Source organism: Solea solea, chromosome 2 (assembly GCF_958295425.1).
Source record: "Solea solea chromosome 2, fSolSol10.1, whole genome shotgun sequence".
Taxonomy (NCBI): domain Eukaryota; kingdom Metazoa; phylum Chordata; class Actinopteri; order Pleuronectiformes; family Soleidae; genus Solea; species Solea solea.
The window spans coordinates 36,657,522-36,721,023 of NC_081135.1; the positions used below are offsets into that span (position 1 = coordinate 36,657,522).

The 63,502-nt window shown below is 40.2% G+C and overlaps 2 protein-coding genes across 5 annotated transcripts; one reads left to right on the forward strand and one right to left on the reverse strand.

Annotated features, from left to right (window-relative positions):
* Positions 1 to 206: 206 nt before the first annotated feature.
* Positions 207 to 38,666, reverse strand: gdap2 (ganglioside induced differentiation associated protein 2). Its single transcript, XM_058622714.1, has 14 exons — positions 38,417 to 38,666; positions 36,945 to 37,156; positions 32,317 to 32,456; positions 30,336 to 30,489; positions 28,814 to 28,902; positions 26,584 to 26,660; positions 25,604 to 25,763; positions 20,530 to 20,680; positions 20,130 to 20,206; positions 17,280 to 17,356; positions 16,115 to 16,254; positions 8,485 to 8,539; positions 6,803 to 6,946; positions 207 to 2,923 (listed from the first exon to the last, which is right to left on the reverse strand). Exons 2-14 carry the CDS (start codon positions 37,124 to 37,126, stop codon positions 2,882 to 2,884), a joined length of 1,488 nt encoding a protein of 495 aa, XP_058478697.1. The 5' UTR covers positions 37,127 to 37,156; positions 38,417 to 38,666; the 3' UTR covers positions 207 to 2,881.
* A 799-nt stretch (positions 38,667 to 39,465) lies between these two features.
* On the forward strand, positions 39,466 to 52,870 carry wdr3 (WD repeat domain 3). 4 transcript variants are annotated; one of them, XM_058623091.1, is made up of 27 exons: positions 39,466 to 39,600; positions 40,707 to 40,900; positions 40,987 to 41,196; positions 42,000 to 42,118; positions 42,226 to 42,304; positions 42,636 to 42,731; positions 43,005 to 43,109; positions 43,205 to 43,306; positions 44,663 to 44,766; positions 45,425 to 45,529; positions 45,622 to 45,852; positions 45,954 to 46,047; positions 47,012 to 47,113; positions 47,222 to 47,304; positions 47,352 to 47,517; positions 48,444 to 48,500; positions 48,601 to 48,701; positions 49,450 to 49,561; positions 49,661 to 49,795; positions 50,138 to 50,188; positions 50,559 to 50,624; positions 50,718 to 50,810; positions 51,411 to 51,461; positions 51,685 to 51,728; positions 51,824 to 51,952; positions 52,065 to 52,158; positions 52,628 to 52,870. In XM_058623091.1, exons 2-27 carry the CDS (start codon positions 40,730 to 40,732, stop codon positions 52,784 to 52,786), a joined length of 2,859 nt encoding a protein of 952 aa, XP_058479074.1. In that variant the 5' UTR covers positions 39,466 to 39,600; positions 40,707 to 40,729; the 3' UTR covers positions 52,787 to 52,870. The 4 variants fall into 4 exon arrangements, with proteins under 4 accessions (XP_058479074.1, XP_058479073.1, XP_058479076.1 ...); XM_058623090.1 differs by having other exon boundaries at positions 39,466 to 39,557; XM_058623093.1 differs by having other exon boundaries at positions 39,466 to 39,557; positions 47,379 to 47,517.
* The last annotated feature ends 10,632 nt before the right edge of the window (positions 52,871 to 63,502 follow it).

Genomic DNA, 63,502 nt, shown 5'->3' on the forward strand with positions numbered 1-63,502 from the left:
AAAGGGGCGCGTTTTCAACCTGTGGCTCGTGTTCCCAACGAGGAACCTGTTGTTATTCTTCAGGTGATTATTCTATCCGTGATTTGCAGTCATTTTTCAGGGGTTAATGTGCATAAATTTTGAATTTTGCATAAAATTTGACATAAAACCCGGCTAATCTGCAGAAATGTTGAAGACAAACAGACGAGTCTTCGACAGCACTGGGATGAATAGAAATGATAGTTACACAACTTTATTGCCTTTGTTCTCTCAGCATCAGTTTCTACCATAAGTTAAAGTCAAAATAAAAACTGGAAAAAAAAAACACATTAACAAAAAAAATCATTTTAATTCATCAAAGGGAAAAGTTGTTTTTTAAAAAAAGAAAAGACAACACACCTGACATCGATGATGTCACTTCCTGTAAATCATTAGCATTCATCACAACAAATTAGTAAAAAAAAAAGAAAAAAAAGTCATTTACTTTGCAGAAAGTTAAAATTTGGCTCATCGGTGATTGTTTATATTTATATATATACATATATTTATGAGTGTTTTGTAAAAAGTGAGACGGGGATTTTGTGGAACTGAAACCTTTTTATTTTGCCTCCTTTCAATGATAGAAAAATACGTCTCCTACTTCTTATTTTGACCACTATTAAATGAGCTGTGTGGTGTTTTCACATGACCTTTGTGATGGTGCAGGGTTTGATTTATTAATCCGGTTAATCTCTGTCATTAAGGGCTTTGCCAAAAAAAGAAAAAAGGTGTTCCTGACAGCACAATTAAAATAAATTAAGATATACAAGGTCTTGGTCTAGGTCTCAGGGACGTGTGGAATCACCGCAGACGTGCAGGTTCAACCCTTGACTCTGGGGCTCAAAGAGGAAACAGGAATTGCCGCATCAGATCATGCACCGATAAACTAAAGTGAACAGTGTCGAAATAATCCTAATTACATCTAATATCAATGACAACTAGTGGATAGTGGAAACAACAAGAAAAGTAGAGCAAACTGTGCAATTAAATTAAAACAAAAACAAACAAACAAACCTGTGTCCCTTCAAAACAAGAGCGTGATTGGATTTTAAAAAAGTGTTCTTTGTTTTGATTTGAAAACACACATTGTGTACCTTTAAAACAAAGTGGTGAGTGAGAGTCAGAATGGGCCAAAACTGTCCAGCATTTCTTGAGACAAGGACACTTTGTTAATCGAGAATCGAAGCTAAAGCGGAGTCTGAAATGTGCTCGTAAAACAGAAGGAGCGACACATTTTAGGAAAATGGTGGGCTGTACACCAAGGTTTCTGTACTTTGACTTCAAAGCTTAAATCAAAACGTATGTAAGTGTGTGGATTTCAATTTTGAAGTTTTTTTTTAGAGCCGCAACTAACTTTCGATTAGTCTCTCGAGTTAATCGGTGAGTTGTTTGGTCCATAAAATGACAGAAAATGTTGATTGATTGTTCCAAAACCTTGAAATGACGTTATTAAATGTCTTTTTTCATCCACAAACCATTATTATTATTAAGTAATGTCATGCTTTCTTTGTTATATGGCGCAAAGAAACCTATAAAAAAAAAACACAATTCATCAAATGAATGAATTAACAAAATAGTTGCCGAATTGATTAGTTGTTGCAGCCGAATTAGCTTTTTTTTTGGTAAATAAAACATTTGTTCTCAGGTATCAGATGAACAATATAATACTTGTTGGTTAAATAATAAAGAACTTTTTTCAAACTCTAGTTTGCTGTGATGTCTTCTTTTAGTCTTCATTAAAATCAGGGTTCCCACACCTTGGTTGACATCAAATTTGAGTACTTTTCAAGAACTTTCCAGGACCGATTCCCCTCAAATCCAACACGAGAGCTTCTTCTTCCCACTTGATTGTCCTTGGGATCTCGGTCAAAGTCGATCTTTGGAATTTTAATTTCCCAGGCATCACGTCGTCATTTGCTCTCGTTTTAACTTTACACGCTCATTGTTCTGCACGGACTCTCACATCAGTAAGATAGTAATTACGACTTAACGTAACGCAGGGCACATTTACCTAAATATCAAACTATTTTCAAGCACTTTCAATGACTCATGTCTATTGAGGTCGATTTTCAAATTCACACACTTTCAAGGATTTCAAGGACCTGTGGGAACCCTGTAAAATAACAAAAGACTAAAGTGATTTTAGCTTTAGCCTAATGAGTATGTATTACCCTAAATGTCAAACTATTCCTTTAAGTTGAAAAATGGATAAAATAAAATAAAGATTGTGATGAAAGTAAAGCTACGGGGAACAGAGAGGCGAAAACGTCCCGTGTCAAGAAAGTCGTACCCCAAAAAATCTCAGACTTTAAATCGTCCAGAGTGACGCGATTAAAAGGTTCGCAGAGACAGAGAGAGAGAGAGAGAGCGAGCGAGCGAGCGAGATCACGTGTGAATCCAGGCAGATTCTTCCTCCAGTGTCCGGGCTTTGACAGAAGCCCGATGATGCAGGAGGACGGTTAAGGTCGAGGACATCGGATACGGTCGTACAGTCTGAGCAAATGTCAGGCTCGACATGACACTTCATATTTAGGGATGTTTGAGGAAACTGCTGAATGGGAACTCTTAGTGTAAGGCATAATCCAGAAACCCAAACCAGGTCCACAAATAGTCTTGTGGTGAATGCGAATGACCGCTTACCGGGCCAGATGTCGCTGGCTGAGTGAGGGCTGCCACTGTTCATTTTCTCCCTTTTTTTTTTCCAGCCGAGAGCGAAACAAAGGGAGAGCGCGTTTCCTCCGCCTCGCCGCGGGGTTCTCGACGAGGAGGTGACGAGGTCAGACCACACAACGCTAACCTGTCATCCCGTCTGACAGGCCGTCACCGCCTCCTCGTCCCGGCGGAGACGCTCCTGATGTGGGCGTCACAGACCGGAGGAGTGGGCGGGGCGGTATGGTCCGTTCACCTGAGGCGGAGCACAAACAATGGCGTGACAATGGTGTAGAACAGGTTATTTCTTTTTACTTAATTGATAAATATTTTCATAACAATCTTACATAGAGTTTTTTTTTTTATATAATTATATATTTTTCACTGACTGTCTATAGGTTGTGTTGAAAAAGAGGGATATAAGGCACATTCTTAACACCTCTGTATATATATATATGTTTTAACATAGTCATGGAAAAAAGGGTTAAAATACAGTGGTGTAAGTCAGCTAGAGACTTTTCACAGGAGGCAGATTAATTCTCTCATCCTCCTCTTCCTCACACATACTTCACACACTGGTATTAGATTAAGATGGAGCGAGAGATAAGGTGACTAATTATTTTGTTATTCGTTTAATCTACACAGATCCACTCTGATCACATACACCGGTAGATTATATAGTCGCAGCCACAAGAGGAAAGAACCGCAGTTTGAGAACCACGTCCACTGCCAGTAAAAAAAAAAAATGGAATGGAGACAAAGCTGATAAAAACACACCTGCACTGCTGAGTCATTTAATCTGAATTTATATATTCAATGTTTTTCCAAAGATGTGGTTTTTGTGGGGTTTTGACAAACTTCAATTTATGACAAGAATGGACCAAAAGTCTTTGGTGAGTTGTATATGAGACACGCGTTTGAAATTCCCAGCGATGCAGCAGATTTTTGGTTTTATCTTCATCTCTTCGCTGCACTTTCACACAAAAAAAGACGACAAAAGGCGCGTGTGGACCTCTGGACTCACCTGTGATTCTCTCACGCTGCTTATCAGTGTGTTACAGGTGAGACTGAGATACTACAAGACACAGCCAGTGCTGATGGAGTGGAATTTTTTACAACACTTTGTGACCAGCAATAACCAGATTTTACACTTTATCAACACAGAAGTGACTTGTATTCAATCTTTGCTTCAGGGAGAGGGGACACACACCAGAACTTTTGAGCTATTTTGGATTAAAATGATGTCATTACAAAAGTAAGAGTGAACTAGAGCAACAAGTCAACGACAAAACGAGCTGCAAATCACTTTTAAAGCTGTAAAAGTGAAAGCAGCTGCAGATTTATGCAAAAAAATAGCCGTGTAGGCTCATTATCGTCATTTTTAATGTTGACAAAACGATCCCATTAACACTCTGCCCTGACAGAATCATTTATATATATATACATGTATATATGTACTCTGTAGTGTGCTCACAGCGTGTGCGTAAAAAGTAATGTGTGTACTGAAAGTGTAATAAATATCCTGTCGGCTCATATTTTAGTGAAACAAAGAGAATGAATCGGTATTTCCTGGATGCTGCCCACGCTGTTAATGCAGCGCAGCAGAGGAGACGGTTTCTGGGTAACAGCGGCTCACAGGTGTTGATTTTTGAAGGTTATCACAGTTTGTGATGATTATACATACATATACATATCAGCAACTGCAACTACAGATTATTTTTCAAAATCGATGATTTCTTTTGTTCACAAAACAAAATTATTCACTTTTCAAACGTAAAAACAACAAGATTTTCACATTTGAGAAGCTGAAACACCGACTCTCAGCATTCCATGTGATGTCTATTCTTAGACGGACACTGTAATATCTGATTATCCCTTTCATTATAAACCCCTGCGGGAGCTGCGAGTCCAACACCGTTCAGCCCGAGCTAAATACTAACATCCTTAAAGCTCCTTCAAAATCTGGACTCCAGCTGCATTATTTTCTTTTTTTTTCTTAAAAGTCTGAAGTCTAAAGAATAATGTGAAACACATATAACACCGACTCCACTGTTCCAAGAGCTATTTTACTATTAAAGCTAAAGTGTGCAACTCCTCCCTCATACTAAAGCTCAGTTTGAACTTCAGACCTCATGCGGTACGATAATCGAGACACCAGTGCAAATATAAAATATAAAAAAGCAACGCAACGTAACGTAACGTAACGTAACGTAACGTAACGTAACGTAACGTAACGTAACGTAACGTAGCGTAACGTAACGTAACGTAACGTAACGTAACGTAACGTAACGTAACGTGAGGTATCATGTGATTCCCACCCCTATGTTACAGGGACCTTGAAGTTATTGTGGGACTTTTTGGACTGCGGAGACGACCCACTGTTGGACTGATGCAGAGACGACTAAAGGAACTAAACATTCTTGTTTGTCTGTGACGTCGAAGCTCAACAGGAAACTGATTCAACAGCACTAGCTTACAGTGAGATACAGCGCCATCTAGGGAGGCGGAGTCCGACACACACACCGCACGTATACTCGGACTCGGCGACTTGTCAGATCGCCTGACTCAGTTGTGCGTGCAAACATAGCAAGTGCTAATTTAAAAGCCATAAATGAGAGTGTTAACATTTAAAGTGCTCGTAGGACGGATGGCAGCACTACTGCATTACTGCTCTTTTGGCATGTCGCAGCATTATATAATGTTTGGTTTATTTGGTGTGCTGATGGCTGTGGGGAATGGAACATGTGGAGTTTTTTGGAAGCCCTTGAAATGTTATTTTTGGAAAAACATCAAATCGTCACTCTTTCGTTTTCATGTACACGACCAATATTTAGACTTTGATTAAACCCGTGACACGGCCTTGAAGGACGGAGCGAATGAGTTGTAGCTGCCAGCAGTGAGTGAGACACGTCCAGTGAGTGCTTTTGCCAGTTGGTTCGCGATAATATCGTTTTTATTTGCTCAACTGTCGCCAAAATGACTTAAAGGTGATTGATTTCAAAGAGCCTGGTGCAAGAATAACACATGAATAACTAATTTCACTGTGAATAAATTGCAACAGACTTAAAAAAAAAAGGCAGCAAATATTTCTTGATGGCATATTTGGCTCAACCACATTTAATTCACCACTGATTAAAATCACATCAAAATGACTTAATTGTACCTCGTGCGGATTTTGTGCTGAGCGTTTTAACTAAATAATTCTCGGTCCTCGTCCAAGATCTAACGAGAAAAGACACCCTTTCTGTGAGCCAAGACAAACTATGAACCACCACAGACTAAAAACACAGACTCAGGTGACTGTCTGTCAGACTGTCAGAGGTCACGAAACATCAAAATAATATTTTCCAAGCATCTTAAGAGCTTTCACATAAGAGCCAGAATTTCCTTTGTTAAAAGAAAGAAGCCGCGTTGCATTCAGAGCAGTCTTGAAACACTTTGGCACACAAGAATCAACGCTAATGCTTTTCTGAGTAACCATGTTGTCCACAATCAAAGCCACTGATAACTGATGATCCAACGTTTCATTAGACGCAAAAAATGAACTGATTGTTGCGGCTTCTCTGGTTTCCATCGCATCGAAACTTTTTTATCAAAACAAGATAATGACTTGTGTAGCCGACCCCGAGAATAAAAATAAAAAAATCACAAGCATAAACACGTTCTGAGTGTTTAGATGTGAGCATGCAGTGCGATCAGCGTGAGGTTTACTTTAAAAAAACACAATAAGCCCGCGAAGCAGATGTGAAGCCGTACAGTTGCTTCAAATTGTAGGCTTGTGTGTGTGTGTGTGTGTCTGTGACCACCTGCAAACACAGTTCAAAAAAATGCTAAAGTGGAGGTGAAGATGCAAACTCTTCAATTTCAAAGGTGGGTCAGTCCCTGACTTGGTTTTAGTTTTGTTTATATGAGAAGTTCCCACATCATTTATAAACAGAAACTTCAGTTTTAGTCTGGTTGTTGTAGAAAAGCACCAAAAAAAGGTCAAGAAGTTATCACATTTACCATCTATGATTAAAAATACATGACATTAATAATCTAAAAGGTGAGGGAAATTCCAAATGGAGGGAAAGTTCTCCCTTTATCTCTGTGCATGTGTCTGTGGATGATGATGACGGTGTGTGACAGCGCTCACCCGTGCGTCGTACTCCAGGACGAAGGGAGGAATGTCGATCTGCTCGGGTCTGACGCAGGTGAAGAGCTGCCGCAGGTTGTCCAGGTAGCAGACTTTTTCCTTCATCCCCGACACAGTGAAAGTGGTGAAGAACCATGTCGAGACCTGGAGGAAATGACATTTAATTAATGAATTATAGATGGTGTCCGATTGTAACTTTGTGTGAGCGAGATATCAATCTCGCCGTAAGTGACGAGAACAAACACGAAATTAACAAGCAACTTAATAAAGACACAAACTAGATTACTCCTAATGACAATTTTATGATGCCCAAGAATAAATACAGTGATTAGAGTTGACAGTAAAGAAACTTACAAAGCACACAACTCCACCAAGGCTGCACGATGCTCGAGATTTTTGGACATTACATTCAATCGATAGGTGGAAAAAAAATGAACAATAACAACTATAGTGCCATAACTAAAAGTTCTATCAACTTTTATTCCTGCTCTTGCAAGAGCATTAATGGAAATATAAAACTACACCTGTTAAGAGCTGAAAACACTGATCCACCAATGGTCAAAACACAAGAGAACAAATGTGATGTCATAGCCCATCGTCGTCGTCTTCTTCTTGTGTTCGGAGTTTGTACACAGCTTGAAAAGCTTCATGCACATACTCCACATCTTCTTCTCTGTTTTTTGGTGTATTTCTCTGGCTGCGTTACAGCATCACATACAGGTTTGGCATAAATATATAAATACTAGGGTGTTTAGAGATGTTTTAAGGGTTTTTTGTTTGTGTGAAGACATTTCTTGAAACCATTTGAGGGCTCTTTGTAAAGTGACCTTGAGTGTTTTCAAAGGCGCTTGTAAATAAAATGTATTAATATTATTATTATTGTTGTTATTATAATAATAATCTCTGATGATGTTGCATTTTTCTCTACGGAGCTCTACAGTTTCAGGGTACATCATTCTACAACACCACCGTAACCATCCATCCTAACCCTAACCTCTTTATCCTCACTGCCTCGATCTTATAGCCAGTGCCTGGCTAGTGGTTGTGTGTGTGTAGTGCCGTGAAGTAATACGTGTTTCTCATGAGACCTCCTGATTCTAAGGACTCTTAGTCAGTTTTTTTTCCCCACTAATGCCATGTTTCCACCGACTCGCCTCGCCTTGACACGGCAAAGTTGCGTTTCCACTTGCATAATACCTGGTACCAGGTACTTTTTTTAGTACTGTCTGGTGAGGTTTCAAGCGCAAACAAAGCTATCTGCTGTATTTCAGTCCAGTGACTGTGTCAGACGGGGTCTGTGTTCCGGTCAGTTTTAATGAACTGATTCTAATGATTCGATACACTGAAAACAACTGCTTTACAAGTCACTAGTTTTTGTGTCGTGTGTAAAAACGAGGTCACAGGAGTTTCATGTTGAGTTCATGCAGCCGTGCAGTGATGACTCCACCCACGTTAAGTAGGTACTTTTTTTGTCGTGGAAAACCAGCCTAAACTGTTCCGTGCCGAAGCGAGGCAAGGCGAGGCGAGCTACAGCCATAGTGGAAAAGGGCAGTAACAGGCAGTAGAAGGAGTGGAGACATCCCCCAATCTTCCCACAACAAGACATTTAACCATCACGATGACTCTGAGGCTGTTTGGAATTAAATTCCACTTTGTGATTTGATGAAAATCCACAATCTTACCTTAGATCGAAATGTTGGATGTACAAAGTAGAAGGCCTTTAGATTCTTTTTAAACCTGCAACACATAAACGAGAGAGAAACAAAAAATGCTTACAGTAACGTTATGACAATAATAACTCCACTCTCCCTGATGTACACCACACAAGGGAGTGAGTGAGTGAATGACAAAGATGAAGTGTGAGGGGATTAATCTTCTGGAACAGATGACACGCTGTGTTTGAGGTGACAGTTAAGTGTGAGGTGACATCCCAGAAAACACAAACCTGCTCCAGACCTGTCATCAGAGTGGATTCACCGCACAGACACAAACACAAACACAAACCTGCTCCCATTCACGGCTGCAACACACTGACCTTCATCTCACACGTGTGTGTGTGTGTGTGTGTGTGTGCAGGGTGTGGAAGATGCGTAAAGCAAGAATGTCTTTGTGCAATATATCTTATGTAACAGTCTGGTGTCGATGCTGTGAATGTAGATCAATGTAGGGCAGCAACAAAAAATCAAGTATTAACAGATGGACTACTCTGATAATCCAGAGTGTTTTTTTTTTGGTTTTTTTCAAATAATCAAAATTATCTGATTTTCAGCTCCTTATAACATGTCAATATTTTCTGTTTTTTTGCTCCATGTGAAATATTTTTGGACTGCGGATGAAAGATGTTCAACTTCATTTTGTGATTTCGGGAGACATGAAACAACATTTTCGAACTCTTTGACTTCTCTTTTATTTTCGCCCCATACTTTTCAATCAGTTAAAAATATCAATAACTTCCACAGAGCGTGCACTTCCACGAGGGTTTGATTTAACCCCGGACTTTTTCCCCCTTCAGTGCCACAGTTCCTGCAACGTTTTAGTAACAGGCAATTGAAAGCAGTAATAGCAGGATTTACAAGGATTTCTCTCAGACCTTTGAGCTCAAATGTGGACCTGAACCTGTTCCTAATCAGACCCGATCAGCTTGTTGGGGGGGAAACTCAAGTTAGTCATTTGTCTCCATGATCTCATAGCCTGAGCTCATGACCAGAGGTGAGAAGTGAGCTTAACTTGTTAGAGCTTTACCTTCAACACTGGTTCTGGTCCCAAAACTACAGATGGTGCACCAATCTACCTTCATAACACAAACTAATGAAATTGTAAGACACTAAAACTCCTTCCCAGTTAACGTGGACGTCCACCGTTTCTAAACTACTTCACAAGCCAGTTTGAACCAGTGAAACCAGCGATTTCCCCCAACGACTGGAGAAAATCTCCCTGAACCGTGCGATCCACCAACTGTTTCCCCTGCTTCAAGAATCCCCCTGTGACTGCGGCAGCTCAAAAATAAAACCCCCGAGCTTGAGGGCGAATCTGGCTCCAACAGAAATGTGAAGTAACCAAAACAGAGATTAAAAAACGGATCTCCAAACAAATATCAGCTGTTGCGTTCAAATTCAAGTAACTGAATATTCCCGGTACAGACTTGGCGCTTCACTTTGCTGCAGTGGTATGCTGCCATATTAGTGACAGTCTTCAACGTCGCGGCCTCAAACACGCACACATATTTGGTTATCTGGCGCGGGATAGACGGCATGTGTTCATATAATAACACACAGTTTGCCAGTAAAGGGAAGAACCCGGTCTTTTACTGGACAAACCGACTCTAAAGTGAATCAGGAGTAAAAATTGCCCTGACGCAGGACTTCTGCTCCGGTCCAGCACTGGACCCAGAGGGGACAAAAACATAATAATCAACCTCTTAAACTCTCCCGGAGAAACTAATCAATCTCCCCACTTAGCCAGACAGTTTTGGAAACAGTTTCCGTGTCCATGTTTGGCTTAGGGTTTGTTGGTGGTTTTTCTGGAGCCAAAATGCATCTGCAGGCAATCAATGGTGCGATGGGTTAAACAAGCAGTACATGCCAGGCTTAGGTTAGTGGTTCCATTGCCTTTGTGAATCGACAGAGCTCCGCAAAGCCAGAAAGAGCACAAATGGCTTAAAAGTGGGGGGAAAACCGAGAAATAACACTTGGCAACTAATCACAATTTTAGAAACTGTAAGCTTGAAAACGTGTATTTTTTTAATAAGTTCCAGAAGATAAGGGTTTGAGTGTGACCTCGGTCAGACGTGGAATTAACATATGTCTTGAGTGATCTCATTCATCGATTATTGATCGATTTCTGATTTTTCAGCTTCTGAAATGTGATTGTGGTCTGGTTTCTTTGCTCCGTGTAACAAAGAAATCCTTTAAACTGAATCATTTTGGGATTGTGGACAAAACAAGACATTTGAGAACATCATCATTTCCAGGTTTGGGCATTTTAAGGACCAAACAAGTACTTGACTAATCGAATATGAAAATCATTTTTAGTTACATCCGAATGTTCCCAAATTGGTCCTGATCAAAAAAGCCTTTTGGAGATGGTTTGAATGAGCATACATGAACGTAACCTGACAAATTAGATACCACCTTTCACACAATATTAACACTGATCATCATATCATGTCTTTTTTTACTGGTGAAATCTAATTTCATGTTACAGCAACACAAGTAGAGCTCTGTTCCACTCAGCTTTGCCTGTCAACTTTTTCCTCTCCCTGTCACTTGAGCACACCGACACACACAAACACGCTGACATGATCAGACACATTTGTACAGCCAGATTTGATATATAAAACCTTCATTTTGTTCTCGTGAACAGACATGATGTCAATGTGAATTTGAATACACGGCATTGGAAGCTTAGCCGATCATAATGTGGTCACAGGAGACTCATCCAGGGCGCACTTTAAAGCCAAGTGAGAACAGTTGGTACTTAGTGCTCTCTCCGCATGCAAACTGGATCACTGGAGACAGATGAAATTATACAACTGAACTGTGCCTTTGTGATGATGCTTTATACTGTCAACCGTCAACAGGAATGGTTGTAGAAGAAACAATCACGGATTAAAAGGTCAAAAAGAGCCAAAGTGCAATATCAAAGAGAAAAGAATAACAACAAGAAACCAACCAACTTCAGCTTTTTAATTTTAAAATCAGCTGGTCGGTGGTTGACTGCAGTCCAACCAGAGTCCATTCTACTCATGAAAAGGTTTAATGAGCCAAAACTAAAATGCCACAGTGGGTTACGGTGACTTTGTGGAACTAAAAATACTAAAATAACATTGGCGACCAACAGTAATTAGCATTTTGCCCTGAGCCACAGCTATGACGAATCAGAAAATTGTAGTGCAGCAGCAGTCAGAGTTATCGTGTATGACTGAATGGGGTTTCCTTTTTCAGTGAAAGAGGAAGCTGACTGACAGTATCTGCAGTCATAACAGTTTATGTGTCATACTTTAATGATTGGTCCATTTTTTTTTTAATTCATCATTGTGTGATAAGTGCACATGACATCAGACGATTGTCAATGCCTAGAATATCAACTACTGAAACTTTTTGGTCAGAAAACCAGTTCAGCAAAGTCGTAGTGAAACCAAGTCAATGACAGATCACGGAGAACTGAATAGAATACAGAAGAATAAAGGAGTTTCCCACCAACACAGGAAATGTGTTGGTTGTGGTTACTCAAAACTTTCCTCTTAACCTGAAGTAGAACCTGCATTGAGTCGTGAAGTTCCTGTGCAAGTTTTCTCGATAGAAATCTCCAAGTTTTGTGCTAGTACTCTGTGCAACAGCACGTTCTGTGTCAGTGATTTAAACACAGCAACATAATTGTTGAACGTGTGGATTCAATTGTTGCTCTCCTGACAAACATCTAGAGCGATTGATAACAAAATAGCTTACAAACAAGCCAACAGTCGAAACCATATTATATCCATCTATCTGGATTCTGTTTCCATTCAGCGATGATGCGGCGGCAGCAGCAGCAGGGTCAAGTTAGAAGAGGGGCAGCTCTTGTAGATGTGAACAGATTCACTCTGTCAAGAGGCACAAGTATGACGTACGACGCTTTGTGAAGTTCTGCATGAGATGTCGAGAAGAATTTGCAAAGTTCACGGCAAAAACATTGTTTTCAAAAACACACAAAAGAAAACCCAAAACTTTTTGCAACTACACATGTTCTTAAGAGCAGACTTTCCACACCAACGAGTAGAAGGAAAAGGTTGGCGGCAGAGAGTGAAACGAGACCCTCTATCTTCAACCAAAGTAGACAAACTAAGGAAAACGAATGCTTTACTCACACCTCATACTTTCTGCTTTACTCACACCTCATACTTTCTGGCCTAGGTCTGTCACCTTTTCCAAAAATCAAGTCCAAATGTATTAATAGTTATTACTTCATTGATAGTGCTGCTAGCTTTGGGAGTATTCATCAAATACAGCCCTAACAGGGTTCCCACACCTTGGTTGCCATCACAATTCGAGGACTTTAAGGACTTTCCAGGACTAATTCTTTCAATTTTATGGACCGCTTCGCCCATGGCGTCCACTTTTATTGATTTGCAGCACGCTCTGCATCTGGACAAGTGATTGTCCTCGGGATCTTGGGCAAAGCCAGTGTTTGTAATTTTCTTTGGTGAGACAGATCTTGGAATTTGCATTTCCCAGGCATCACGTCATTTGCTCTCTCTTGTTTCACGTTACTCGCTCATTGTTATTCATGGCATGGAATAAACGGAGGAGTGAGACCGTGGACAATGTCCACAACACTGTTAGTAATTACGACTTGACGTTTGTTCTGTTTCGGCCGAATATAAGTACATCAAGAAATGCAGGGCATGAAATAGCATTTGGTGTCGTAACAAACAAGGGAGACATTTAACTACATATCAACTTAACTTCCTTCTTGCACAAAACTCAAGCACTTTCAATGTCCCACTTTCATGGATTTCAAGGATCTGTGGGAACCCTGCACTCAGTAGAATAGGATGGAAATTACTGACAACAGGAGGAAGCTCCGACAGCTTTTCACTAAATGTTATAATATTACAGTGGCTCTGTTAAAACATAAATCTTAAAACATAAAAATGACAGTCTACGGCCCATGGCGCAGTGGTCCGTGAGCTTCCTCTGGTGGTGAGAAAAATACTGTTCTACTGTTTATAAGAGGGAATACGAGAGAAGAATTTTGACTAGAGTGCGTAGAAAATGAAACAAATAACAAAGCTGACTTTGCTTGACCTATTTACCCCACTGTAAACCACCCTTCCTTGCACAAGAAAACTTTGTGGACTGTGCAGAGGTGAGGTCAAAGTTCACCTTGCGTGCCTGTGATGTTTTGTGCTAAAAATGTTGAGACCAACCTAATCTTCTGAACAAAAAACATCCTCAAATGTCATGGTTTCCATGACGGCAGCCCACTGGTTAAATGAAGCCAGTGCTTTAAGTGCGTTCAAACGATGCTTCATCGCATGTAGTGTTAAAAATAATGGAGCCATAAGTGAGTTTGAAGTTTGAAGTAATATTCTAAACAATACAGAACTGTGCTGGTGTGTTGAACTGTAAACGACTGTGGTTTTCATTTGGACGCTGTGGCTTCCATTTTAGCGCCACGAAAATATTTTTCTATGGAGGCCTTTATAGCAGCTTGCAAAACAATGAGATGCAGTGTTAGGCTGGTATTGAGCCAAACATACAAATGCCGAATTGTGTCCATGTGTCCGAGGCATTTGAAGTGAAAATGCCGCACATGTGACAACTTCAGCCCTGTCAGAATCCTAAACAAAAGCGGACATCTCAAAAGAATCTCTCATGTGGATGAAGGGTGGAGGCCTGGACTGCATGTGCTCAGTGTTTGGAGGTGAGAAGTTGTCCACATATCGAGTAGTACAGTAGGTATAGGACTGCTGACCCAGCACGATTATTGTAAATATTTCCTTTTATTTATGTAAAATAAAGGGATTTGGAATCTAAATAAATCTTACAGTGTGCCTTGAAGTGTGTGTGTTTTAAAAACCTATGCTTTTTCTACTTTCTGTTTACACTTAGGAGACCGTTTATGGCCCTCAAAAACCATCTTTCTTCAATTACGGCAAACAGAAACTCTTTACGTTGGGGTTAGCCAGGCTTCCACTGCTCGCCATCAGCTCGTCCAAACCCTCCATCGGTTCCCAGCACGCTATAGAATCCATTCCAAGACGTTATTGTTTGCCTCTAAGTGCTCCAGCATCCCTCTCTTTCCAAACTCAGCTGATCAGTTGCTGCCCTTTGGCGTCCTGAAAACACGGCTTGGGGCGGGATCAGGCTTTCGGGTCCCAGCTCCCGATTTGTGGAATGAATTGCCGCTGCACTTCAAAAAAATGCATCTGTTCTCCATGGTCTTCCATGCATTGTGAGTTATTTCTATGTGCATCTTGTGTTTTGTTTCACAATTTGAATATGATATGCATGTGCTTTGTTTGTGTTTTATTTTCTTAGATGTTTTGCGTTACTACTGTACAGCAGTTTGGTTTTGGCGGTTTACATTTTTCTGTATGGATAAGACAAGAGAATTTATGCTATTCAGGTTTCTTTCTTTTTCCTTTTGTGTACTTTATTAATTTCCATAGGGGAATTTGTTCTCTGCTTTTGTCCCGTCCTAGAACTAGAAGCTGTGAGAAGTGCTGGGGAGCTTTGAGGGTTGGGTACCTTCCTCAAGGGAACCCCAACCCTCAACCTGTCAGGATTGATCCTTATGAAAAGGAAAGGCCTAACTAACCAGAGCTACTCCAGTACAAGGATGAAGCTTCTGACCCTCAGATAAGGATGAGTCACAGCCAATACATCACTCCAAGTTTGAGTTTCCTGCTCCAAATGTGCCCTCCAGATTTCCAGAATCTACAACGAAACAAAAGCACTTCAAAGCTCTTTTTGGTTTCTCCCCCCAGAAAAAAATCTAAACACTGTATCTTTGGCTGTGTCACCGTAGCATGAGCAATGCATCTGAACCTCGGTGCACTTGCACGAGTCAGCATATTCAGATTAGCGGCAAGCGAGAAGCCAAATAAAGGCGGTCAAACGACGGTCAAATGACAACCAAGCTTCAAAGAGGATCATACCCAGATAATCATCGGACACTAAGGAGTGAGTCCTCATTTTGCACTTTGGTGTCGTATTAACATTTAGCAACTGTTGGGACTTAATGTCAAAATGACTTTAAACGACAAAATACCAGGAAGCTGTTAAAGTCTGTCAGATGTTAGGGCTACATCTGGAGCAATTTTCTAAAAAAAAAAAAAAGAAAAGATAAAATCCTTCATGCTCCTCCTGTTTGTAAAATTCTGGCCCTTAAAAGACTAAAGATGAGCTCCGGCCAGGAGAGTTAGCCAAATGACGTTAATGTGCACTGCAAACCCAGAACATACAGCACAGAACATTAAAGTCCGTGCCCTTGGGTGGGCGGGAGGTTAAACCAATAACAGCGCCGGAGTTTTCCTACTCAATCACTGTGTGTGGCATCGGGATGAGACGGACGGAAGGGAGAAAGACCTCAAACAAGGGGAGCTGAGCTAATGTCTAATGTGATTAACCTTCTCTGTAACCTCACATGTGTGGCACTCTGACTCAAAATGAGGAGTCCAGTGAGTGGAAAATGTCAAAGAAATTGGTAGAAAATTTTGCACATGTAAAACATCCCAGAATACATTCAGGTGTAGGGTTTATATGACATTTGACTTAATAACCGTAATAAGAGTACAGTGTAAAAAAAAAATAAAAATGTCAGACTGACTTGGCGTCGACAATGTCGTAGAGGTTTTTGAGGAAGTCGGCGTTCAGGTGGTTGTGCTCGCCCGTCAGCGTGTGGAAATAAACCATCACGTACTCCTTCACCGTGATGTGGTCCATGACGTGGATGAAGTACAGCAGAGCCTGCGTACACAGACACAAAAGCACACACACACTCAAAATCAGAGCGCATACACATTTACAGTCCAGGATTCTGCAGTTCTTTGCATATTCTCTTCGCTGTGACTTCATTTAACAGCCGTTCTGCTCACTCGCATGAAAAGAAACGCATCAAAATAACTTCTAATCAACCACTCGAGCTGTGTAGTACATTTATTTACTTTGGTTAAAAACTATTTGTTCAGCAAACAAAAGCTATTAGTCATACCTTGAACAAACGTAGCATGTTCAAGGACAGACAAAGAGAGAGAGATTAACAGATTAAGGACATCAACTCTATCGCACACATACACATACGGGTTTGTGCAGCTTTTCTTCTCAGGACATTGCATTGACTTCCATTCAATTGGACAGCCTGAACAAAAACTCATTTTAACCAATTAATGTCTAATAGCAGTAGTTTTAGAGATAGTGCACCACAGAAAAAAGTACAGAAAAGTACACAGAATTAAACTGTAAACGTGTGCAATGATGGATCAGAATAATCAGATGTCATTAATTCACTCATACCACCGTGTGCGGGAGGAACAGCTACAAGAGGAATGAACCGAGAAACTGAGGAGTTCAAGTGGGCGACACGGGCCAAAAATAATATCTTAATATTTTTGGGGATTTTCTATGATACTTAGACATCACACGACAATCAATAAACCCAACTTTAAGGTAAAAAAACAAGCTTGTTATAGCGAGAAACTTTCTCGTTAAATGAACCCTAACCTCATAAATGAGGTTCTGCCTCAGGAGGACCAGACTTTGGTCTCCATGAGGGCTACAGGTCCCGACAAGATAAGTGTTTATAACCAAAAAAAGAAGCAAAAGGGGTCTCACAATCAAATGTGAACACATGTTTATGTTGTATGTATCTACATAAACATAAACAGTGTGATGCACACATAACACAGCAGCTGGTGTAAAGATGCTCACACTGTTACGTCAGTGGAAAAGCGTTTTATTTTGAAAAAAATGAATTCTTATTACTACTTCCATACCTTTTCCAGGTCAATGAGCGTCACCGGGATGTTTCGTCCGACCACGACCATCACGGTCCGGCCACACATGTCCGCACCTGAGTACCAAAGATTCACCAAAAAAATCAAAAAAGAAAACAAGGCCATCTCAAGAGTTACCTTGGTTTTGGTTTTATGGAAGCACAGGACAGTTTTTTATCCACATACACAGTGAAAATAGGAACAGAAACATACAAGTGCTGTTTATTTTTGAGGATAAATGTTTGTAATTATTCACTTTATTCTTTTGGTGTGTGCGTGTGTGCGTGGACAGGGGTTTGGGCCTGGTTTGTGTTGGACACAAGAAAAGGGGAAACCACTGGTCTATTCTATTGTCTTTAAAATTCTTAATAGTCAATATTTTACAATAAATGTTTGTAATTGATTACCTTTACCATGACTGTCTTTGGTGGCGTTAATGTGGGACTAATAAAGGACTACCTTATCTCATCTTATCCATTTCCTCTTCTAACAACCTTTTATTTAATCTTCACAAATCAAATCTCATCTTATTTGCTTCACATTTTTACAAGAAAAAAAAGGCCAAGTTTTGCTTTATCGTCAGTGAAAAATCGACAATATTGATATCCATGCAGTCATTGCTATTTAAAAGAATTCCAATTGTAGGTTTCTGCTTCTGATTATTTGTGCCGATGTTGCTGCCTCTACTTCCTGATATTTGTCTGCTGCAACAATGGATCAATTAACAACCAACGACTTCATGAATAATCTGAACCTGAAATCTGGTTTCAGTTTCTCTTAAATGTGAATGTATTCTGGTTCCTTTGCTCCTTAACGACCGTGAAGTAATTTTCTTTGGTTTGTGGACACAAAAAAACCCGAAAACATTTGAAGGACGTCATCGTTTCTGAGGTTTTCGTGGAACCTGAAATGTTTTGACATTTCACAGAGCTGAAGACTCATCGAGGAGTCGAGATCAATCGAGGAAATACCCGTCAAGGAGAACAATCAATTAGTTTGTTTTTCGATTGGTGGCGTCGACGTAACATTGCCAAAGTTTTTGACATTTGATTTAATCAGTAAATCACAGAGTCATTCAAAAAAATATACCGTGGCAGCTCTGGGCTGTTCGGAGCAGCAGATGGGAGAATCTGCATTTGCAAGAACAATAATAATAATAATAACAGAGGGATTATGTAATGACAGGGCCAATCAATATCACTAAAATAATATCACGGATGTTTTCCAATATATTAGTAATAGCTGCATGAACTTAACAACCTGTAAAATCATTTTTTAGTGAGAAGCAGCAGTTTGGAGCTCACTCAGTTTGCCTCTTGAGCACTTGGTGTCCTCCTGAAAAAAATCAGACCCTCTGCTCAAAAAAGTTGGTGACAACTTTACTTTGGAAAACAATGAAAGGTTGAGGTCAAGCGCGAATGTGACACATTCACACCAAAGTTTCACCTGAGAAAGTAACCAACAATCCCCAACAATGTTAAAATACAGGGGTGTAAATTAGAGATGCACTGAAATTTCAGCGACCGAACCATATTGCCTGAATATGGTTTTCGACCAGCACGTGGCTCGTCTATTGCGGCCCGCTTAGAGTCTGTCAAAGATCAGTTTGGACCACTAATAAAACAGTTCCAACAAGATGGTGGAACAGCAGCTATTAAATGCTGGAAAGTCTCTTTGCGCAAAAGCGAAACTCGGCTGCATACAGCGCAGATTATGAACTCCTCGCGACATTCACGTCACACAAGAGAACATTCTCTCTCTCTCTGTCTCTCTGTGTCCTCGACCCCTTTGAGCAGCTGACTAAAGAGACGTTATTCCCTTAAACGCAGCGCGAAAGCGTCTTCTACGCAAAGAGGCTGAGACAGACCACGGAGTGAAAACAACCGCTGCACTTTGACGCGACTGTACTCGATCCTCGTCTTAAGGATCAGTACTTGGGGGGACAAAGCAGCGCTTGATCCAGGCTGCGCTGGATACGGAGAAGGCGGCTCGTCTGTCTGCACCAGATGAGCGGCATGCACCCTCGTTGTCTGACATGTTCGATGAGAAGCATGAATATTAATCTATGTATCTATTATATAATCTACTATACTATAATTGCAATGCCTTGACTTTAGTGAAGTATGTAAACACAATCCCTGCCATAACAACAATTGGCATAATAATTTCTTTCGGTGTTTCGGTTTCGGTTTTCGACCAAGTGTTACCCGATTTCCGTTTTTTCAGTTTCGTGCATCCCTTATGTAAATTAGTCGAGCGAAAGTCAGCCACAGACTTTTCACAGGAGGCAGATTTATTCCCAATAAATCCCTGCATCTTCCTCTTCTCACATAATATACGTCACACACTGATATAGTGAAATTAGATGAGGGGGATAGGCAGATAAGGTTATTTGTTTAATTGTCTACACCTCACCAGATAGTAGAAAATGAATCCTTGGAGAACACAGTAGTATAAAGTAACGGTAAATAAAAAGTCTGCTCCACTTTATCCTCAAAACACAATTATCATCATCCCAAAACGTTCTAAAATCAGCATTGAAAGACTCTTATGTAGTCATATGTCATAAGTTATGTGTCACAGAGTTTAAGAGTGAGGTGAGGCGTGTTGAGACATAACCCTGGTTTCAATAAAGCACCTTATATAGGGCAAAGGAAGTTTTTTTTAAAGTCACATGGTCAGTTAAAAGGAATTGCAACACTACCTCCTAATGGCAAAGGCATGAAATTGCATCTCATGACACTTCATCATCATTTTACTGATCACAGATCACACGCAAAACACATTGAAATGAGACAATTATTGTTTAAGATATAATTACTAATAATAAATATGACTTTTCTCACATACCGGTTTGATATAAGGCTTTCAGCGCGGCGATGTCCGACAGATCCTCGGCCCTCGCTTGGCACAGCCAGCGGTTATAACTGGAAATAAACACAGATCCTTTTTATTAGACATGCATCTGCTCAATAAACATATAACAAGGACACGGGTAGAGAAAAACTATCTGTAAAAAGCAAAGCAACAGCTTTGAATTATCCACATCCTTCTAGTTAAGTGGTGTTTGATTTACTGTATATATTCTTTGTGTGTCTTGTTACATGTTAATTGTTGTTGTTGTTGTTTGTAGCAATATTCATCTACTGTTGCTTAGCTGCCAGTTACGGAAAACTGAAACCGAGAGTTTCAGTTGCATAATATTTATATATGGAGTGTTTTCAGACAGAGTCGGGGCCTGAGCTCTTACTTCCTCTGGTGTTGTTTCTGCATGGCCGCGTCTGACATCTGGCCCTGCAGGATCAGTTTCCGTTGTTTGTCCACGTCGCCCTCCATCCGGGCAAAAGCGTGATTCCCCACCTGACCCAGATCCTCGTCCAGATTGTCCTCCTCGGCGTCGTCTGCACAAACAGACAAACGAGCAGATTATAATAGCTGACTGACTTCAACTCGATCAGCGCCACTTTGGAGCGAGTGAGCAGCGCTTCAGCGTCCAAGCACAGTTCTGCTTCTGTTTTTAAATCAGCATGAATCTTTTAGCCCTTAAGGTGAAAACAGAGGCAAAATTGAGTTCCACCGTAGTTTCCGAAACGTGGTGGGAAGATATATATATATATATATATATATATATATATATATATATATATATACACATATATACACACATACATATATATATGTATATATACACACACACACACATATATATATATATATATATATATATATATATATATATATATATATATATATATATATATATATACACACACAGTATATAAATACTGACGAAACAAAAAAGTCAACTGTAACATGGCCTCAACTCAACAAGAAGGTGGCCATTTTGAATTTTGGGTAAACGTAAATGAGCGAACTTGTCCGAACGCGCTTGTCGTAACATTTCCAACCATGGAAATGTATTAATTCAGTAAAACAGAGCCATATTCATCTTTCAAGTGCTTCCATAGGAGCCCTTCAAATTTGGAGCCTCTTAAGCAAACTATTGGACAGTTACATTATGTCTTATTAGTCTGGGGCTCTTTGACTTTATGTATACATCTGTCCGCCACTTGTTTGCGTATAATTCTCCGTGCCAGGAGTCTTTTGGTCTTGGGACCGTTCCTGTAGAATTGTTGTTAAATTAATTTAGGCCCTTCCTGCCATTTGCTTTTTATAAATACCGTTTAAAGTTTGACGGACAGACGTTCCTTGCACGTATAGATGGATGTATTTAGTACAGTGTCCCCTAAACATTAAAATATATAATGTATCTATGCAGTGCTTTTCTAGACTAGGTGACACTAGGGTTTTGCAATTCACCCGTTCACTCACACGGCAGCATATTTCTATCACATAACTTTCATATGCATTAGTACACATCAGCACGTAGACTAGTGCGAGGCCGGGACATCGAACCCCACAACCTTCCAGTTGACCCCTCTGTGCCAATGTGACAATACTGCAACACATTTACAGAAACCCATCAGTGCTTCCACACATAAAACCAGAATAAAACTCAATAATCCAGGATCTGGCCTCGCTCTTACCTTTGAAATTGTGATTGTTCTGCGAATCTGTGAACCACATTTACCGTTCATGTAAGAGCCTTTTTTTCCACCCATCTTCTGATCCTAATTTACCTACAAGACATTATTATTATTTGTGTGTGTTTGTAAAAAAAAAAAGAAGAAAGAAAATAGCTGTGATAATGACCATAAAATCAAGTTGACAGACTTCAGGCTCGGGCTGTTTCAATGTAACCACATGTACCAATCGTCATGTGTGCACGTCCACACATTTAATCCAAGTCCAAACGGGCATGTGTTGTCCGTCAGTGTGTGCGTGCCTGCGTGTGTGTGTGTGTCTGTGTGTGTGTATCAGCCTGTTCTCATTGGGGTTTCACTCGCGGGCGGTCTGCTTGTCTTGGATCAACACCCCAAAGCCACATTGCGTCTCTTTGAAGCGTCACGCCAGTCGACATCAGGCTGGAGGTCAGCGGAGTCAACAGGCTCCAGGCAGAAAAACCACAAACACACGTGCGCGCAAACACAGGCGCTGCTGTCGCGTTCAACAATCCTCCACACCAACACAAACATTTTTAGTCAAAGTGTGAGAGAAAGTGGAGGTTGGAAAAAAACAGAAGGTCACACACACAAGATATAGTTTATATGACAGTTTACGGCCTGAAATAGTTTCAAACGAAGCTGCCAACAGTAGAAAATTCTCCTTTTTTGATCTCTGCCTGATTTACTTTATATGCAACACGGGCTAATCACTGTACACACAGTTGTAAGCTTTGGCTCTTCTCACTTCCTTCATGACTGTGGGGAAAGCTATTCGGTTTACATAAAAAACAGCCTCGTTAAGGTGCTAAATGACATCCAGAGCGGATTCAAAATGCCTTTGCGTAGATTACAAGATGTTTGTGGTTTGATCACTGCTATAAAAGACATCAACTGTGGGGAAAATGAGTAGAAAAAAAATAGGGTTATCTGGAGTTTGCCCATTCACGAAGAGCAGGAGAAAGTCAGGAAAATCCAGGTGAGAGGGGACAGCTGTATCGAGGGTGCAGAAGGCGGAACACACAACAAACTAATGCCGTGTTTCCACCGGCTCTATTCGGCCTTGGCACGGCACGGCTAAATTGTGTTTCCACTACCATAGTAGCTAATACCAGCTAGTTCCAAGTGCTAGGTACTATGTGTGACGTCGCCAGACTGCCGGCCACTGATTGGTCAGAGCGCCGTCACAGGAAGAGACGTCCGACACAAGAATCAAGCCGAACAATGCCGAACTGTAGACCAGTTAACAATCAGTTAACGATCCTAAAAACGTGGCTTAATCTCCTAACAATTACCACAGAAATGTCTAAAATCTCGATATTTAACAGAGGAGTCTGATGTATTTAGCGACAGCAAACCCTGCCGCTGTATTTTAATGATTCAGTTCCATTGAAAACAACTGCTTTACAAGTCACTAGTCACTCGTTGAGTAAGTAAATTTTTTGTAAACTGTGCCGAGGTGAGCCAGGACCATAGTGGAAAAGGGCCATAACTCACTTAATTATCCGGACGGTATCCAGAAGGCTCACAGAAATAGTTTTTTTTTTTTTTTTTTTTTTTACACAGGTGGATTACTTCTACCAAGCATCAGTGCCAATTAAGTTCAATTTATAAAAAAAAAACAAAAAAACCTGTGATTTCAGAACCACAACAACAACACCTTCTCTCTCTGTCGGGTGAATCTCTTTGTAATATGCAGATGATGATGATACGCTGTGGAAAAACATGACATATGCCAAACACGCACGGCTTTCTGAATGAGTGAAAGTGTGTGTGTGTGTGTGTGTGTGTGTGTGTGAAGGCACTGGGCAGCCAGATGTTTCACTGACACGGTCACAGAATATTCTGTTACTCTGCTCGTCCGTGTCCACTGACTGGCTCTCGAACACATTGTCCTCATCAAAAATGCAGTTGTTTTTTTTTTATCCAGTCTTTTTTCTCCGTATCTGAGCCACAGCTGAGTCAGCGTCGAGCAGCTGATTAATAGACTATGATGTCAGATCGGTGACTGACCGCTGGCCCGGTGTAGCGTGTTGACTGATTCGCTGGACGAGTGTCAAGCTGGCTGACGCGTGGTTTTTACTTAAGGTTTTTAAACAGGTTGTAAGTAAGAGGTGAATGTGGATAGAAACGGGAAAATCACACCAGCGGGTGCTTGTTTCGCTAACGTTTACAGCCATCAAGGCACGGCGTGAACTGGAACCATTTATTACTGACAATAACCTTCGGCTTCTCACTTTAGGGGTCAGAACAGCCGATCATCTGCCTCCATCTTGCCCCGTCCCTCTTGACTGTCCTCATGTCCTCCTTCACAACATCCATAAACCTTCTCCGTGGTCCTCCTCTTTTCCAGCTCATCACAATCCCCTCTTCTGACCAAACCACTGTCAACTTTTACTCTCTCACTTGATTTGAATAATCAAATAAACTTGAAGAATAAGATTCCGTGGGAGACTACAGACACGATGAACTCTGTAAGCCACTTCCAAGGCACAGGGACCACACATTTGGTGTCTAATCAAGCAATTTCAGCAAGGAGATTCCAGGGGATTTGGGATCTCACGGAAACCTGCATGATTTAATGTGACTGCTGAATATAAACAGACACGGATGCTTATTACATGTGCGATAGCTGTGGATGATGTAGTCATGGTTGAGAAGAAGACGAAAATACGCAACACCTGTTCAAATCACTCCTACAAGTCAGAAGGCCCGGATCGGGACTGAAATCTGGCCAATTATCCTCTAGTGTGGGGGCGGGGCTTTAAATGTATAAACAGATAAATGACACGACAGAGAGGGACAACGTACGCACTGCACGTGTGCGGAGGTGTGCTAGGTTTCCGTGTGGCGCACAAATTTGCAATCCTAATCTACCTCCAGTTTGATTGCGCATAGTTCGCAGGCACGGACACACAACAACAACAACCAAGAGTCCAAAGAGACAACAAAGAAGATGGTTACAATGGAAACTTGCTCGAGGGTCATGTGAGGCCAGTGCAAGCAAGTACTCAAAGAACAAGAGGAAACACAAATGAGGTTGATTTCCAAGTGAAATTCACAACGACTGAAATAGAGAAATGAGTTTGCATATGTGGAACACTAGAACAAAACCACGGGATTATATGCACAATTGGTAACTAACAACCATTTAAACACCACACAAAACAATACATATTAACGACGTTATTTTGAGTTTTGGTAAAAAATGTCCAAACAATTTTCAGTGATTTCAGACATTTCGTGGATCAAACTGACAATTTCTTTTTTCATAATCCCCGATTCATTGATTAGTTGTTCGGTCCATAAAATGTTGGGAAAAATGTTGAAAGGATCTTCTGAAAAGTCTTGTTTTGTCTACAAAACCCAATGTATTCAGTTATAATGGGTTAGGGTTAGGGCTCTTTGTTAAATGGAGCAAAGAAAACAGAAAAGTTTCACATTTACGACGCTGAAAACTAAGAGAACTTCCATCAATCCATTTTCTACCACTTGATCCTCCACAGGAGAGTTGCGGGGGGCACTGGTGCCAATCTCAGCTGACATAGGGACATAGGCCCATCACAGGGCCACATATAGAGACTAACAACCATCCACTCTCACCTATGGTGAATTCAGTGTCCAATTTACCTAATCCCTATGTTGCATGCTGAAAGACCCTTGTTTCAACAGGGGCTCAAACCCGCGTCTTTTTACTAGGAGAACTTGTTATACAGTATATATAATAAAGTTTTAATCACATACAAATTCAAAGGTGTGTACCTTCCAGGCTGCCGGGCTTCTCCGCGATGCGGATCTGTCTCTCCGGGACGACGGGTTCGCCCTCGGAGTTGCCGATGTCGGCGGGGATGAGAGGCAGACAGGCCTTCTCCTCGTCCTCAGAGCGAGGGTAGTACAGCGGCAGTAACTTCTTATACGTCGGCTGAGGAGGGAAACAAACAAAAAGCCGTGTTCACAGTGACGCCACAGAAGTATCTGTGCAATCTTTGCCAGTCCACTTTAAGAAGCTCTAATAATAAGACTCCATTAACCTTTAATTTTCTCCATATTTTAGTCGAATTCGTTGAAAGTTGGCATGAAAATGTCAACCATCCGGAACATGCATTTTTTTTTTTTAATGAAAGGTTTACAGTGGGAAATTACAGACGTAAGTTTTTAAGTACTTTGACCAGAATTAACCTTATATTTCTACTGTGAAATTGTTTAAAACTTGATATGAAAACAGGTGGGGAGGTCAGGAACATGGATTTAGGTAAAAAGTTTAACAAATCCACATTTTTTTGGCGCGTAGTCAGGTTTTTTTTTGCCCAGTATTTTAAAATTGGGAAATTACAGACCTGAATATGGAATACTGACCAGCATAAACGTTACATTTGCTTCCCCATTCTGCAGCAAAATTGGTAGAAACTTGAAATGAAAGCAGGTGGGCGGAGGTCAGGAACTAATGTTAAGGAGTGTCCTGTGGAACTGCAGCTGGTCAAAGGTCGTCAGCTGAGAAGGACTCCAGAAAAACCCTCTATGTGTAGTTTAACTGATCAGAATCACATCATCTGGGTACATTCACACCTGCATTTACACCGTCTGCTCAGGACGGATGTTAATACCAGGCCAGAGAAGCTCATGTTTTCACACTCTCTTTATTTTTTCCCTCTCACCTACATGAGAACTGACTTTCTGCCCAATAAATCCTGAACGGCGACACGATGAGGTCACCGACGTTACTCACAGTAAACGGTACAAACCTCCTCAGTGTCTGAAACGGCAAACACCACCGCCTCAATGCTGTTTCCATGGTTCTCCAGGAACCTGCGAACTGTTCCTATAAACACACACAAAGCAGACATAAACACACACACACACATATTGAGACATGAGCCAGGGACCTTTGAAGGAACTTGGAAAAAATTAAATTACGGAGTTCAGAACGCTCCCGTGTTGCTGGGATAATGACGCAGACAAATTAAAGCGGCAGAAATCCACGCGGCGGTGACTGTTCGCATAATGACATAATTAGATTGAAACGAGTGCCGTGTGTGTTGTAATTAAATGGAAGTCTGTCTGCCTGTGTAATTTGCCCGACTTAATTCTGAGGATATACAGCACAGCCACATGTCGTCTGTGTGTATGCCTGAATTTGAGTGCTGTGTTATTACTGTAGTTTCTAAGAAGATTATCTTATAGAAGTGCGACTAAAGGACAGAATGTGTGTGTTCTTGCATTTGTTGTGTTGTGAGTACCAAACGTTGCAGAAAAGGGGACATTTTTGGCGGATCCTCACAACATTATAGGGCTTTTATGGGGGATTAAGACATGGTTTTGGGATAGGATTAGAATTGAGTTAAGGTTAGGTTAAGGCAGTCCTGTCAAACTGGCGGCCCGCGGGCCATATGCGGCCCACCTATCGCTTACATGAGGCCCACCACTTCATGTGTTTAAACACAATTTCATACTAAAAACATTTGCTAGCAGTATTTTTTTATAATAGTAATAATAAGACATTTGGTTGTTATCATCACAGTATTAAACGTATTGCCTTCAACATTATATTTACATTAATAATTACATATATATAAAAGCCTGTTTGGTGTTTTAATTACAGCAGTCCATGTTATTAATGACTTAAATTTAGATTTATTTCTCTGTTTTTGACATTGTTCCATTTCAAAACAAGCACTTTTACATTGAAATTCTGCAAAATGTCATCATGGATATCTTTATTACAACATCATGATGGAATATTGTGAAATAATATTGTGCTTTCCCACTTTTTTTTCCTCCTCTTGACCAGGTTAGACGCTCACTGGCCCTCAGGTCATTTGAGTTTGACACCCCTGGGGTAAGGGGTTAGAAACTCACTTTGAAAGCTGCGCATACATGTGTTTTTGGGACCTTTTCTGGCATAAACTATCAGGGATGAGCTCATACGATACACCTGTTAAGTATTGAATTCAGGCTTTGGTCTCCAGGCCCCTTTATCTCTAGTGAACAGAACAACCTTTGTTGTTCCAACAGCTTTCTTTTCCAACATGACTGTGGCCCCAGTGCACAAACCAAAGGACTATAAAGACATGGTTTGACTTTGAGTTTGGTGTGGAAAGAAACTTGACTGGCCCCGCACAGAGCCCTGACCTCAACCCCATCGAGCCACACCTTCTCGTCCAACATCAGTGCCTGACCTCATAAATGCTCTACAGAATCAAATTGGGACAAATTCACCATAGAAACACTTCAAAACCTTGAGGAAAGTATTCCAAGAAGAGTGGAAGCTGTTATAAAGCTGCAAAACTGGGACCGACTCCATATTAAAGTAATGTATATGTATTTGAAGACGTCATTACAGTCCCTGTTGGTGTAATGGTCAGGAATCCGAATACTTCTGTCCATATGGAATAACTTGAAATGGCAGAAAAGATCTAAAATAACTGTATCAGACTGATATCGGTATAGCTATCCGACACAAAAAAGGGGTATAGTGCCAGCTCGAGCACAAACACCAGATGGAGACCAAAATCTGGTCTTAATGAGGCAGAACCTCATTTCTGTGGAACTGGTGAGATTTGAATTGTGGTGAGGTTAATGTTAGGGTTTGACCTTGGGGATTACGCTTTGTTTAGGCTGTCAAACGACATGGAGGTCAGTGCAGTGTCCTAAGGAGAATAGCTGTGCAAACTTCTGTGTGTGTGTGTGTGTGTGTGTGTGTGTGTGTGTGTGTGTGTGTGTGTGTGTGTGTGTACACAGGTATTACTAATGTTGTGGGGACCTAAATCTGTTTACATAGTCACATTATGGGGACCTGTCTTCCTTATGGGGACAAAAAGCAATTCCCCATAATGTAAAATTACTACATTTTAAGATGACAACACGTTTTAAGGTTAGGTTGAGGATTAGGGTAAGGGTAAGGGTTGGGATTAGGCCAGTAGAAGTCCACTGGAGTCATGGAAACCGTGTGTGTGTGTGTGAGAGAAAACTTACTGAAAGCGATGTGTGTAGCATCCTCCAGCGGGTAACCTCTCTTCACCGTGCTCACCACACACAAGCCGACAGATGCCATCGACTGCTCTCTGTGGAGGCAAGTACAACAAAGCGTGTCACACACACACACACACACACACACTTTACACCACATTTTTCTGCTGCTGCACATCAGTGACTGGTTACTCTGTTTACTCTTGTGTATTCTGGGATTTTTGTCGTCTCTATACACAGGAGCGAAGCAGCGATGGGATAATTATAGCTGCCTAATTTTGATTAAAGGTGCAGAAGAAAACGGTGGCGTCATTATCATAATCTAAAATATGAGATGTAGACAATAAACAGCAGTAGTTCTAGTTGTGGGTCTGTGGCAGGAGCTAATCTAATTTAAATTACAGAGCCAGGGGAGAGGGGGTAATATTCTGAGAATAAACTCCGAGACCTGTACTTCTCATGATTTACCGTTACTCTAAATGAGTAGCAACAAATGAGCAGAACATGTATATGGTAAATGCTCTGTATTTATATAGCACTTTTCTAGCCTTGATGACTCATCCAAGCGCCGACTGCAAATCGACGCCAAATCATATTACTGTCCTAAAGAAACTGGACACGCCTCTTTGTCTTGGATTTGAGTGTTTTTTATATTTTATAGGAATATTCTGCCTCTTTAAGATTGAATGTCAATGTTAAAAAATGTTTTAATAGCTTTCACGTCATGAAATCCAGTGACTCAGTGACTTGTGTTGGATTAGATGAAGTGATTCTTATATTTTATTTGAATATTTCGACATTAAGACAGACTTCCATGTCAAAACAAAGACACTTTAATAGAGTATGATGACAACAACCTGTCAATGGTCAAGGTCTATTTTGTAAGCTGTGGTTGTCTCAAAACTCCTCTGCAACTCTCAAAGGATATGTAGAATTGGGCCATATACTTGTTTTCTTGTTTTTATAGAGTTTTACATATATACCAGGCCTGTGTTCGGTGATGTGACACTGCCACAGAAATGCCACCAAAAACAGAGAAGAAGATGCAGAGAGAATAAAGGCAGCAACAGCGAATGCAAGAGCAAAAGGTGAGGCTGTGCGGCTATCGTTTTTCCAAAAGTTGTGCAACGGTTGTTTCCAAAATTAGCATTTTAGGGTTTGTGTCGTGTGGATAAAAAAAAATCCTTCTAAACTCTTTGTCATGTGCACAGGCCCTAAATCATTCATTCATTCCCTGAAAGAGCTTAGGGACACACAGATGGGTCACAGGAGAGTTTCTTTGGGGCCATCAAATAAATTTGCACAATGTTTTCCAGCCTTTTAATAAAAAATTATGTGCATATTTTTGAAAGAACATGCAAAAAATAAAAGTTGTGCTTCATTTATCAAACATATTCCTCTTGAAAATGGCTGTTTTACCATTTCAGACCACATTATGCGCTACAGAAAGGACAGTGACGTTTGTAAATAGAGTAAATAATGGTCTAAGTGAGTGAATTAACAGTCGTGTGTGTGTGACGTCTCTTACGCAGCCAGCTGCATGATGTTCCTGTAGCAGCTGTACAACGAGCTCTCGGCCGCCGTCCTGTACTTGTTCTTGTACTTTGGTCCCACTGTGTGGACGATGAACCTCGCTGCCAGGTTAAAGCCTTTGGTGAGCTTGGCCTCCCCTGTCCGACAGCCTGCACACAAACACACACAAATAAAATAAAATTTACAATGTGTAATTATATCAGATGAGAAAACTGGAAGCGTTACAAAAATGATTACGAGTATACGGCTTGTTGACCATGATTTAGATTTATGTGATACAGCATTTTCAAAATAAAACCCAAATTAGAATGCTTAAGAATGAATACTAGAAGATTTAAAGGAATTCTAGTGGATCTATCAGCAAATATTAATTTTTAAACCAATGTTTGTAAATGCCTTTGTAAATCCAAGTTAAAGAACCCAGAACCCAAATTCTTGAGGGTCCAGGTGCTGAAAAATACAGGTGTACCATCACATATGAAGCTCAAAAAAGGAAACAAATGTTGTTCAGTGTGTCCCAAATATGAAAATCATGAAAAAAATATTCAATTTTAGATTTCTTTGCTATATGGAGGAAAAAAAACATGTGTGCATTTATGTATATAGTGAGAAGGCAGAGAAAGTATAATTCTCCTGGAATGTGTTTTGCAATTTAAGTTTTTTTAATGACTATCATGATGACTATTCATGAGGCTCCACTGCAGAAAGCTTGGGTTCACAGACGAGCACTGAAAGAAAGAGGCTGAACTGACTCTTTTATGAGCTTTGATTCCTGTTTCGGTGTCATTTTAATTCCTGCAATGGCCACATGTTTTACCAGATGATTTATTGTCCTTTTGTCTCTCTTTGTGTGATTGGACTTTACTTTATATGAGCAAAGCAATGATTGTCATAACCCTTTTTTTTATTTTTTCTTATTAGATTCAGCTGAGCATCATGTGCCTGGTTATGTAAAAAAATAACAACCATGAATACACACTTAAATTGTTTTTCTCCCTTCTTTGAAGCCTCCAGACTTGAGCCCACAGCATTACTGAGAACTCAAATTTTGGTGCGAGCAGGACCTGATTTTACCCGTTTTTGTTGTTATTAGGGTTGACACATTTGAACACCGCTCTCCATGCGCCACCATTGCCTCTGCCACAATACGCCACAAACATCTCAGTTTTCATGACTTTTTAAGTCAAGAATTAAGAATTTCAAGTCAAGACACAGCCCGTCTTTAACGTCTAATATTATTTACCAGAAACACAAGTCTGCCAACCTGATCTGGATCCAGCGCGGTTATTTTTATTCATATTATTATCCACAGATGAGGACACGCCCTGGCAAACACAGATATTTATGAGCCAGCTTTAAGAGTTCCTCATGCAGGCTTGCGTCTCCAAAGTGCTGTCACTATATAGTAGTAGGAAACATTTACGAGTGCCCTCTGCTGGATCCTAAGGTGTACTACTTCAAATGGTCTATGAGACTGCATGCATTACAAGCAGCTCATCTCCGCTTAACCCTTCTGTTTGCCATGCGTACCGCTGATTACCGTAACTCCTATAGATATCTAGAAAATTCAAAAACTATGGACTCCTCATGTGGAGGATAAAGTGGTAGGAGACGGATACTGGAAAGCAGAGAAGTAGAGCTTTGTGCCCATATAGTTGTCATTACAGTAGCCACTCGGGACGACCGTCCAATCACAGACGAGATTCACCAGCGCGTCACACGTTTGTGACGTCAGCTTCTCAGTACCGTAATTCTACCTAAACGGTTGAATAACTGCCAGATATTAGAAGTGAAAGTTAACATTTTTTGACAATTCTACAGCTATAAAATCAAAATAAATCCAGGCAGCCTGATTTATCATGATGCTCATAAGAGGGTTAAACATGAACTTTGCAGCCCAGGTTTGAAATAATATTGAATTTCGGGTAAAAACCGAGTTGTTATTGTGTCCGTTTTTAAACTCTCTTCACCTCTACCTTTGAGTTTGAGCAGCTCGTCTCGCAGCTCGGGCCCCGCAAGCTGGTGGATGCTGTCCGACACGGGGTTCTTGTCGGACAGCGACTCGTTGCTCGTGTTCACAATGGCGGTGCTGTTCAGCAGTGCGATGTCCCCCGTGCTGTGGTGGAAAGAAGAAAAAAAAGAGAATAACTGTATTAAAAAACACTGTATTGGGAAACATCTGTGGCTCTCTGTGTTTCTCAGTGTATCAGTGTTTAAAGTGCATGTTGCCCGTCGGCCATTCCCTCGCTGCACACAGGAAGTGATTTGTTTATGCCAAGACAGGCGGAGACAACAGCAACATTGTGCTAGTAAAGTGAGACGACTGAAAACACAAAAACAGAGTCCACCTGCTCCGGCTCTGCTGCTGTATATACACAAACGCTCCCCCAGTTTTTTTTTTAGTTTTTTTTTTTACATAAAATGACCCAAAAAACACCAGACAGATGCAGAATAATATCATGGACAAATGTTATGCACTGCAGCTTTAAAGTGAATTTAAATTCAGTAGTTAGATGTAAGACACTGGACTGGATTTAATCAAAATTTCCTAAATTTAAAGTGACATCATTTCACTTTCTTGGAGCTGGTGTGGATTTTTAAAAAGGGATAAAAAATTTTTTTCAACATTTACCCCCCGAAAATTCTTTGCCATCTGCTTTTTATTTTTAGCCTCATGTTTGTTTATGTATTGAATGCATCGGTGAATGGGTGAATGGGTAAACACACACACACACACACGCCATAATATCTTTCCCCTGAAGCCTTTCAGAGTCGGTCTGGAAGGAACAATGAGGAACTACTCGACCATGTGGTGAAAGCATTTTGGTCACGAGACAAAACTGAGCTTCCAGTAACGAGATGGAACTTTTTTTTTTTTCCTCTCTCTAATACAATCTCGCTTACTTTGGAGGGGGAAAAAAAAATATGTGCCATCATCCACTTCCAGAAAATAACTCTTGCTGAGGAACAGATCTTGCCGTCCTGTCCTGTTCTCTACTAACACTCTGACTTCTGAGTATCATGGTCATGTCGTGCTGTATCGATGTCATGAAACCAGCAGCAGTTTCGAGCTTCTCTGAAACCGAGAGTAACTTTTCCCTCAGTTCTGGTGACATGAAAGCACAAGGTCAAAGCTCCGTTCCTCTGTTGCTGCGAACTCCTCCGGGCTCGTTTGTCGTACCGACGTAAAAAAAAATCGCGCCAATTTGTACTGGACACACAAAGGTGAAAAGTTATCGAAATGTTTTGCGGATTCAAAATACCACGGCAAGCCTCTGCGTGTTGGCGAATTTATATTTAGGATTCATATTTAGATTTTTATTCCCACATTTTGGCTAATCCCCCCCCCAGCTTGTCATCGATTGCAGTGAATTGGCAATTTTGTGTCCGTCTTAGTGGATTCGTGAGTAGGTGTCGTGTTACATGGCTGCTCACACAATGATGACCAGACTTTTTTTTTGCATCTTATAACTGTCATTCTCATCTCATTCTGCAGCACTGCAGGATTTCACCATATTTCTTGTTTTCTCACTGATTTTCCCAGTTACATGTTAGGGCTTTTTTATCCATTGATTACGTCACAAACTATTTTGATAATCATTATTTGACTGTTTCTTTGCTCCATATTACAAAGAAATCATTAAAAAACTTGAATCATTTTTGGCTTGTGGACAAAAACAAGACATTTAACAACATCGACAATTTGAGGTGTGGGAAACACCAATCAACATTTTCTGAGATTTTACTGACCAATAATTACTAATTAGTGGGGAAAATGAACGTCAGATTAACCCAGTGCTGTAGCATTGATATTATGGTTGAAAAACAGGCTTTAGATTGTTTCAAGTGTTTCTTTAAGACATAGATTATCTTCTTTCTTTCCTCATTAACATGTGCAACCCCTGACAGGTTTCCTCCATTTTAAAATGGTCACAAGATTAAACAGCAGCAGTTGCCAGAGGCTCCGCTTTTCTTCCCGCTCGTGTTTTAGTGCGGCAGGAATGTGCTTCATCCCGATGACCGAGCACAGAAGGGTCACTGGCTCACTCTCACAGAGAGGTGGCGGCCACCACGTCGGGCTCCGGGCCGGTCATGTGTTCTCCTGCGCAAAGAGGATTTATGGAGCGACGCGGACTCTGGACTGATCTGTGTGAGCACGAGGAGAGGAGACGCAGGCAGTGTTAGCACGATAAACTCACAGCTGCGACTGCTGCTGCATCTGGAGTCTCTCCACTGGTGATGTCCAAAGATTGGGTCAGGACCCACAGATGGGTCACAGATGGTTGTGGGGAGAGTTGGAAATGATTCTGTAAATCAGTCGCTACACATTATGCACAATCGTGCGCTTGCCATGATTTATATTGTGATTTGGGTCACGACATTTCACCATCTTTAAAAAGTGTTTTCCCATATAGTAAGTTTGGCAAACGCTGCTTAAGGAGAGAGGACATTATTCACACATGTTGCTACTGTTAACAGATAGAAAATCACCATAAAACACAAGCTAATGTAAAGCAACAATAAACAAATTTTGTCAGTGTGCTTGTCCACTCAAAAATAAAAGCTGTAAGCCTCAGGATCAGGATTTCCTTGTTTGCGACACAGTGATTTTAAAATACAAAGAGTTAAATTGCAGAATTTGTTCTGAAGCCTCCAGATATGCGATTTTGCTAGTGTCATGTTGACTTCCTGAAACCAGAAACTAACAGACATCTAGTGGATGATACCAGCTGTCAATCACACTGGAAGTCACTCATACGTGCTGTACTTGGTCACCAGAACATAATGTACAAAGTTGACATCATTAACTCCTCAGGAAAATGTTTACCGACATTTTAAATCAAGTGATAATTAGGCTAATTTTCCCATAGACTTCCACTGAAACCAAACCTTCTTTTGCAACGGGCAGAGCTGCCCCCTAGTGGCTGTTGAATATATTCTTATTTCCGGGTTGTCTTCAAGAGGAATCTGAGAGACACTTTTTTTTTTTTTTGTTAAATATAATCTTTAGGGCCAACATGAAGAGTCATGAATTAGTGATGCTTGTGAGGCAAATCCTTTTAACTGCTAACTCAATTTTTAAAATACAAATCATATGTTTTGGTACCAGCATACAACAACAACATTATGGGGATGCTTTGAATTTGATCTTAACTCCAATTAATACTGAAAATTAAGAAAAACAGCAGAAAAAATATAGCTTTAAGATGAAAAAATGTGTTGTGCATATGCTTCAGTATGTGGAAAAATCTCATTTGACACGTTCATGTAACAGAGCACAACCTGTACCTCAGCAACTCTACATGTGACTGTCTAGTAGTTCTGTGTAAACCAAAAAAAGAAAAGAGGAAGTGGTCTGAAAAGCTGGAATTATGTTTTAGACATAAAAAGTTGAAGAAAATGGGAAAAATCTGGATCTGCCGTTTAATCCGGTGGAAATTATAACTTCAGATAAACATGAGGATGGTTTTTGTTTGTTTGTGAAAAAACAGCTTTACTTTCTCTTTAACAAACAACAAACATCTCTGTTCTCAGTGATTGTTGAGCACAGTACAGAGAAATGAAAAATGTGACAGTGTTTGTTTTTCTCCAGTGTTTGGTTTGTGTGTGATTATCTCCTTCAAACATTACAACACATAAATAAGCGTTTATGTCTCATATCACTGACAGCCTGACACTTTGTTTAAACCACCGCTGCAAACATTAGTCGGTTCATTTATTCATAGAATGAATGGAAATTTGTGTGTGTTGCAAATCAGACATTTTCAGGCAAACATTCTCCATTTTCATCTTTTCAACTGTGATTGTTTAGGTTTAGGACTGTTGATAAAGATGTAAAAGCAGGGTAAAAAATCATTAATCATCTTCTTCATAATCTAGAATAAATCTGTGATTTATTAATTGTAAAAAAAATAATTAGATTGATGGAAAAAAGTCATATTTTTAAGATTAAATAAACCTTATTTATATATAACCTGTCAAAACACAATGACAAAAGTTTATAATGATTGGTTTCTCCAGTTATTTCATATTTTAAAGTGTTGAACTACTAAAAAGATACAGTACTTTCCCTTTTGTTTGTGTCAGATTGTTGAAAAAGCTACATTTAAACAGTATAATTCTATAAAACTGCACAATTTAAACATATACATTCATCCAGCCACTTTATTGAGTAAACCTAGTTAAAGCAAATATCCGAACTGTCAATCACATATCAGCAAATCAGAGCATTTAGTTATATAGATGAGGTCAAGATGAGCTGCTGAAGTTCAAACTGAGAATCCAAATGAGGGATGAAAGGTGATTTAAGGTTGTTTTGAATGTGGTTATTGTTTCAATTATTTCAAAAACTGCTGAAAATATGCAGTGAGCAGCAAGGTGAATGGCCAAGATTATCAAACAAAAACTCAAATAAGATGTGCAGAACACCATCTCGAAGTAACATGTAAAATATTGAAGCAGCTGAGCTACAGCAGCAGAAGAACACACGTGTCACGACTGACACTTTATCAGGCTTCCTGTATACCTAATAAAGTGGCTAGTGAGTTGATATTCATTAACCAAACTGTATCTGAATGGATAGATAGATACGCATGTAACTCACAAGAGGACGATCTTGCGGTTGATGTCTGGTCTGAAGGGGAAGGGAGAAGGGAAAACCTGCTGGCTGAGCAGACTGTCGCTCCGGTCCTGTGGCGTTTCCTCGCCATCGTCGCCCAGCTGCTGCTGCCAAGTGGGAAGAGTCTGGATGTCGACAAACTGGGAGCGAGCACCCAGAGGATCCATCCCCTCTGATCTCTCCGAGCTGCCGCCTCACTGTGAGCCAGGCAATAATATCAGCATCAGTCAGTCTGTGTTATTTAATCTGCAACGATACTATAATGCAATTTTAATCAAAGCATAACACTTAGAATTATTAGTGTTTGCTGCTTCTAATCAATACAGTTTGATTTACATGGTTATATTAAGAATTCAGATAGATTTATACTGAAAGTAGTTGGATCCAATAAAATAAATCTACTAAAACTCATTAGGAAAACCTGAAATATAGAGCTGAAACGATTAATCGATAAATCGATTATTAATCGATTACTAAATTAATCGACAACTATTTTGATAATCGATTAATCGGTTTGAAGCTTTTTTCATGATTAAAACAAGATTTCTGATTGTTTAAGCTTCTTAAATGGGAATATTTTCTCCATTTCTTTGCTCTGGATAACAAAGAAATTATTAAAAAGTCAATCATTTTGGTTTGTGGACAAAACAAGACATTTGAGAACATCATCATTTCCAGGTTTGACGAACACCAATCAACATTTTTTAAGGTTTTCTGATATTTTATGGACCAAACGATTAATCAAGAAAATAATCGACTGATTAATCGATTATGAAAATAATCGTTAGTTGCAGCTCCACTGAAATACGCAAACTGTGCTTTAAGGTACAAATTAAACTGGAATGTTTTGACTTGCCACTAGTTTCTGATCATCCAGATGGTTAATAAGAAACAAACTTTACTGATCCATCAATACATTTTGAATACAAATAACTGGAAGTGAACTGATACGGGTTGATGCCGTTCTTGAGGATTCTATGATGCTGATAATTATTGGCCAGTACAGTTGGCTAATTTTCTTGTAGTCCCTTCATCTGATACAACATAAGTTATATCATTTCAAATGAAACAAACTAAAAAGAAATTGCTGTTGAGAAAAAAGGTTAATTGAAGAAAATGCCTCTCCATTTTGGTCTGATTTTGACTGCAGTGCACAGATATAATTTAAATAAAAATAATGAATAAACTAAGCATTAATTTAGAAGAAACAGTCAATAAAAAGTAATAGATGTGGTTTATTTTATCACTGCATCGGTGCCTTAAAGCTGAAGCTGCAGCTGTATGGCATTAAATATAAGGGAAGTAACCAAAGTACAGGCTAAGTTAGAGGCAGGAAACATCCCCACAACTGTCAACGACAACTAAAAGTACACGTTTTCAATTAAATAAACATTTATGAAAGTCAAGTGAAGACAATTCCGTGTGTAAACTAATCAATAGTGTCTCTGTAAACCTACCAAACTAGCCCAGTTGTGCTTCCTCCAGTCAGAGGTGATGTTCACGCCGAAAAGACATGTAAAAATAACTCAATAAATCTCGGCACGAAGCGTAAAGACTCAAAATATATCCACGTTCTTCGGCGAATTCATACTAGCAGACAGACAAGGTCCAAAAAACGGCACAAGAGTTGACTTTAAAGTGTGCTAAAAAGAGCAGGTTTACACATTTAGCCAGTAGCATGCTAGGTGCTTACTGCTGACACATCCAGGTAGCGAGAGTGTTTAACAACATCCGGTTAAGCGTTTCAAAGTAAACCTATATCGACCCAGTTAGTTAGTTCGTTCGTATCTCTGTCATGACTTTGAGCCCTTTCCACATGGGATTATAAGACCCTCTTTTTTTTCTTACAAAGGGAAATAATATTCCATTGATACATGAGTAGAAATGTATTCAATACAACAATAAACACACGTAAAAGGGAGAAAAAAAACAGATTTGAAAGCCTACAGCGGTTTTCAAAAGCAAATCTGTTTTTATAGTAATACATATAGCAATAAAGGTTTTATTCATTGAATAACTCACTTTTTTGTCTGTTATTTCTCATTGTGGTTCAAGGTATCCCCACAGTGGCTTTTATTTTGCAAAGTGTTTATGGTACGGTTGCTATCGTCTTCTGTAGCTTGACTTTTTCCTCCAGTTCCTGATCAGCTGACTTATGACTGGAAAAAAAACCCTAAACATTTCCGCTGATAACCGGAATGTCGTCATTAACTTTACCAAATAAATATTTACAACAATATATATACATACGATAACCCAAAATTGCCAAAATTATTATTTTATCATCATTGTTTTTAGTTGTGAACGTGTTTCTGCTTCTTTTAGGGTTTCAGACAAAAGCAACACAAAAAGAATGATCGAGCAAACACTGCTGCGATACGAAGTACTGTAATATTTTACACAAACATTTCTCAAAATACTTGAATTATTCAATTTTGACTATTCGTAAAATCAAACCATGTATGTCTAATCAGATATTTTATTTTTTCGTTTATTTTACTTTTAGAGCAACGTGTGATCGATTAGTTGGGTCTGACAGAGCAGCGTAGCAGGAACTACAGCAATAGTCGGCTAAACGCTAACTGCCGTGTTTCAGAGGTAAGAAGAGAAAAAGTACACATTTAACAAGGCTGCGTTAAAGGTAAACATTTTAATATTGTATTGAACATTGGTACTATGTAATATGCGTCACATCTGGTTTAATCGATCACGTTAAATCCAAGAACTTTCCACACGTGGGTTCAGGGAGAACTGGTGTGTTGTGGTTGATTTTATGTACAGCGCTTAGTAGGCGGGCGGGGTTTGCCACATGGTTAGTTGATACGAGGGGCTTAAACGTTAACCCCGACCCTGTCGGCACTTGCGTTGTACTAAAACGAACGCTCACCTGACTTAGCTGCATGGAACGAGACATTTACTCCCTCCGAAAAACATGTATATCTTAATTTTCAACTATTTAAGAGCAAGATAAACAAACAGGTTTATCCAGAAAACCGACAAAAATCATGTTGTATAATAATGTGACTTCACCGGAGATGTAAATACCACGAATCGCGAGAAATAGTCCACGTACTTTACGTGTTGTAATGTCAGTTTTAACGGAGTAATAATGTCTTATAGCACATTAATGTACGTATTAAATGTTATATTTTAGTGTTGCATACCTGTATTTGCAGATATTTAATCGAATAATTGATTTATTTGTTGGTTAATACTAGAAACAATCATTGGTTGCGCATAGTAATTACATTTTCCAACAGTTAATAGCAGATAAACCGCATGTTTTTGGCAATGTGTATGTTGTGTATACAGCGTATAGATGGTTTATTTATGGTTATATGTATAGTTCTATTATTATTGTTATTCTAAGTAGTAAAAGGAGTATTTTTCCATACTTTTTATGTTTAAAATGCATGTTTACTATCCATTACTGTATATAACATTGAGCATGTCCCGTTGTGGGACTTTGAATGGATTATCTCAACTTATACATGATTTAAAATGAAAAATACAAATGATTTTCAACATATGCCGCAACATAATATGAATTAAAACTCCCAAAATGTGCATTTTACTTTAGTTGACGACTTGACTTGACTATTATTGTTTGTATGGAGCAAAGAAACCAGAAATGATTCACTTTTTACAAGCTTAAAAACCAGAGAGCTTGTTTTATTCCTTAAAACCAATCACCAAAACTGCAAAACACTGTATTGTAACATATTGACCACTGTGTGTTTCCCTCAGTGTCACCTGTGAGGCTGCAGGTCATGGGTTTGACTAAGCAGTACCTGCGCTACGTCTCCAGTGCCGTGTTCGGCGTCATCGGCAGCCAGAAGGCCAACATCGCATATGTGAACCTCAGAGGAGAGAGGGGGCGCTACGTCGCCGTGGCCGCCTGCGAGCACGTCTTCATCTGGGACGTTCGGAAGGGAGAGAAGGTGACTTGGGTTTTTTTTCTTCACCTTTTTATATATCGTCTCCACGTTTGTCCTATAACTGTGTTTCTCTCCCCCTCTCTGTGAAGGTGCTGATCCTTCAGGGTCAGAAACACGAGGTGACCTTCCTCTGCCCTTCGCCCGACGGCGTCCACATCGCCGTGGGTTACGAGGACGGCGCCGTGCGGATCTTCAGCCTGATGAACGGCGAGAGCAACGTGTCCTTCAACGGACACAAGTCTGCCGTCTCCGTCATGAACTACGACGGGCTGGGAGCGCGACTGGTCACCGGCTCCAAGGTGAATTAGGCGGCTTTTGCCTGGAAGCTGACGATTATTTCCATAATCGATTCATCTGACGAGAAAATCCTGTCCAGGAAATGTTGATCAGTGTTTCTCAAAGAAACCAGAAAATATTCACATTTAAGAAGCTAAAAAAAAATCATAAAACTAGTCATTGTTTCAGTCGCTGTTATATATGTTATATTATGTATATTTGTGGTTATATCTTTACATACAGGAGGCAAATCATTATTATTTTTAATAGATTACTACATCAAAACTCATGGATAAATCAGTTTGGATGTTTATTCCTAACAACTAAAACAACTTCTAGTGATTTTTCAGTTTCTAAAATCGGTTTCTTTGCTTCAAACAAGAAGGAAATCATTATTTGGACAATATAAGACATTTAAGAACATCTTAATTTTGAGGTTTTGGGGAAACATCGATCAGCGTTTTTCAACATTTATGGACCAAAAAAGAAAAAATGATCGATAGACTGATCAATTATTAAAAATAATCATTAGTTGCAGCTCTGAAGTGCTTTGATATTGGAGCGTTTATGTTAATATTGTGTAGAAACCGTGACGTGCAGCTGATTTGGTGAACTTAACGCGATTTGACCAAATGTTTATTTTATCTGCACGGAACTTTTCTTATTGCGATGTATCGCAATATGATTGTCTCGCAATATATTGAGTATCACAGAATCGTATCATGATAATATTGGTATTGTAGACCTGTGATTCACACCCCCGAATTTACAGGGACTTTCTTTGCTTATTAACTTATATTTTGAAGCGTTTCTCTGCGTCCCGCAGGACACGGACGTGATCGTATGGGACATCATCAACGAGTGCGGCCTGTACCGACTCAAAGGCCACAAAGACTTCATCTCGCAGGCTCTGTTCCTCACTGACAAGAACCTCCTGGTCACCAGGTAACTGACGCGGCCGCTCCACGGGTTTCACCCTCGCCTGATCCACAGAGTCTCTGAGCTCGTCTCACAGAGCTTTTCATTGACGATTCTCTGCTCTGTTGTTGCAGCTCCAAGGACAGCTTTGTGAAGTGGTGGGACCTGGACACGCAGCACTGCTTTAAGACCATCGTGGGCCACCGTAGTGAGGTGAGTGACAGGCGGATTCTCCTGCATTTATAACGTTTTTATCACTTGACTGAGAACAAACAGGATAACATTAACACGGTCATATCCAGGATTATTTAAAGTTGTTGTTATGAGAACAAGTTTTTCACTTCCTTGTCTCAGCCTTGATGTGTGTTTTCACTTCTGCTAAAGCAGCAGCTGTGGTTTTAGCTCATCCCTCATTTTGAATAAATTGTTGTTTTAATTGTTGAAAAAACACTCTCACTTGTCAAAGAAGCTGTCTATTAATTGAGTAATTGATTAATGATTGATAAATCGTTGACGTGTGTGTGTGTGTGTGTGTGTGTGTTAGGTGTGGGGCATGGTGCTGCTGAACCAGGAGAACAGGCTGTTAACAGGCTCTGCAGACAGTGAACTACGAGCCTGGGACATTGACTACCTGCAGGAGGTGAGGAAGCGTTTTATTTTATTTTTGTTTTGTTTCTACTTCCTGTGACTCGGGTTCATACAGAAATAAAAGTTAATTTGTCAATTTGAGCAGAAAAAAAAAACAGAATATTGTCAATTTGAGAGTAAATTCAAGTTGAAAAAAGTTGTGAATTGTGTTTGTAAATGTTAAATATATATATATATATATATATATATATATATATACATAATATATAATGAATGATGTTGCATCAGATTCTAATGACAGCTCTGGCTGTGTTTGTGTTTTCAGGAAAAAGCTGCAGGTGAACCAAAGGTGAAGAAGGGGAAAACTTTGCTGGACGATGATGATGATGATGATGGTGATGAGGAAGAGGGGGATGAAAGTATTGAGGAGGTAAAGGAGCGGTCAGTGATGTGACGTGTGTGTGTGTGTGTGTGTTGGGCTTTTCTGTAACCTCCTCGTCTCGCGCCTCTTCCTCCGTCTCTCAGCGAATCCTGAGCTGTAAAAAATCGGGCTCCATCCTGAGAGAAGCCAGAGATCGAGTCGTGTCTCTGACGACTGACGCCAAAGCCCGAGTCATCGCCTGCCACGTGAGTGTCAAAGCTTCTCTTCTCTTCTCGTCCCTTTGTGTTTGTGTTTTGTTCCTTTTCCATTTTTCTCTCTGAGCGATTGTAAAACGTCTGGAACGGACGCCGCGCCGAGAGTTTTAAGAGCTTATTGAGTCGTAAATCAGCGAGAGTGAGGTCGGTGTTCTGTCGTAAACCAAACATTAACATCTGAGAAACAGTGAATATTTGTAGCTTATAAAAGTATCTTGTGTTGCCTGTGGATATTAGATTAGAATCCTAATAAAGCGCTGACATATTAAAAAAAAAGAAAAGAACTCCATCGATGATTGATTTTCTATTTGGACCCATATACTGAATTTAGACCATTTTAATTTTTTCCCTCCATTTTATATAAAAATTACTCTTAAATTTAACAAATAATGAAAGAAAATTGCTTCAGTTAAATAACCACAGTATTTTCAAAATAAGAGTAGAAATTATGAAAAGTAACAAAAAGACAGATTTAGGTAAATGTACACTCATTAAAAAAACATCATTATAATTATTTTGTGTTTAATTTCATTTTAATTTTACACACTGGGTTTTTTTCTATTTCTATTTTTAGAAATCAGGGCAGAAAATTTTGCCAATTTTCCTTTTTTCCCCTCCATCTTATAAAAAACAACAATTTAATTTAACAAATAATAATACAAATATTTAAATTCAGTATCCAGTTATTGCACAACACAAATGCTCTGCATTGCAGTGCAAATACATGCAGTATTTTCAAAATAAAAGAGTAGAAACTATTAAAAGTCCAGTTTGTAGAGATTTAGGCAAATGTACACTCTTAAAAAACATCATTATAATTATTTGATGTGAAATTTCACCTAAATCTTACACACTGCACCTTTTAAATGACATGCAATTGGTCATCAAAGAACAGGAAAAGATAAACATTTAGTGAGTTAGCAAGTTTCTGGCATCAGAAATGCATCATTTGTAATAAATGGCAGATTAAATCAGATTAAAGACTCAGCCAATGGTGAGTATTTAAATTTTTTTTGGGTCTGAGCTTTCGGAAATCTTGTTTTGTTTTGATGCCAAAACCAAAGAAAATATAAAAAGCCATGCAAGCCGTTTTCTTTTTTGTTCTCATGATTTACTGATTTGACTCCTCTGACACAGGCTCAGTGGACACACACTGTACGCGCTCATCTGTCCCTCAGCTGTTTGCACTGTTTCTCATTAACAGGCGACAGGCGACAGCTGCTTATTTATGAAGAACAGAGCGGCGGCTCGACCGTTCCCCGCTTTGTTTGTGGCGTTCGTGCGTCCAGAAGCTGACAGAACGTAATTTACGTTTGATATTTTAAAAACATGAACTACTTCCATCAGGGCAACGACTCGGTGCTGGAGCTGTTCACGGTGCTGACGGAGGGCGAAGTCAGGAGGAAAATGACCAAGAAGACCAAGAAAGCCAAGAAGATGGCGGCCAAAAGGTAAGGAAAATATCGGGAAATATACTTCTATTTTCTCCAAAAATAATGGAGCCACAGACTCAGTAGCTCCATAATCCATCAAAAGGACAGTTAACGCGTCACAAAGCTTCCTGTGTTGCTTTTTCTAAACGACCTCAGAAGTCATCTGGACAAGAAAAGCAGCACATGAGATGAAGAGGAAACAAAGGAGAGCGCTTATTAACGACTGTTGTAAAAAAAAAAAACAGGCGGTCGTTAAGGATTAAAGCGGTTTGCAAAAACAATGCCCTTTTGAGATTATTCTGAGATTAAGTCCCCCGAAAGTGTCAAGAGTCGTAGTCAACTCAGTCTTGTTTTACAAGAATGAAGTCGTAAAATTACGAGATTAAAGTCTTCATTTGCGTGATTAAAGTCTTCATTTACAAGAATAAAATCGTAAAATTACGAGATAAAAGTCTTAATATTATATTAGTAAAATAAAGCCATAAATTTTCTGTCAATTTTTTTTCCTCAGTGTGGCCCTAATTCTCCGTCGTGTGAATACAAGTCGAGTAAAATAATAATTTTGTTGTTATCCTTCTACTTTTTTACGTTTTTTACGCATAACTTTCAAATATAAACAAATGTCTGTTATCCAGACTGGTGAAGTTTGTTGTGTTGCTGCTGCCCCCTGCTGTAGAGCTCAGGATACGGGAGAGGAGGAGCCAGAGGATCCGGTGGTGGAGAAGATGCTGAAGGACGAGATCGTCAGACTGACAAACCTCAGAGCATCTGCCAAGATCAGGTCAGTGTGGATCACACGTGGAGGGCGGGAGGCCACAGTCGCCGCTATAAGCCGATGAATCCTCACGCTCCGCCTCCTCTGTCCCCTTGCAGGTGGGTGGACTGCATGACGTGTGCGGGCAACGAGCTGAAGGTGGCACTGCTGCTGCAGAACAACACCATCGAGACGTACACGCTGAAGATGGCCGACAAGGCGCCCGCCGCCAGCAAGACGGCTCGCCTCACGCTCGGCGGCCACCGCACCGACGCGCGCACACTCGCCTTCAGCTCGGACAACCTCGCCGTCCTGTCCGCGTCCGGGGACACGGTGAAGGTGTGGAACAGGTGAGAACGCTTTCACAGTCTCTTTATTTTTTATGTACTTATTTAAAATCCAGTTTTGGTCAGATGATGGTCTAAACTGCAGTTCTCGTCTCCTGCCACAGGGCGACACTGCAGGTGATTCGCACCATGGCCTGTGAATACGCCCTCTGCTCGCTCTTTGTCCCGGGAGACAGACAAATCATCCTGGGAACTAAGGTATTCCAACACAAACCAGACTCTGTCAGACACTATAGCCGATTTAATGAAATGAAACATACACAGCTGCAAATTGCAAGCGACCAAAGTTTTTTTTTCACGTCTGTTTTTCTCTGTGGCTTCACCAGGAACTGCAGCAACAACTTTTAATGCCAGTGGCATTGAACAGGTCTTTAAATGTCTTGAATTTAACTTGTCTTAGGTCGCAGGAGCCATGTTTGTGTCTTAAAACTACTGTCACAGCATCTGCTGCCTGATCACATCAGTTTACGTGTGTTTCATTTCTTCTTGTCCCCCCTTCAGTTCTTCATACACAAAACCAAACTCTGTCAGACACTAGAGCTTTTAGACGAGTCCCTTTGTGTTCAGGGTTCCCCATGGGTCCTTGCAATCCTTGAAAGGGTTTGAAAATGGCCCCAAAATAGGACATGGGGGTCATTGCTTGAAGTTTGTACAGGGAAGAAGTGAAGTTGATATGTAGGTAAACGTCTTGATGCTTGATGGACGTAGACTAGGCCTGTACAGGACAAAGCGGTGTTGTGGACACTGTCCACTGTCTCTCTCGCCGCCAGTGACGTGAGATTCCGCACAGAACAACGAGCGAGTAAAGTTAAGCAAAGAGCGAGAGAGAGAGAAAAATGACGACGTGATGTCTGGGGAAATTCCCAGATCTCTGTCTCACCAAAGACTGAATTTGACCAAGATCCTGAGGACGATCACTCGTCCAGATGCATCAACAAGTTGTCCTCCCATGTTCCTGAAATCCAAAGAGTCCAGGAGAGTTGTTCATCCTCGAGAACCTCTCCTGCTCGCTCTCTAGTCACAGTTTTAGATAATCACCGAGTGGAACCATGTGAGAACTTCTCAGACCTTCTGCCTCACACATATATTTCCTGTTGTTGAAAACCAGAAACAAAAACTCAGTCTGAGTTGAGTCTCTAACAGTCGCTCTTTCCCCTGACAGAGCGGGAAACTGCAGATCTTTGAGTTGGCCTCAGGAAGCCTCCTGGAAACTGTGGAGGCCCACGACGGAGCCCTGTGGTCTTTGTGTTTGGCTCCAGACCAGGTAAAACCACCACCTGTGTCCCCACACCTGCAGTCACACCTGCTTCACGAGTCTCTCCTGCCCTAAATCTGCGTGTTTGTTTGTGTTTTTTTTTGCCTAATCCCATAGAGAGGGATTATGACAGGCAGTGCAGACAAGACCGTGAAGTTTTGGGAGTTTGAGCTCATCAAGGACAACGAGAGCGTGCAGAAGTAAGTCGTGTAAATGTCATTTTTGTTGTCATTTGTGTTTTTCTCAGCCTTCAGTATCTGAACTTGTGTCGCAGGAGGCTGACGGTGAAGCACATGCGCACTCTGCAGTTGGAGGAGGACGTCCTGTGCGTGAAGTTCTCTCCCGACCACAGGCTGCTGGCCGTGTCTCTGCTGGACTGCACCGTCAAGGTCTTCTACACGGACACGTTAAAGGTGAATTTTCTGAATAAACCACTGCTTTATTTCCCTGAAACAGTGTTTGAGTCTTGTCAGTTGTCCTCTGCTGCCACCTACTGGCTTTATGCTGCACTTGTAGTTTCTGTTTTGCCAGATTGAGTATCAGATTATTGTAGTTTCTATTTATACTCATATTTCTCTATTGTTAATAATTAAAATACTTACTGGGTTCGAGCACAAGATGCGTAGAACCCTATTGAAACTGAAGGAGTTATTATTATTATATTATATTATATTATAAAAAGTGTGGAAAATTGGATGTGGGAGGGGCTTACCGAAATGAAAATCTGCGCTTTTGGCAAATTCACAACAATGACATTTGATGACATTTTGATGACATTTCAAAGTTTTATTTTAGTTTTTTCTCCAATTTGTTTTTGCACCAATGACCAGAACACGTTCCTAATATTGTGAAATCTTTACCCGACACTGAACCTGAGTTTGATTCTGATCTTTCATCAAAGTTCCTGCAAATCCTCGAGTCTTGAAATGCCCATAATTCATTCATCTACTAACAAAGACCTTTAATTGGTATTAAAAACTCAAAAAATCAATCTTTGCAACACATAAAGTCCTCAGAAAACCTCAGAATAATTGACATAAAATAGTATATTTGTACAATTGGGGAAGCAGAATCCAATCCAACTCAAAAAGTGTTTTAAGCTAAAGCCTGACGAGAATTGAGGCAGTTAAGTGAAACATACACAAGCTAAAGTCTGTTTTCACCAGGAACAGCAGCAACAAATTTTATTTTGAAATTTGTCTTAAATTGAATTCAAAAGGTCTTTAAATGTCTTCAATTTAACGTGCCTTGCCTTAGGTTGCAGGAGCCATGTTTATGTCTTAAAACTACTGTCACAGCATTTGCTGTCTTTTCACTTCTTCTTTTCGTCCCCCTTCAGTTCTTCTTGTCTCTCTATGGACACAAGCTGCCTGTGCTCTGTCTGGACATCTCACATGTGAGTATTCTTAGTTTCTCTGTGGGGGAAAAACAAAGTGATGTCATCCGTCACATCGTCGTGACCCTTCAGCCCCCGTCTCTCTCTCTCTTGGACACAGGACAACACGCTTATCGCCACAGGGTCCGCCGACAGGAACGTGAAGATCTGGGGCCTGGACTTTGGCGACTGTCACCGCTCCATGTTTGCTCACGATGACAGGTAAACGGTCAACAACCAATGCGCACGTGATCTGTGGATCACCGGAGCGAGCCGCTCTTATCAGACCCTTTCATGACGGATAATGAAATTTAGCTCTTGAGCCGCTAGCTTTTCCAGCTCTGACTTCACGCGTTGTGTTCAGGGACTCGTTGAACTTGGAGTGACCGGTGACTTCATTTCAGCTGCTCTTTAATTTCACTCCTCATCTGTCTGTCCTCATCTCACCCATTGCATCCACTCTGATTATCAGGGCCCGAGCCATGAATGGCAGGGGCCAAAAGCCCCCCCCCCCCGGAAACGGCAAAATTGAGGTTCATCGAATTTCCCAAAACTTGGTGGGAAGATGTTGCGGACCAAGACAAACAAAAAAGTCAACTGTAACCATGTCAACTCAACAGGAAGTCAGCCATTTTGAGTTTGGTGTCCATGTTGGCCCCTATGACTGCGGCATACATTGACCACAGCGTACACACCAAGACCTGCGGCAATTGTAATATGCTCGAGTTTTAGGGTCAGTTGATGAATTTTGCAGGAATTATAGTTACTTGCAGAAACACAGCTCTCCCATTTATCTGGACACTAGGAATATGTGGGATGTGGCCCCCTAGTGGCTGGAGTCTGTGCTGCTGATTGACTTTTTTTCCTTCCTTGTCGTATAATTTCCCCACTTTTCTCCTTGAGTTCCTGGTGAGTTGTCCTCTCAAATGTCCTCTCTCTCTCTCTCTCTCTCTCTGTCTCTTGTCCACAGCGTCATGTTCCTCCAGTTTGTCCCCAAGACTCATCTGTTCTTCACAGCGGGGAAGGACAAGAAGATCAAGCAGTGGGACGCAGACAAGTTTGAGCACATCCAGACGCTGGAGGTGACTCTCCTCTCAATAACCCTACATCCATCCATGCACAGGTGTTTTTCTCTGACCTCTGACCTCTCTAACTCTCTGTCTAACTCCTGTGCCTCGCAGGGTCACCATCGCGAGGTCTGGTGTCTGGCCATCAGCCCCAGCGGCGACCACATTGTGTCGTCGTCCCACGATAAGTCTCTGCGTCTGTGGGAGAGAACGAGAGAGCCGATCATCCTGGAGGAGGAACGGGAGATGGTGAGGCTTTTCACACGTTATTCTGACACTCACGCTCTTTCTTTAGACATTTCTAAATACTTATGGTGCAATTATCTCTGCTACTTATAGGAAACAAAGTAAATGTAGGTTTGAAAAGGAAAAAATCACGTTTTTAAATTAGTTTCTCTCCAGTTTTTATTGTCATACAAGCACATATTTCATGTTAATTTCAGATATTTCATCTGTTTTTATTGTGTTTTCTTCATCTTATTCCTTATTTTCTTTCCTGAGAGTCCTCTGAGATTAATAAAGTGTTGTTGATTCTGATTAAGATTGTTTTGTCTTTGGTTTCTTAGAGCTAAATTGTTGTTGTTTCCACAGGAACGAGAGGCAGAGTTCGAGGAGAGCATGGCCAAAGGAGACGTGCCTGTGGTGAGCTTTAAGACTCTTTACAAACCAGCTTTAACTTTGAAACGCCCAGATTTTGAAGCATAAATGACATTAAATTGCAAAATCTGCACTCAGAATTTGCCAGATTAGCTCTGTTGTTGTTTTAGAAGGGTTTAAACGCAGGGGTCATGAACTCAAACGACCTGATGAGCTTTAAGTCTGGTGGGTCACGATATTCCGTCCGTGTGATGATACGTCACACAGTTTCAAAATAAAAGTGTTTGTTTTGATAAGGAACGATTTATAGTTCACAATAAAATGCACATTTATGAATATCAAAGTGTGGTGGGCCACATGTGGCCCACAGGCCACAGGTTTGAGGCCTCTACATTAACCTCATTTCATTCCTCAGGTACCAGGAGAAACTCCAGGAGAAACCGCTCCGGCAGGAAAGAAAACGGTGGAGACGGTCAAAGCTGTGAGTGGAGAAAAACTTAAAAAAGTACTTCAAAAAGGTCACAAATAGTCAGGTCTTTGTTGACGTCGTCGTCGTCATGTGATTTGTTCACAGGCGGAGAGAATCATGGAGGCTCTGGAGCTTTACAAGGACGAGCTCAGGAAGAAGGAGGAGCATAAATACGCTTGTATGCACGCAGGCAAAGAGGTAGAGACGCCGTCCATCACTTTATTTATTCCCAGTACGTAGATTTATACAGCAAAACACAACATTACACAACATACAGGTAAAACAAATGTACAATATATATAATGTATAATAAATATAAATACTGTATACTATATATATATATATATATATATATATATATATATATATATATATATACATATATATATATAGAATTGTTTTGCATTTTGCATTTTTAAAGTCTCTCATTTTTAAAGGAGCTCTCACGGTTGCCATGACAACCTTGACTGGCTTTTAAAGCAGATCTTTATTGTTGATAGTCAAGAGCAACTCTGGGCTCATCTGTTTTTTAAATTGTCTAAAAGTCAAAGTTACTCTGTATTCCAGGAAGCACACACATATTTTAATACAAATCAAGGATTAAATACCAATATGAAGGGTTTCTCCTTTGAACATGTTTAATTTAAATGTGCATAAATATAGTGAAATGGGAACACAGTTGTAGTTAGATGGTTAATAAAGAGAAATTCTCTGCTGTGATGGGAAACTTTCAGCTTTTTTGGGGGTTTTTTTTTGCTCATAAAATGAATTTTAACAGACAGTTTGTTGTTTTTGCAGCTTCCTCCACCAAAACCAAATCCCATCCTCGTGGCCTTTGGAAATATCACAGTAAGTAAAACGGTGATGAACGACTTCAGGTCAATATTTACTGTGTTAGAGAGCGTTACAACTTAAAGATGTGAAATGCTGTTTTATTGCTGCGGAATAAAAAGAGGAGAACAATTCAACTCTAGTTGTGTTGTTTTAAAAGATATTAAATGTATAATAAATAAACAATTTAACCAACATTTGTACCAGGAATTTAAAAGGAGTCTTGTCTCTCTTTTTCCAGCCGGCTCGCTACATCTTAGACGTCATAAAGAAAGTCAGATCCAGGTGAGATGTTTGACGACGTTCACGTCCTCGGCACTCGTGTCTGTAAACGTGAACACGTTCAGTAAATGTTAAATAAAAATGTTTCTGTGTCACAGCGAGCTGGAGATTTCTCTGCTGGTGCTGCCGTTCCCTTACGTCCCCGAGCTGCTGCAGCTCTTCAACGGCTACATCCAGCAGGGCCTGGAGGTGGAGCTGGTCTGTCGCTGCCTCTTCTTCCTGCTCAAGTCAGTGGCTCAGTGTTTGGTGGTTAAATAGATGTGTCAGATATAATAAATGAAAATACTCGAGTATAAATCTGTGTTTATACTGAATTTTTGCCATTTCCGTCCTCTGCAGGATCCACTTTGGTCAGATCTCCAGTAACCAGATGATGCTGTCCGTCATCGACGAGCTGCGGAGCAACACTCTGTCCAAAGTGCAAGGAATCAGAGTGAGTGACGCACAATTTCACCTTTACCAACCCGAGGAATTTCACGTAGTTCTGTTTACGTTAAAGCTTTCAAAAAGTGGAATTTTTATGTACTTTTCCTGCCATTTTAACGTCATTTAATCATTAACTTGTCTCGAGCACATGGACCGAGTTTGACGCGGCTAGCTCAAACGTGTGCTAGGACGAGTTTGTTCAAATGCACGGTAAACTAGCCACTTCTGGGTGGGCGGAGCTAATGGAAGTACATTAGAAATTTGTTTGGAATCATGAAAGAAACAAGTGTAGCAACTTTGGTTAAAATCGCATCAACTATGTGCGACTTAGACGCGATAGAAACAATCAGAACCAAATTATGAGAGAAAAAGTCAAAATTATGAGATAAAAAAGTTGAAATTATGAGATAGTCATCATTTTGAGAAAAAGCTATAGTTATAATAATCATAATTCCGACTGTTTATCTGTGTTTCAGGACATGATGGGCTTCAACAGCGCCGCCCTTCAGTTCCTCCAGCGCGAGATCGAGAGCAAGGAGGACGTGATGTTCTTCGCCGAAGCCACAGGGCGACTGAAGGAGAAGAAGAGGAGGAGGAGGAAGAGGGAGCGAGTCGTCCTCACGCTCATCGCGTGAATCTGGACTGTTTTTGTTTACGTTTGTGTTTTTTGTTAATAAAATCTCCTCCCACCTGTTTGGAGGATTCATTCTTTCACTCTTCTTCAGGTTCTTGCAGAAGTTTTTTTTTCCCCAAAACAAATGAATCCACAGGCCGAGAGAGAAACGCAGCAGATTTACATCCACACTGTGCATCCATGTGCTGCTGATTTTTAATAAATACATAATGATTTAAGCTGCTGCTCTCGCTGCTGCTGCTGCTGCTGCTGCAGGCCCGGAGCCAGAAGATGGTTTTTAGAAACCTGTCAGGAACCACCTGAGGTCCAGACCACCTCGGTGTGACCACACTGTCCCACAGAGCGAGGCATCTTTGGATCCTGTGTGCTGCTGCAGTCCAGTCGTTCAGAGATGTGTTTTTTTTCCGACTTTACAGCCTGGATTTATGAACCCTGCCCCGCCCCCCCGGGTTTTTCCTCGTAGATGAACATATTTCACGAGTGAACGTCTTGGCTCGAGGGTTTTCCGTCCTAATCCTGGAAGTCTCGCACCCACATCAGACCCCTTCATCTGTATATCGTATACATACAGTATGATGCTATGGTGGAATAATGAAACTTTTTTTTTAAAATAAACACTAATTTTCAACTCATAAAACACACAAATTAACTCTGTATTTACAGGCTCGTTTAAAAATAAATAAATACATAAAAAGGTGGTGGTGGGGGATCAGCGGTGCTTTATGAGGCTGTAAATGTAACCAACACCGACCAGAATTTAAAAAAATATGCTCCAGGTTAATCCTGAAAACACTGACACAGTGTTCACACCTAACGGCAGTTTAAAAACTGTCATAACAAGTTAAATTATAGTGATTAATCACCACATACATTATCTCAGTATTCTGGAGAGAAGAAGAAGAGATGTGCAGAATGTGCCTCGACGGGTTGAGGTGAAAGAAAAAAATAGGGGAGACAAAACTATTTTGAACATTGAAAATGATGCTGATTAATAATTAATGTATAAATTAAATTGGAATGTTCTGATGTTTTATTTTAGCTCAGCTGTGAATTCTTGTATGAATGAAACTGAGAAATCCACAAAAACACATCATTCCACTTATGAGTTTAACTTAAAATTTGCTTTTTAAACATTACTTATTTTTTTGTTTGAATGTAAAGGTCGTTGTTCACTCACAAATACAACTTAGTAAATAATTTCAGTGCCTTAAAACTGTATTTATTCACATTCTTATTCCCCTTCTTTTTACAATATTATTCAAGGATTTTTTTCAGTCAATCTAACTGCAAGAAAGAGGTGCAAATCAAACTCTGGCCACTAGATGGCAGTCTTGCCTCTCCTTAAACTGCTTTAAAATCTAGTTTTCAATCATATTTTTGTATTCATGTTCCCTCCTGCCACCTGCTGCAGAGTGTGTGTGTGTGTGTGTGTGTGTGAAGAAAATTGAAGAAAAAATGTAAATAATTTCAGTGTCAGGTAGTTGTTGTTTTTTTTTTACCGTAAAACTGTATTTTTAATGTTCCTTTTTATTCTTGTTTTTGTTTTGAGTCATTGTTCACTCATGACAAAAATCTAATAAAAGATTATTTCAGTGTTTGGTGGTTTTTCACCTTTTTTTTCCCTTAAACTTTGTATTTTACTTTGCATTTTACTCAATTAATTTTTGTCTGTCCGAGTTTGCTGGTTTTTCACAAACTATTTTTATTTTACTCTGATTTTAGTTTTGGTTGCTCTTTTCTCTCTCTCTCTCTCTCTCTCTGTCTCTCTCTTTCTCTCTTCTCCATCTTCAGCCCGTTTTTACAGTTTACTGTAAAAAAAATTTGAAAATTGATTTTCACATCTCTTAACTCACAAATATTAAACACGTCACTGAGAATATCACTGTATTGATTTTTGACTTTGACGGACAGGAGGCGACGTTACATGATCTGTGTGACGTTATATAAACGACACGGAGCTGCTGACTTGATTTCTGTGGCCCCCCCCCAGCCTGTGGCCCCCCCATACGAGCTATAAATGTGTGTGTGACACAGTGACAGGGGTCAGGTTACAGTTTTGCACAGCAACTCTGAAACTGTGTGACGTTAGAAACACAGGAGGAGGAGGAGGAGGAGGAGGAGGAGGAGGAGGAGGAGGAAGAGGAGGAGGAGGAATTATGAGTGTTTTTACACAACCTGGTTATTAATGAACACATTCTGTGTCAACAAGAGGAGAAGACATGAGGAAGTGTAGGGCCGGTACAAGTCTTTATGGGGCCCCAAGATGAATACGAGGGCTGCCACCCTGTGGCTGCAACATGACAATAAATAAAAAAAATACTATATTTAATACGTGTGAAACACTATTTTTGACTCTTAAATCTTTTTTTAAGAAAAGACTAAAATGAGTCTTTTAGTCACAAAATCTAGACTGATAAGGACATCAGAAACAAGACTAAGATTAAATAAATAAATAATAATAAAACAAAATGGTGACAAAATAAAACATTATTCAGATCTGAGGCGTTACAAGTTTAGTTTCGCAGCAAACAGAGGAGAACAGAGTGAATTTATATTAACGTGATTTAGGAGCGAGAGACGCTGACCCACAATCCTCCTGACGGACGTGCAATTTCCTGTGTGAGACAACACTAAGTTAATCCATGCAGCACACACACACACACACACACACAGACGTGGACACAGACTATTTCTAAATGAATAATAGGTCAAACGCAAGTGGAGAATACCAGATGGACCTGAACGTCTCTCTACTCTCAACATTTTACTGTGAAAACCTCTTCATTATTTACTTTTAAAAAAGGCATTTCCTGTGAAAATCCATAAACACCAGCAGTGGCCAGTAACAGCGACGTCATCGTAAATATTCCTGTGATTTTATTCACAAAAAAACTTACACATTGTGCTTTCTGTGCAAATAAAAGTGGACAAAAGTGTCTTATAACAAACTTAGCAAATTAAAGCAACACTATGACAATTTTGCAGAACACTAGCGCCCTCTGTGGGCAACTTTCAAAGTGTTGTGGTTGTCTTTTGTGAAAAAAAATGCAATTATTGACTTAAATGTTCTGCATTTTCATAAAATTTAATAAACCAAAAACATTGTGACGCCATAATATTGTGACCTCATCCTTCTACTGTGTCACTCCAATAACTAAACTAAAACAAATGTTTATTCCTTATATCCTTTAGTTTCAGTTACCAGAGGTGCTGCAGTGCAACAGACAAACCAAACTCCATGTAAATTTCTCCATATTTTAAATGTTTCCTCACTGAAAGTCAGAGATAAATGTTGTTTTTTAATGATTTCTAAATCTTTTTGACATGACTTTGACTTTTATTGCGGTTCGGCTTTACTCATGTAGTCGCCGGGCAGGATTCTCTTCAGTAAACCACTGACTTATCATTTAATGGTTGTACCACTCACCACATAGCAGCACAAAAACAGGCACTGAGGGCATTTAAAAAGAAAGATATTTATTGCAAATTCAGCTCACAGCTGGTTTATCTGTGCACTGTGTTTTAAACGCCAAAAAAGAAATATTGCCACATCTAGAAATCAAGTAGAGCTATAATTTTAGGCTCATGGTTAAAAAGCCAGGCTCATTATCGCCGTTGTGTATATTTAATGCACCTGTTGTCAAAAAAACCCCCAAAAACGGTCTTTGTTTCCCTGCAGTGTTTTAGTTCCTCTGTGGTTCAGCAGAAACCAAAACAGCCAATTACCGAGTTCCACACACGGCACTGACCCAAACACGCTGCAGGGCCGGGGACACACAGACACGATCTGTGGTCGTCCGTCCCCGTGTTTGGTCTAGCATCGGATCAAGGTGTCAAAACCGCGGCGTGGACGCCGCGACAGGAAACAAGGAGTAATCAGGAGAAATGGAAAGCAGTCCGAGGAATGCCTGTGAAGGCTGGCTGGTGGTAGAGCACCGACATCTGGACGAGGTACGACACCAAGGAGGGCGAAAGGTCAATGGCTGCTTTAAGCCTTCAGCAGGGACATGGTTATTAGTGCGGAGCAGGTCCCAATGATGGAGCTCTGGAGGAGACAGTTCAACCTTCCACCACAAAACAGACCTTCAAATTTAGACCGTAAATTGATTTAAAGTCTCTTTTTTAAAAAAAGAAACATCTGCCAGTTGGGAGAGCAAAATTTGCTTGGCTAGAAAACTTAAAACAAGCTTCCATTTTCAAGTTTAAACTATTTTAACATTTCTTATATTTGCATACACAACAATCCTTTCATGCAAACCACTCTTTTAGCTTCTTACTAGTAATTAAAGCTGGAGTTTTTCCATTGAAACAACTTAAAATTTGATTATTTTTCAAGTGCAAAACTTGCTTGCCCAAATAACTTTCTTTTTTAGGCAAAAACAAACCCCAAAATCAACTTCCCTGAAACACTAAGGCTAATTTTACTTTCTTGAGCCTCAGTTTTTGCTGCGTAGAAGCTCCAGAAATGTGACACGGTGAAACATTAGCATGATATTCTGACTGACACAGAGACAACAGAGAGAAAGTGACTGAAACTCTGGTGGAACCTGAGAGAATGTGGGGTTTTATACAAGGTGTGAGCTGAGTGGTTTGATTGGAGGCAGGTGTGCAGGTGACTCAGGTAATGAGGACAGCTGCGACAGGTGAAATAAATGACAAATAAATTGTGCTGGACAGAACTGACTTTTAGCTTAGTAAAGAATTGATAACTTAAAAAGGGAATTATCGAGACACACAATCACAGTTATGGTTGTTAGAATTAAAGCTTACGTCTACAATTTGTTTCTGAAACACTTTGTTTTCTTGAAATCCTTTTCGTATCCTGACAGCCATCTCGCAGTATAATGAAATAAATACTATAAATCATCTGGTATATAAGTGTTTTGGGGGAGAAGCTTTGAAATAAAGTTTCTAAAAGTTCAAATGTTTGCTATCGTTTGCTTTTGAAAACCAAACATATCTTTAAAAAGTAAGAAAGGAAGAGGCTAACACTAACACAACCCGAAAAGACACAGCAGTTATTATTAGCTTAAATATGAACTGATGCATGCTAGCTATTGCTAAGGTAAACAATATTTAAGCTAACTAGCCACTAGGGATTTGATGTTTGCACTTTTTCTCCACACTCTTTCTAGCTAGCTTTTTCAGAGGGAAGTGAAAATAAGCAAAAACGTGTGATATCTGAAAATAGACAGCAGTTATTGTTAGCTTAGATTCACATGAGAGCTAAGGTAATTACTAGTAAGCTAAGCTACCTATATAATCACCGCAAATCTTTTGCACTTTTTTCAAAGTGTATATGGCTATTACTATCATAGAACTAGCTTTACAAAGAGAAGTGAAAATAAGCAAAAACGTGTGATATCTGAAAATAGACAGCAGTTATTGTTTGATTAGATTAACTTTGGTTCACACTAGTGATAGCTAAGGTAATTAATAGTTAGCTAAGCTACCTACATAGCCACTACAGATCTTTTGCACTTTTTCAAAATGTACATGGCTATTATTAACTATAGCAAGAAAACAGCAAGAACTTGCTGCCAATTTTTGTTCCATTTTTACCAACGTTTGGTGCATCAAAATTGCGATCCTTCATTTATTGGACAGGTGTAATTAATTGTATTATATGTTTTACTTTGAATTTAGTCTTCGACATATCTTCTACGACGTTGATCCCACACGAGTTCTGCTGCTTATAAACACTTGTGCCGTTGTCATGTTTTGCGAGCAGCACAGAATCCCATTTATGACTTCACTTCACTCTGTAACTCATAAACACCGCAACACTCCACCAAGAAAACGTCCCATAAGACACTTTGTTTGGAGCCTTCAGGTCAATAACGCGAGCCGTTCTGGTTGAAGTGACGGACGCGGCGCCGTTCAGCGTCGTCTTTAACTCCGGAGCGTTAAAATTTTGTCGTAATATCCCGAGTGGGGACGAGGTCTGAAGTCCTTTTTACGAGGGCAGAGTGTCTCCTAAAGCGAGGTGTGTGTTCAAATCTGTGTCCAACATGTTCCGAGCGAGGAATCGATGCATGACGGGAGCGACGTGGCTACTCCCTTTAAAGACTTTAGAGTGGGGGGGAAAGAAAACAAGGGATGAAAAATAGCTGCGAGGGTAACATAGACCCTGTCGACCCCCTCGCCGGTGCTACCAGCACCACCTGAAGACCACCCAGACAGAAGAGTGACCTGTCAATCATGTCATTTGGGAGGTAAACAGTGCCGTGTTGTGTTTCTTAGTGAAGCGTTGCTCTATATTTCGCTTGGAATCATTTAAGGGATTTTTATTTTTATGTCTTTGGGTGCATGTTTTTTACTGGTCTTCCTAAATACTCAAATTAAGTCCAAGCTCCATACATTTATACAGCTTTTTCTTAAAGATATAAAGTCTAATAGCCTTATTTATCTCATATGTATGTCATTTTTATTATTTTTATCCAATTAAAATTTGGTAAACTTTCTTTGTAAAATTTTGTTAAAATTTCACACATTTTCAAGTGTTTGTTGGATGGATGGATTAATATCAATAAATGATAATGTTATTACTGTATGTTTTTTCTTTTTATAAATGGATTAATTTTGCATCATGAATACTTTTGTTTATTTTTCATTGTGAACTATTATATTATTAAAACTATTATATCCATATTATAAAAAAACTACAGCTTTTATTTTGAAATGTCATCACGAATATCCTTATATTTACAGTTTCACTTTATGAATTGGGCAAACAAAAATCAACCACGCAATCAAAAATACACATATTGCAAAATAAAATATCGATTTAATCGTTCAAAAAATGTAGTATTTTATTTGTTTGAAAATACGCTTTTTGTTTGCAATGATGGGAATTTTGTTTGCGTTCCCTCAATTGTTTGTTTGTGATTCCGACCATGGGCGGGGCTTAGGCAGCTGCCTGCTGACTGCTGGCTACTGACTTGTGAGTCGCTGTTCAAGTTTTCTCCCTCCACATCCGACAAAATAATTGTCTAATAAGTATCTAACATTTAAAAAGTATCAAACGTTAGATACTTACAATTAAGATGGACAGCAACTCCAAGTCTGTGACGACTTCCGGTCCAGTGAGCTGTCGCTCCAAAACTTAGTAGCCAATCAGCAGGCAGCTTTCTAACCCCCGCCTACAAAAAAAACACAGCGCAAAGAACGAGTGAGGGAGGGCAAACAAAATTCCCGTCATTGTTAACAAAAAAGTGCATTTTCAAACAAATAAAACACAACATTTTTGAACGATTCAATCCATATTTTGTTTTCCAATTTGTGTATTTTTGATTGTGTGGTTCATAAAGTTGTTGTTTGAAAATATTGACACAAATCTGCCTAATCGTCGCTGTGACACACACACACACAGGGGTCAGGCGAGGGCACATGTAGGCGGAGTGTGTCTCCAGAGTGTGTGTGGACTCTCAGGGGCGAGTTTGTCTGTCAGCGCAGAGGCTTGAACCCCAAGCTCGCCATAATCCCTCTGTCAATGACTGGACCTCCTGCCAGTAACACACACACACACACACACGCACACAATGACCAACCAATCAAGCGACCCCGGCCCAGATTTCTAACATCAGTCCAAACATAAGCCCGCAGACCACCACACAGCTTTGTGGCATCTGGCTAATCTCGTGGAGATTTAGGGAGACGTTCGGTGTCGTCCCGCTTTCATGTTGTAGCGACACTGAAAAATGACGTACGAGAAAACCCAGAGGAACCGCGTGTCAACATAATCTGTCCACGTATAAACAAATAAATAAATAAATGGTACGTGACAGCTCGGGTTTACGGGAAAACCCACATTATAGTCGGACCTCGTAGTAGTGGAGCGGAGAACCAGGAGGAACCAAGAGTTCCAGCTCAGGTCTCCACTTAAGGGATCGTCATATTTCTTAACGAACTTAACTGGAGCAAAGGGATTCTTCTTATATCATAGGCCCCTGCGACTTTGCACTGGTGAGCCTGTTTACAAGTGTTGTGTTGAGCGCGACTGCAAATGTGAAAATAAAGTCATGAGAAGGCTTATGTGGCTCCAGAGGGAGCTGTGCAGAATATGATGAATGGACAGCGGCCGGGGCCGAAACTTCTTCAGGTCTGAAAATGAAAAACATCTGCGTGTGTGTGTGTGTGTGTCTGCAAAAAGCAGCTCCAGCTTACGTTTTAACACGTCCACAAACCAAAAGTAGATTTTAGCCACTAATCTGATAAAAAAATATCATATAAAATATCTTTATCTATGTGTCGCTATTTAACAGCTTTTGTGAACCTCTCGCGTTCCCACACCAAAGCCCATAGAGAAAATCAATGATTTTACGTCACAGCACAGGGAGGTTGTTGATCCACTGCTGCCTCCATCAGTAAGTTAAAATGATGTTATTTTGTGTATTCTGTGTTTAAAATCCTTTCTTTGGATTCACCAAAGTGACAGAACCTCACCAGAGAAGGCCGCAGTAGAGCAGCGGCTGTCCTGTCCCAGTGAGCTAAAAACGCTGATTTTCTCTATGGAGTCTGGTGCGGTTTTCAAACGTTGGTTTCCAGCTGGAAAAATTGACTTTTTAAAAGTGAGATAAAGCAGCGAACATGTTCCTAGGATAAAGTAGACTTAAGTAGAGCCTAGATTTTTATTAGGTGAGCCTCTTGTAAAGTGGTTGAAATCCCCTTTTTTTCCTTGTGTCCCTGCCGGCATTGAGGGGGAGTCGACTCCATTTGGTTTTACGGCAACAATGCACGGTTCTTCTTCTTCTTCTTCTTCTTCTTCTTCTTCTTCTTCTTCTTCTTCTTCTTCTTCCCTAACCTTGTTCCTGTAAACTGTCGGCCAAAGATGCACAGATGTTCTCTACAAACGGAGTCTACAACACAGAGTCCAAGTTTCTCCTCGTGCCGGGATCAGACGACACAAATTCAGGCCGAGTTTCTTGCGATTTGGTCGTAACGGACACATTTCCAGTGTTGGGACTTGATTCTGAACTTCTGAAGAATAGAGATTTGGGTCTGGCAAAGTTAAAGAAACAAAAATGCCCCGCCTCCCCGATGACCTGTGAACTTGCACAGTGTCGTGAACCCATATTGTCAAACTTGGTCAAACTTCTGCCAAACACGACACAGCAAGAATCTGTGCCACTGTGATTGATAATCTGACACGGTGACCTTCGTGAAAGACCGATTGAAAAATCGTGTAATCTGTAATCCCGGCATTAGCGACAATTGACCAGAAGTTAAGCAGCTGGCTTATATTTCAGTGGGAAGTGAAATCAGTGGCAATTATTGGCACCAGTCTGATGACGTCACATTTTTAGTATGGGCTCAGCTCGCTGGGAACCTTGGTCTGAGCAGGTGCTAATAAAAGACACCAGGTATCTACACTGATGAAAAAGGAAAAGAAACCTGTGCCGTGCTAGAGCGGTGTAATACTACACTTCAGAACACCAGAAATCAGCTTCTTTTAACAAAGATAAAGATAATCCAACATTAATAAAAGAAATACATTTCCCAGCTCTTTTACACAAACCTAAAACATCACAGCTGAACACCTGAACCCAAACCAGGAACCTAAACCCCCTTAAACCTAACCTGAACCTTAAAGGAAGTGTCCAAATTGTCTTAAACTTCCCAAATTGTCCTCACTGATGCTTGAAGTACACACACACACACACACCTGTGACCTATGACTAATCCTATTAGACTAATGCTATCAAAACACACACACACACACACACACACGCTAATCTCTCTATCTCCATCTAATAACACCTCTGACTCGGGCCGGTACTGGAGACTCTGGGGGGGTCCTCTCTGTCCAAGACTACACACACACACACACACACACACACACAGATGAAAGCAGACAGAGAGAGGCACTGCTTCATATTAGTGTTTAATTAAGTTAAAAGAGTTCTCTCCACCTCCTACAACTCAATTGAAGTCGTCTATTCTTTCATGGCTCTGAGCTGTCGCTGCCGTCGCCCCCCGATGGACGCCTGCGGCCACTGCTGACGACGTGCTCATGCGACTAACTCAATAAGACGACGCCCGCTCCGTTCCCGCGGACCTTTCCCCCTCTGCTTTGTCTAGGGTCTGTCCACTGAGCCCCCGCAGCCAAACACGGTTCGGCCTCGCTGCTGCCAAGACGAGCAAAGGCCTCGACGCTTTCATCTCCAACGACCTCAGAGAACGACGCAGGAACCGCAGAATCCAGCACAGACTGTGAAAGTGATATAATAGAGAGAGTTAATCTACAGTCCAACGTCAGGTGGTTATTTTATACACCGCGTCATTCACTGTGTCATTCTTTTAAAAGGTGGTCGTCGCACGACGCACGGACACCATGAACCATCTATTTATTTCAATTTATATTTGATTTATTAGGGACATCACCAAATATATTAACGTAAATAAGTCAGATCATCAAGTAAAACAATGCATATCATGTGTTCAGACATGGTTACCATAGAAATAAACATAACAATACATATCATTTATTCTTTGTAACTTATATATTTATGCCATTACAATTAGTTAGTATGATTTTTTATGACTATTAGTGTAGTATTTAGTAATGTATCTGAGTTAAATTAATTATTAAATTAATATATTGCCTTTTTTAAGAGGTTTACCTGTTTTTAAAAGAACAACACGTGTTTGAAATGATTGTAGTTGTTTTAGATGTATACTATCACCTCGTGTGAACTTCTGTGCCTTTTATTTATTG

Excerpts from the sequence above, each read along its gene's own strand:
- gdap2 (XM_058622714.1), bottom strand. The coding sequence starts at position 37,126 with ATGGATCCTCTGGGTGCTCGCTCCCAGTTTGTCGACATCCAGACTCTT. Across the intron at positions 32,457-36,944 it reads AACCGCAAGATCGTCCTCTT|CACGGGGGACATCGCACTGC; the intron begins GTGAGTTACATG and ends TTTCCACCACAG. Across the intron at positions 25,764-26,583 it reads CCGTTTCAGACACTGAGGAG|CCGACGTATAAGAAGTTACT; the intron begins GTTTGTACCGTT and ends TTCCCTCCTCAG.
- wdr3 (XM_058623091.1), top strand. The coding sequence starts at position 40,730 with ATGGGTTTGACTAAGCAGTACCTGCGCTACGTCTCCAGTGCCGTGTTC. Across the intron at positions 45,853-45,953 it reads ACGGTGAAGGTGTGGAACAG|GGCGACACTGCAGGTGATTC; the intron begins GTGAGAACGCTT and ends CTCCTGCCACAG. Across the intron at positions 48,501-48,600 it reads TCTGTCTGGACATCTCACAT|GACAACACGCTTATCGCCAC; the intron begins GTGAGTATTCTT and ends TCTTGGACACAG.